This window comes from Malania oleifera, chromosome 4 (genome assembly GCF_029873635.1).
Source record: "Malania oleifera isolate guangnan ecotype guangnan chromosome 4, ASM2987363v1, whole genome shotgun sequence".
Lineage (NCBI taxonomy): Eukaryota > Viridiplantae > Streptophyta > Magnoliopsida > Santalales > Ximeniaceae > Malania > Malania oleifera.
The window spans coordinates 6,104,512-6,176,600 of record NC_080420.1 but is presented as its reverse complement, the minus strand read 5'-3'; the positions used below and the strand labels follow the sequence as shown (position 1 = coordinate 6,176,600).

At 36.9% G+C, this 72,089-nt stretch overlaps 5 protein-coding genes across 7 annotated transcripts in view; 3 read left to right on the top strand and 2 right to left on the bottom strand.

Annotated features, from left to right (window-relative positions):
* LOC131152880 (peroxisomal membrane protein PMP22-like) overlaps positions 1-4,542 on the top strand; it is a 5,944-nt gene extending 1,402 nt beyond the window's left edge. For 2 of the 3 annotated variants that reach the window (XM_058104816.1, XM_058104815.1), the window contains 5 exons: positions 2,916-3,017; positions 3,274-3,349; positions 3,938-4,008; positions 4,105-4,190; positions 4,312-4,542. In XM_058104816.1, coding sequence (XP_057960799.1) covers positions 2,916-3,017; positions 3,274-3,349; positions 3,938-4,008; positions 4,105-4,190; positions 4,312-4,363 — 387 coding nt within the window. In that variant the 3' untranslated portion in view covers positions 4,364-4,542. Of the gene's footprint in view, positions 1-2,915; positions 3,018-3,273; positions 3,350-3,937; positions 4,009-4,104 lie in introns of all 3 variants that reach the window. The other variant, XM_058104814.1, reaches the window with a different exon arrangement.
* An 11,247-nt stretch (positions 4,543-15,789) lies between these two features.
* On the top strand, positions 15,790-17,351 carry LOC131152879 (probable F-box protein At4g22030). Its single transcript, XM_058104813.1, has one exon. It carries the CDS (start codon positions 15,870-15,872, stop codon positions 17,268-17,270), a length of 1,401 nt encoding a protein of 466 aa, XP_057960796.1. The 5' UTR covers positions 15,790-15,869; the 3' UTR covers positions 17,271-17,351.
* A 26,433-nt stretch (positions 17,352-43,784) lies between these two features.
* On the top strand, positions 43,785-52,870 carry LOC131152878 (uncharacterized). Its single transcript, XM_058104812.1, has 2 exons — positions 43,785-44,274; positions 52,078-52,870. Exons 1-2 carry the CDS (start codon positions 43,989-43,991, stop codon positions 52,458-52,460), a joined length of 669 nt encoding a protein of 222 aa, XP_057960795.1. The 5' UTR covers positions 43,785-43,988; the 3' UTR covers positions 52,461-52,870.
* Positions 52,871-53,220: 350 nt separating this feature from the next.
* LOC131153656 (S-type anion channel SLAH1-like) lies at positions 53,221-54,732 on the bottom strand. Its single transcript, XM_058106108.1, has 2 exons — positions 53,902-54,732; positions 53,221-53,475 (listed from the first exon to the last, which is right to left on the bottom strand). The coding sequence occupies exons 1-2, from the start codon at positions 54,730-54,732 to the stop codon at positions 53,221-53,223; spliced, it is 1,086 nt and encodes a 361-aa protein (XP_057962091.1).
* Positions 54,733-69,650: 14,918 nt separating this feature from the next.
* On the bottom strand, positions 69,651-71,119 carry LOC131153655 (mitogen-activated protein kinase kinase kinase 18-like). Its single transcript, XM_058106107.1, has one exon. It carries the CDS (start codon positions 70,953-70,955, stop codon positions 69,651-69,653), a length of 1,305 nt encoding a protein of 434 aa, XP_057962090.1. The 5' UTR covers positions 70,956-71,119.
* Between the last annotated feature and the right edge of the window lie 970 nt (positions 71,120-72,089).

Below are 72,089 nucleotides of genomic sequence, written 5' to 3'. Positions count from 1 at the left end.
TGCTGAAAGAGTTGAGAAAATTAATGAAATGGTTGAACCGTGATGATATGTTTTCTGTACAATGAGAAATTTGTGGATTAAAGTACAAAATAGCCTAGGTATACCTAGGCTACAGCATCCGTCTTTGGTGTGTGCATCTGTCAAGCTCAAGCTTGCTCACTATCTTATTTAACTTTTATTTGTGTCAAGTCTGTTTTATCATACCTCAGTGAATGTTTGTGATTACAACATTTCTTAAAAGGTTTTGTTATTCCTTGTTGCTAAAATTTGTTTTGGAAGTGTTTTTCTTAGTGTGTAAAATCCTTAACCTTAGTTTTGCCCATACTTGGCTTTGAGTTGTCATGCATTTGAATCTGAAACTTGAGCTTGGCCGCAGCCTCCTCAATTTGGTGCCTAGTTTACACATGACCTTGAGTTCCAAATAAGCAGTTTGGCACACAGCAGTCATGTATTTAGACCAATTAAAATTCACGAAAATTATCAACATGGTAGACTTTTCAATAAGCTTGAAGTCTTGATTGACCAAGAGCAGTCAAAGAAGTCATTCTAAATTAAATTCATAACAAAAAAATTATAAAATTCTGAACAAATGATTTTCTTTAAGTTTGTTGTGTTTCCCCTTAAAATGAAGCTTAACTTATTGTATTTTTAGCTTTATTCTGAACAAAACATTTTTTCTTTTTAAGTAATCATTAGTATTGAGTTTCTCAAGGATGAAAATTCCAATAAAATGCCTAGATCTTTGAAGGAACTTTAGCTTTCCATAGTAGAGAATAAAGGGCAAAGGGGCTCACATTAGGGCCATGGCTCAAATGAGAAAAGAAAGATTTGCATGAGAAATCCCTAGAAGAATTAAGACTGCAAACATGTTTCGACACAGAAAGAAAATCAAGAACAATAGTCAAAGAAGCAAACCTCATTAGTTTTTCTTTTATTGAGATTCCCCTCAAAATGAAAATCCCAAGAAGCTACCTTCTTAGGTAAATGAAAAAGAGGAGGGGAATCAATAGCCATGGGCATATTCCTTGTCAAATTATCCTCCCAAAAATGGATTCTCTCTCCCCATTTTCCACTTTGTAACGAACATTAGTAAAGAAGTTTGAATGACTCGAGGAAGTAATATTAACTCCTACAATAGCTTACCACCCATTTTATAGAAGACCAAATTTACTATGAATTACCTTGTCCCAATGAAAGTTAGATTGTGAAGGAAAATGTCATAACCACTTTCCCACTGAGGAAATGTTTTTAGACACCAAATTACCTAGACCCAGCCTTACCTCACTTTTAGACCTGCTCACATTATAATACCAAATTATCTCTCTCCTGCTCACCAACAGCTGACCACAAAAAATATTACGAGGGGATAGAAGGAAGCATATATAAGAGTAATATGATCCTTTCCCTGCAACCTGCTAACCAAGAAAAAGAGCTTCTGTAATGCCTAGTCCTACAATACCACTTTAGAAAAGTTAATTTTAACCGTGACACCTTCTCAAAAACTCGTAGGATGGTTAGCAAATCAAAGAAATTGCTCCTATTCTTTGAAAGAGAACATTATCATCAGCAAACTAAATATGGGAAATGGGCAAATCCTCATTGCCCACCTTAATCCTTCAACTAAAGTTTCTTTCAATCCCTCTATTAATCATCACACTTGAGGCATTTACCACAATAGTAGAACAAGGGGGTAGGGTATCACCCTACCTAAACCCCCTTGAAGCTCAAAACCAAGACTTAGCCTCTCTGTTAACTAAGACAGAAAACACCACACAGTAGAGATACCTATGAATCTACTTCCTCCATCTTCCTCCAAAACTTTTTCTCTTCTTAACTCTGTCCAAGAAATCCCATCTTATCCCATCATAGGTTTTCTTAAACTCTAATTTCAAAATCAAGCTCCTCTCTTTCTTCTAACTGTGTCCTCAAGTACCCCATTTGCTACCAATGCAGCATTTAAGATCTTTCACTAACAAAAGCTCTTTAATTATGGGAGATAGTATCCACCAAGACTGTTGCTAATCTCAGGTGAGGCTTAAGTTAAAATCTTATACACACTTGTAACCAAACTAATTGGCCTAAATAGAAGTTCTTTCAGGGACCATCATAGTAAATGTGGAACTGAGACTCCTACCAACCACCCCATTGTCAAAGAACTCATGAAATCTTTATTGTTCTTTTTCCCTGTTTTCTTTCATCTTGGAGGATTTCTTATCCTCCTTATAATTCCTTTCTTATAGATTATTTTTCCATCAGACAAAGTTTGCTATCCTTTCATTATAATTATGGATTTGCTCTTACCTTTTTTGGTGGGTGGTGGGTGTGGTCTTCAGATGAGATACTTATTGAACTCACATTATTCTCTGAACTCTTTTGTTCACGAACCTTGGGTTTCAGTTTCAGAATGAGGGGAAAAAAAAAGGGAGGGGAGGGGACTACATGGCACAGCAAGGCTTGACCAGGACCAAGATCAGGAGAGGAGTTAGGATTATATCATGGGAGCCATGTGTATCATATGAATCAAGCAGACCAGGGAAAAAAGTTGCAAACCCATATGGAAACTGTAGGATTTAGGGAGAGAAGAAATTATGCTTATTTTTGGTACAGGACCTCCCCTACCCCTTAGGAAATTAATGTCCTGGAATCACTAGTCACAGCCATAACTTTAGTTGTCCTTAGTTGAAAAATTGCATTCCATGTCATTCATGTGAATTGAAAAACTAAAACTGTACATGGCATTGCACAGAAGCTGAATGTGTATTAGTATCCCTTTGTTCGTGGCATGTTTCCTCTCCTCAAAACTAGGGATGGTTGAATTGTGGAACTCATTGCCAGATGTATACACAGTCAATCTTCATGCATCTTTCTTTGGTGACAATTGCTTTTTGAAATTCATCCTACTGTTGTCTGTACAGCTTTTTGGGTTTGCTTATCTTGGACCATTTGGCCATTTCCTGCATATACTACTGGATAAACTTTTCAAGGGGAAGAAGGATACAAAAACAGTAGCCAAGAAGGTAATCTATCTCCATTATGCTCTTTTTAGTGGCCTAGAAAATGGAAAGAAAGAAAAGAAAATTTGAAAGCTCTGTGGCCGCCGTTGCTGTTCTGTGTGGCAATTGGATACATATATTGGAAAATTGCATTCCATTCCTCCATCTTCATACAAGCCAAATGTTTGGTTAATCCAGTTTGATTCCTAGATTAAGATCTCAAAGAGTTTATTGTTTGAAGGGACAAGTTATATTAAGATGCTTGATCTTAACATTTCAGGTCATGCTGGAACAGTTGACGTCTTCCCCTTGGAACAACTTACTTTTTATGATCTATTATGGGTTGATTGTGGAGGGTAAGTCCAAATAAATTGCTTAATTTTGTGTGTAAAACTTTGCATGTGCAGAGCTAGTTGCTACAATGGAATTGAATAAATTAGCATCCTGGTCAGTATTCTAACCCAGTCCCTCTATAATTATTGCTCAATGAAGTTTCTTAATGTGAAAATCGAATGCCGATTGCTTGTGACAAATTATTGACATTAGATAGTCTCCCAGTCAAATGATCTTCCTTCAAATCTTCTCCCTGCATATGCTTTACATATAGAGCCTCACAAGCACAACTCTGGGGAAGCTTTTGTGCTGCATTTGGGAGCATGAATTTTGGACCTTGGATTTGAATTTGGGTGGAATTGGAAAAATTTTAGTACAATTTAATATTGTATCTTATCCAAATCCAATACAAATCCAATTCTAAGACCTCTCCAAGCATAGGGTTAACAAATTTCAGTGTCGAGCAACCTCAAAGAAATGCATGAATGAATGACTTGGATAAATAATCAGAATTGCATAACCAAATTCTATAGAATAATAGATTAATGAAGTTGCATGGTCCACAACTAGACAATAAGATTTTCATCTCATTATAATGTTATGAAGTGCAGGTAGACCATGGATCCATGTTAAAAGTAAAATCAGAAAGGATTATCCTTCGGTTCAGTTTACAGCGTGGACGGTATTGCATCCTTATTTTTCCTCCCATTCGAGTTATTGTGACATTAAATTTTCAACGGGAACATGATTGCACTATTTCCTGACCACTGTAATGCAGTTTTGGCCAGTGGTTGGGTGGGTGAACCACCAGTATGTACCACTGCAGATGCGTGTCATCTTCCACAGCATCATTGCTTGTTGCTGGTACATAGATTATCAGTTTTTAACTCTCTATCCTAGCTCAGTGCATCTATTCCGCCCTTGATTTTTTATGCTTTTATTCACTCACATGGAAGTTGATTTCCATTTTGGTCATTATTTTTAGGGGAATATTTCTGAACCTACAAGCAAGATCTATAGCATTGACAAAAGGTTAATCAAAAGAGTGAAAGGTAATTTTCAAGCAGGTCTGTTTCACGAATGATTCAATGTACTTGCACAATGTTAAAAGTGGCTGCTTCTCTTTTGGCAGTCATAAACCAGGGGTACAACCCAACTTCTCTTTCATGTATGATGAATCCCATTGAATAAAATTGAGTTCTATTAGTTATTTTCACTTGTATTTTGCTCATTTCTGGTTCTATGATTTCGACTTGTTCCACCATCTGACCATCCTCATGTAGAGCATCCTAATGACATAAACCCATTCCCACCTGCTTTATATGGTTTGAGAATAGGAGCTGGAGCTGCTGAAGAAACACTTAACCAAAGTGTTATAACTACACTTTGTTTGGAACAGCTTTCAAGCAATTCAAAATTGCTCTGGCTGGGATTGAGAAAGCCTGGATGTGGATTCGTATGGATTTAGACAAACTTCGAATACCCAAGTTAAGGTTCCAAGCTCGAGCCCCATGTTTTCAAGAACAGGCTCAAACTCTATAGCAGAAAATCAATGATTATGGGATTCTACAGCATTCAATATTTAAATAGCAGAAATTTCAATGAATCTTGGGGGTGAAAGACGCTATGGAATAACTCAGGATTTCTGAGACAGAATGACAGATAATATTCATGGTGGGGCTAGAGCATAAACGAGCCAAGCAGTGGATTAAGGCACAACCACATCTATTTATAAAAGTAGAGAATGAGGTTTATTGAATAATTCAACGTTTTCTATTTAAAAGGGCATTCAATCAAGCTTTTTCACTTCAAAAGAACTGATGGATAGGCCAGTCGATGCATAGGTGGGTTTAGTTTGGGCATTTATCTGTTCAGACTTGGCTCAAATAATAATGGTTTAAATTCAAACTCAGCCCATTAGTTTTGAAGGATTTTGAACTTGTTTTGAGCAATTTAATATTTAGGGTATGGTGGGCCGATAATTTGAATAATATATATGTATCTATATAGCTTAATTAAGAAGTAAATCATAAGCTAGATTGTGTTTGAAAGCACAAATTTTAGGTTTTGAACTTGTATTTGTGTAGACTTGCAAGATACTCAAAATAATTTTATTACAAACTCAAACGAATCCAATTCTAATATTCAAATTTCACATGGTAAGAAATAAAAGCCTACTATCAATAATTTGAAATTAAAACGTCAACTATATATATGTATACATATATTTTATCAAGTATATTTATTTTAAAACATTATTAATATGTCTATTACACATTATAGCGGTTAATAAATATAGAATATATTGTTGAAATAAGGAATATATAGTTGGTGTGGGTCAAATTTAAGCTAAGCAAGACTAACTTAAGTTCAATTAATCGTATTCAAGCTTGGGTTAATTTTTTTTTTTTTTTTTTCTAAAATCATAATTTTCAAGCAAGACCAATGGTGACTTGGTCAAGTAGACACCTCCCAAACATGATAAGTCTTGAATCCGGGGAGCAATATATTGAACTAAAAAATTAAGTCAATTAGAGTAACTTGAATTGTTTATAGCTCGGGGGATCAACAAATAGGGGTCTAATTAATTATTCTTTACTCCTTTGTTTTGGTAATTGTAGAGAATATCTCCTTTGTCTCGTGGGGAAAAGGGACCAAGTTTTACAATGTGGGAGGCTGATAGAGTAGTTGACCAATGGGCAAACTATGCTAGTTACATTTTTAATAGAGTGAGGAAGAAAAAATGGTGCATAACACTGTCAATTTGGATAGAAACTACCATGACATCTTTGACAAATCAAAAATAGCCTCGATCAAACTTCATGTTCCACTATGTATGCTTTGTTGACTAATCTTCTTTGAGCAACATGCATAGTTTAATTAGTTAGTTAAGTTATGACAATAGAGTGAACAAGGTATATATAAATATATATATATATATATATATATATATATATATATATATATATTTAAAGTGTTGAGATTTGCAAGAAAATCAAAACTTACCGTGCTTTGTTTGGAAGCATAGATTTTAGGTTTCGGATTTGAATTTACGTAAAATTTTCAAATTCTTAAGAAATGAAATTTTAATTACTCTTTTGGAGAGTTTTGTTAAGTTTAAAAAGAAGGTTCATTATTTTCTTCCTACCAAACAAGATCCCCTAGAGTTTATTTTGCATGCTTGCATAGAATTTCCCAAACTTTAAAAAAGAAGTGTCTATTTATATCTTATGCACACTCTTATTATTTTTTCAAATATATATGTGATACACAAATGATGTAATAATTATTAAGCAACTATTGAAAAGTAGTTGATAGCTCGATCATATTATAGAGTTGCATGTAAAAATAAGCTCTTTTTTTTTTTTTTTGGTAAAAGAAGGCGGCACCTCCTAAATTTTATTAGAAAATCCCTCACTTATGGCGGAGGAAAACCGTGGTTATAATTTTGAGACTTTGGGACAATAAAAACAAATTTCCAAGATCCTAAAACTAACTTAACCAACATAAACCAAACACCAGCAACCAAAAAATTAAGAAACTAAACGACTAAAAGTGAATTAACACAAAACATCATGAGCGCAAAGAAGGAAAACCCAACAAATCCAATCGAATCATTCCCCTGACTTGCTGAGGAAGATCATCTTGGCAACTACATGATCGAGAAATACCAGATTCACCCTGTTTGGCAAAGAAATCTGCACTTTTATTCGCCTCCCTGTAAACATATTCCACTTTGAACTGTATGCCTCTTAATGCTAGCATAAGTTCTTCCCACAAATCCCATAAGTTCCAAACAGAGCACTTCCTAGAATTTATCCATTGAACCAACAAAGTAGAGTCACATGCAATCTCCACTTGATCAAATCCGAGATCTTTGCACAGATTAATTCCTAAAATAATCGCCTTCAATTCAGCCATGTTATTTGTTCCATAACCCAATAATGAGGAAAAAGCTGCTTTAAATAAACCTTTTTCATCTCTTATCACGCCTCCACCACCATAATTCCCTGGGTTACCTCTACAGCTCCCATCCACATTCATCTTAACCCAACCTATCCCAAGTTTACACCATCTGACTACACGAGGGAGACGAACCCCCACATTTTTTACTTGAATATCCAAAGCACAAAGGACTGCAATATCCGTGCAAGAAGCAGGTACACATTTATTCAACTTGTATGAAATGGATCTCAGCCAATATTTAATATCAAGCCACACAGTTCTCACCGAATCATGAATTGATTCCATCCTGGCTCTACATCGATGAGTCTAGAGTCTCCAAATGATGAGACTAAGTATAAGACCTACCAAAATGCCTAATTGTGAGGCTCGTCTTGCACAACAAAACCAGACATTAACTCTCCCTTTCCAAGTACTTGTTGCCATACAACTAACACCCAACGTCACTGCTGCTTTTTTCCAAACCTCCTGAGCAAAAGATCCGGTGCAAAACACATGGTCTAGAGATTCAATCTTGGCATTTGAACAACAATCACATCGAGATGCCATCTGGACACCTACTTCTTTAATACGAGTATCAACCAGAAGACAAGCGAACCAAGACTTCCACATACAAATTGACACCCTTTTGGCAACATAGGATGCCAGATCCATTTTGCAACTAAGAATTCCTCTTTATGCTCCCTTATAATTTCCCAAGCACTTGCCGTGGTGAATTTTCCATATGTTGAAGGTTCCCAAATTACTGTATCAAGACCCTCCTTGCAAGAAATAGCAGAGTTCATTACTTCCTCAGCCTGATCTTCACCCAACAGTTCCACTAATAAATCAACATTCCACTCATCTCTATCCCAACAATCTCGAGTTCGAAGCTTATGGTTACTGATTTCCTGAACCTTAGCACAAAGGGGTCCGGAGGCTAACCAACGATCAAACCAGAAAGAAGCCGACCCTTCTTTAATTCGAACACGGACATGCTCTAAAACTTCAGGAATCACACGAACAATCGATCTCCAAAATCTGGTTCCTTTCTCTAGTTTCATTTCTCTCAAGTGGTGTTCCTTATACAAATACTTGGCTTTAAAGAATTGAGTCCACAGATTATCCATAATTAACAATCTCCACACAAACTTCATATGCAATGATTTTTTTATCTCCTCCAAATCCCTAACACCCAAGCCGCCCTCACAAACAGGCTTACAAATATTAGACCAGGAACACCAATTCCTTTTCCTTTTATCATTTACTCCACTCCAAAAAAATTTTGATAACATAGAATTTATCTTTTTGAAGACATTAGTAGGAATGTCCAATACCGCCAATTGATGAACCGCCATTGATGATAATACATGCTTAAGCAAAAATTAGGTGGCCCCCTTGAGAAAAAAGCTTAAATTTTCAACCCGCTATCTTTTTCCTCAATTTATCAACTAGGGGCTCTAAAATACAGGCCGTAAGCCGACCCGATACCAAAGGAACACCCAAATATGTAGCAGGAAAACAGAGATCTCTTCCTAACAAAAGTAATTCTCTTTGACAAAAAAATACTTGACTTTTCTTTATTTATCAATTGACCAGACCAATCCTCATACTTCTTCAAATTCTTAATAAGCATTCGAATGGAACTTCTCTTGCGATTAGCAAAAATAAGAATGTCATCCGCATAGAGAAGGTGACATACCAAAGGCACCCCATGAGGATGATAGTAAGCCCCTATCTTATTCTCCATAAAATTTTTCTTTAGAAGTCGAGAGAGAACTTCCTGAGAAGTCGATAAGGAATGTCAGGATTGGATTTCACATTCGAATGAACCTCGTCGTCGTGAGAAAGTCTGTTTTTTTTTTTTTTTTGGGTGGCGACTAAAACCCTAGCTCTCGCGACGACTACGAAGGGACTCCCAGCCCTCATGACGATGGTGACTTAGTGCCGTTCGGGGTTTTGCAGAGGAGACTCAGATGGCAGTCTGTGTCGTCTTCCGGGATTTGTAGAGGAGAAGCTCTCGCGATAACAGTGTTGAGTTTCGGGAAGTAAGGGATCCTTTTTCGGGGATTTGCAGAGGCGAATCAAACGGCGGTCTGTGGCGTTTTTGGGACTTGCAGAGGAGAGTTTCTCGTGACGAAGGGGCGAGACGACGACGAGTTCGGGAACTCTAAATCTCGCGACGAAGGCAGCGGGATCCCCAGCCCTCGCGACGACGGCGACTCGGTGCTATTCGGGGTTTCATAGAGGAGATTCAGAGGGCGATCTGTGTTGTTTCTAGGATTTGTAGACTGCCTCTCTCCCGCTCCACATCCTCAGCCTCCTCTTGTTTGTGAGCATTTCGCTAGAGAGAAGAGTCACCGGCTGCAACCACGGTCACCCACTTCGTGACCTGCTGGGTTTCTTGGACTTTGAATTCGGCAAGCCATTCTTCTACCGGTACTTTGAAACATCCTTAATCAGGTATGTCTCTCTTCAATTTTCGTTGAAGGAAGACGCCTACAATCTAGGATTCAATGGCGGCGCCTGCCGGCCCTTTGGGGGATCCTCCACCAGTGGGGTCTCTTTCAAAAGGTGGTTCAGGAACTTTATCGTATGCCCATGTAGTTTCAGGTTCTCATGCTGTTAAACCGTTGTCTTCCTCTTTCAAACTTGCCATGAGATATCCAGTTGATGTTAATGGAGATATTGGTTTTATATTCTCGAAGGCTGAGATAAACAAAGTGGCGGAAGATTTTAGGTTTGCACTTGTTTTGAAATTTTTGTGATCTAGACCATCCATTGATGTTATCTGTTTGAATATCATAAAGTCGTGGGGCCTTTCGGAGATCCCTTCTGTTAGTTTCATGGATGATTTTCATGTACTGGTTCAAATGAAGAATGAACGAGATTTTCTTCATGGATGGTCTCGTGAAGGAAGGATTTTGGCTGGATTTCCATTTCGTCTTTTTCGATGGACAAAGGATTTCAACCTAAAGCAGGAACCATCCTTGGCCCCTCAATGGTTATTTCTCCCTGGTCTTCCGATGCACATGTACAGACCCGATTGCTTACAAATTCTAGCCACGAGTTTTGGTTGATACCTGAGAACTGACAATGCTACGCTTAATCGAACTAGGGCTACAGGTGCGAGAATGTGCATGGAGGTGGATTTATTGGTAGATCAAGTGGATGTTTTCCCGATTGTTGTTTCTGCAAATCAAAAAATTTGGCAAGAAGTGAGATACGAAAAGCAAGGATTTTATTGTGAGAAATGTCATAGACAGGGGCATTCAAAGGTGGTATGCCGAGGGGGTGAAAGGAAACAAAAAAATGGGGATGGAGGTAAGGATACGGAATATGGTAGACAAGTAAATCGACAAGAAGTTTGGCATGTGAAGAAATTGGATAAAGGGAAGGAAGTTCAGAGAGAATTGATAGGTCCATGCATTATCGAAGAACCTGTAGAGGGGGCTCAGGTTCAAGAGGGTGCAACGACATCACAAATTTTCCCAGTGGTTGAGACAGTACCGCAACGTGAGATGGAAGAGAGGGAGTTTGTTCCTGAAGATCCGAGGCCTGAAGTGGAGACTTTGTAGTGAAATATAAATCAGTATGAGATTGTGCAGAGGGAAGAGAGTGTTGAACCAGTCTTGGGTGCTCCTGACGCTGATATTTTGATAGTGGAAAATGGCATAGTAGTGCGTGATCAGTTGATGACATCTAATAATATGGTTACAGAAATTTTGGAACAAGAGTGTACCTTCATGACCAGGTGTGTCCCACATAATTGTGAATCAGATAGGGAGGTGGAGACAAATAATTTAGAAAAACTCCCTTTGGAAAAAGGCTTTTGTTCGGATGATGATTTACATGTCCCGATTGTTAAGTTGAAGGATATTAATGGGCAAAGTGAGAAGAAGTCTCAACGGGTTATTACCCGTCCAAAGAAACTTGATTTATGATTAATACAATTCTAGTGTGGAACGTGTGGGGTTTAGGCACGTCAAAAAATCATTTACATAAGTTAATGAGGAATTTTTCGCCTTCTATTTTGGTTCTTTCAGAGCCATTTTCTGATGAAAGTCTGATGTCGCAATGGACTGATTTTCTAAATTTTCTGAATTTTTGTGCGAATGCTTCAGTGGGGGGTAAAATTTGGATATTTTGGGAAAAGGTGCACTTTGAGTTACAACATACGTTTGATCAAGCTATTTCGGGTATTTTTAGTTTTGTGGACCATATTTTCTTGGCTTCTTTTGTTTATGCTAAATGTCGTCAAACAGATCGTCGGGGACTTTGGAATGATTTGGAGTTTGTAAAGAGGGATGATTTCCCTTGGTTAGTGGCGGGAGATTTTAATATTATCCGTTTAGATTCAGAATGTATTGGTGGTCATATGAGGTCGTTATCGGCTATGGAGGAATTTAACAATTGCTTGGACAACTGTGGTCTTATGGATTTGGTTGGTACTGGAAACAACATGTCTTGGTGTAATGGTCACAGTGGTAATTCTTGGAGTTGGGCAAAACTGGATAGGGTGCTCTATAATTCAAATCTTCTCCAAGTTTTTCCAAATATTTATTTTGAGTATGGAAAGAGGAGGACTTCAAATCATAACCCATTGATTATTCGATTTCATAGAAATCTGCATCGGCATGGTCCTTCTCCCTTCAGGTATCAGAATATGTGGAGCACGCGCGAGTCTTTTAAGTCTTGCGTGGAGGAAGCCTGGAGGGAGGAGTCTCATGGTTCGGGTTTAGTTAGACTTGCTGGTAAATTGAAACATACGAAAGTTGCAATTCGAAACTAGAACAAACAGGTTTTTGGACATGTACAACATAACATTAAAAAATTGGAGGAAAGTATGGAGGCTCTAGAGGCTCAACTTTAGGAAGGGTATTCGCTTGAATTGGAGGAAGATTTTTTCCTTACTAAACTCGAGCTGGAAGCATGGGAAAAGAGGGAGGAGATTCGTATTTCTCAGTTAGCCAAAAAGAAATGGTTGGAGGCAGGAGATAACAATACAAAGTTCTTTCATGCTTTTGTGAACCGAAGGAGGAAGAAGACTATGATTCATTCATTGAAACTTCCAAATGGAGAAGTGTTGGATTCTATAGAAGTTGTTCATAAGGGTGCAGTAAGGTATTTTCAAACGTTCTTAACAGGTATAGGACCCAATCGAACAGCTAACCTTGTTGATATAATATCTCCTATGGTTTCTGAAGAGGAGAATATTGATCTTTGTCATGAACCGTCTGAGGTGGAGATAAGGGATGCTATTCTTTCTATCCCGAGAAATAGTAGCCCAGGTCCGGATGGTTTTGGCTCGGCTTTTTTCCAGGATTGCTGGGATATTGTAAAATAAGACGTGATCGATGCAGCTAGAGATTTTTTTGCTAGGTCCCCTTTTCCTAGATTTTATTCTGCATCTTACATTGTTCTAATCCCAAAAGTTCAGAATCCTCAGAGTTTTGGCAAGTTTAGGCCTATTAGTCTTTGTAGTGTTATCTACAAAAATTTTTCAAAAATTATTGTTGCAAGGATGATAGGTTTATTGTCTGCTTTGATTTCTATGGAACAGGGAGCTTTCATTCATAGTAGAAGTATATTTGAAAATATTTCTTTGGCTCAAGAAATGGTTCATTCTCTGCATAAGAAGTCTAATGGTGGAAATGTAATGATCAAAGTGGACATGGTTAAGGCATATGGTAGAGTCGATTGAGATTTTTTTAATTTGGTTTTGGAAAGCTTTGGTTTCTCTCGAAGATTCTGTGGTTTAGTAGCGGAATGTGTTTCCTCTCCTTGGTTCTCCATTATGATGAATGACACTTATAAAGGGTTCTTTAAACCTTCTCGAGGGCTTCGCCAAGGAGATCATTTATGTAAAAATAAGCTCATTTTAACAATAACTAGACAAACTATTCTAGAAAAGTGAAAATATTTTTGTAACATATGCAGTTTGGACACCAAAATTTGCTCATAAGATACATAAACCAATTTGATCAGTACTTATTTCGCACCATATAAAGGGGCTTGCTTTGCTTAATTAATATACCTTACAAGCACCTCTCTCTCTCTCTCTCTCTCTCTCTCTCTTGCACGTCACACATGTAATGTCGATTCATCCTAATTTCATATCATCTATGGAAAAATATTTATGTGATTTACTAGTTTGGGGAAGAATTCATCTTGATATTAGTGACTCGACTTAAGTATTTTACATTAATCATCTACCATGAAAAATACCTCGTTCTTGTATTTGGGAGTTTGGATTTGAACCGAATACTATATCAAAATACATTGAATTTCATCTAAACCCATATAAATTCAGATTTAAGGTCTAAACTTCATGCTTCTAAACACTACCTAAGTCTTCCAAATGAGTAATCCTATATTTAAAAGCACGCACTCATGCATATGCATGTAATCAATTAATTTTACATAAATTATGAAAGGAATAGCTATAATGATTCGATTCAAACATATTGAATGAATTATATAGCATGAAAAACACACCCTACTCCCCCTAAGTGCTCCTATTAATTGGGAATATATATATATATATATATATATATATATATATATATATATATATATAATTGGCATTTTGAAACATCATCATTATTTTAATAACACCTTAAAGTCATGCATCGCACAAGGTTTTTTTTATTTATTTATTTAGAAAAGCTCATGTGACGTGCATGAAGGTATTAATATATTATTTTTAATATTCTAGGTTTTCATTGAGAAAATCTCACGTGAATGAATAGGAATAAGTATATTATTATTACATACTTTATATATTATTTAGTATAAATCATAAAATTACAAAAATAAACCATTGATTAATTAAGCTTTACGGTGCATGCTTTAATTTGAGCTTCTTATCCTATTTACACATGAAAAGTATCACCTAAGGACACTTCAAAAACTAGAGGTAAGGAATTTTATGTTATAAATTTGAAATTTTGATATTGATTGAGAGACGGCTGATAGAGGTGTGAACCGAGTGGGAGATGCATGGACTATATATTTGTTTGTGTCACAATATAGTGGATTAATTGACTGTGCAAAGGAGCTCAAGTATCATATATATATTTTATTTTAAATTCTTCCGTTGATAGGTCTCAAAGGTGGTATAAGCGATAAACTCAAGATTCTTCTGATTAAAATATCAGAATTCGAGTTTTTTGGTTTTGACTTTTTTGCAGACAGGATACAAATCAATGGATTATCTACTACTACATTGTGATTTTAGTAGAATCATTTGGGTGCCTCAATTTTTTGGACATTAAATCTTCAATGGGTAATGTCAAGACCAATTTTGGATATGCTTTTAAGATGAAGCCCCTCAATGCTGAAGGGTAATCACAGAAGATTAAGATTGTCTGTACCAGTAGCAATTACATCAGAGATTTGGCGAGAATGAAACCATATACTTTACCATGATGATTCTAATTCCGCTTCTCTTGTTTTCAGTAAGGCCTGGAATGATTTGTTTAATTAATTGGTGTCAAGCCTGCATAAAGTTCCATCTACTCAATGAGCCTGAATTTCTGCAGCATTATATTGTAGTGCTATTGCAGTATAAATATACAAATCCTCCGTACCTCCCTGACTAGTTCTCAAGCCTCTAGCTAATTGATTACCAGTCTTTTTCGTTGAATAAATTTATCTTTACCATTTTTTTTTTCTTAAAAAAATGTTATACACAAATTTAAGTTATAATTATATAATCATTAAACCTGTAATATTTTATCATGGGTAAGGCCAAAATTTATATATATATATATATGTCTTAAATTCATCTAACTCAAAAATTTCTATCTTTTATCTTTCTCACCTTCATTTCGATGTTACATCTTTTCTAATTTTAATTTTTTATTTCTTATTCACTCTTGTATAACTTGTATACTTGAATAAGTTTTTTTATCATTTTAACACACAAAAAAAAAAAAAACTTAGGTGAAAGGGTTAAAGTGTAGATGCAGAGTTATTTTAGTAAAGGAGGTATGATACCTTTATATATATATTTCTCCATTTATAATTTTTATAAAAAAAAATTATGTTTAGAAAAGATTTTAGATATTAGATTTGAATAAAATGTAATAGAAAATTATATTCAAATTTGTCTATTAAAATTAAAATATTGACGTGACAAAATTTTAATGGGGTTGGCACCAGCAAAAGGCACTAATCATGCCAAGTGTGTATACACACGCGTGTGTGTGTGTGTATATATTTATAGACGTATGTGTGGACAGATGGAGGGGAAATACGCCATAGCCTAGGGCACTGTTCATGCTGTAGCTATTGTGCATGGAGTTGGCTGTTTCAAAGGTTTTACTGGGTATATATATTCTTGGGTTGAAAGTCAATGAGAGGTGTAGGGGCTTAGTAAAACTCATACCATTCTCAATCAATGCTCAAATTTTGAAGCAGCCAAATCGGGGGGCGAACCCATTCAAACCTTTGACAACGAGTTATCCATAAGATGTATATATATATATACCAAACTCCCTCAGCTCTTCGTATGAAGTACAAACCCCACAACACCAGAACAAAAAACCAAAAGAAAACCCTTCAAACATACATACAATAGCTGGCCAGAGCTTAGCAATGGCAGCAACCCTTCAAGTTTCCAGCAGCATCTTGTATAATATATGCCAGAGAGAAACTACCAGAGCTTCTATCCATATCCCCAGAATTCGCCTTCCAAAGCTCCCTCAAAGGGTTTTGAAAGAAGAAGTGATGAAACAGCTGCTGCCGTCTTCTGCATATGGTCAAAATAATTATAGAAGCACTGCCACTGCTACGCCCTCCACCACCACTACTACTTACATAGACAAAAACCCTGATTCTCTCATCAACAGTACCTTCCTCTCTAATTCAATTAACGGTCATGATCATGACGATCAGGCAAATAATCATGACTCGAACTCAGTGGCGGCCGTTAAGCAGCTTTACGCGATCATGGAGGGTGTGGCGGATAGGATAGAGATGCACAAGAACGTTGGCGAACAACGAGATAACTGGAACCACCTCCTCTTAACCTCCATAAACGGAATGACCCTGACTGCGGCTACCATGGCGGGGATCGCCATTGCAGCCTCCGGTGGTGGTGCAGCTCTAGGGTCTCTTACGGCTCTCAAGTTCACATCCACCCTAATGTTTGCGGCCGCCACGGGGCTCATGGTGGTGGTGAACAAGATCCAGCCTTCTCAGCTAGCCGAAGAACAGCGAAACGCAGCCAGGTTGTTCAAGATTCTCCATTCCGAGATTCAAAGCACGGTGTCTCTTCTTCTTCGCGGCGGTCCGATGGCTTCGGATGCTGCAGAAGAGGCTATTGAGAAAGTTATGGCGCTCGATAAGGCCTACCCGCTCCCCCTCCTTGGAGCGATGCTCGAGAAGTTTCCCGCCACCGTGGAGCCCGCGGTGTGGTGGCCTCGGCGGCGAGAGCCCCTCAGGAGGAGGACAGGAGGGCTTTACGAAAAAGTGAACGGAAATGGGTGGAATGAGGAATTGGAAGAGGAAATGAAGGTGGTTCTTAGGGTTTTGAAGAGGAAGGATAGTGAAGCTTACTTGAGGTTGAGCAAAACAACCTTGAAGGTTAACAAGGTCTTGGCCATTTCGGGTCCTTTGCTAACCAGCATCGCGGCGGTTGGGTCTGTTTACGCCGGATCTGCTTCGGGACTTGGCTTGTGGGCGGCAGCGGTTGGAGTTGTGGCGGGAGCTCTGGCAAGCGTGGTGAACACGTTGGAGCACGGCGGGCAAGTGGGGATGGTGTTTGAGATGTACAGGAGCAATGCAGGGTTTTTCAGGCTAATGGAGGAGTGTATAGAGTTAAATGTGGAGGAAGGAGATGTGGAGAGGAGAGAGAATGGGGAAGTGTTTGAAGTGAAGGTGGCTATGCAGCTGGGGAGGAGCTTATCGGAGATCCGGCAGCTTGCGGCATCTGCTGCCACTTCATCATCTGAAAATGAGGAAGCCATTGAAGAGTCTGCAAGCAAGCTGTTTTGAGTTTTTTTGTGGGGATTCGTATCCTTATATTATCAATTCATTGTTTTGTTAATATATGCAAATGGTGTATTTTTTCATGAACATAAATGGAATGTAAATGACTTCATTAATGTGTTTACACACTAATCTATCAATTATATAATTAAACTGCCAATGGTTAGAACATACATACATTGGTTCACCCTGCATTTCTCTCCTAAATTAATTGCTTTGTGTTTTCTCTTTAAACAATTCTATGAAAGTTTCAGTTCTATAATTATAATCCAATTAAGCAACAAGCTATTAATTAATTAAGCTGTCAATAATACTAAATTGTTGTGAATAAACTCGGATTTTGCACAACAGAAATTAAACGTAACAACCAATGAAAAACAAATATGGAACACACATGCAGTATATATGAAAACAAGAACGTACAACAACCCAAAAATTTACATGGTTTGGTAATGCCTACATCCACGAGAGTAATCGGCAAAGGTTTTCACTATGAGAATGTTAAAGAACACAATACAATACAATAAACAAGGATCTCCCGGCCCTCACAAAGTACACTCAAACAAGTGTGTAAATAAAGTTCTCTTTGGAGGTTTCCCTCCCAAAACCCAACCAATACTACAAAAAAATTGATTTTTAGTGACGAAAGTATGTTGAAATAGTAAACTTGACTGGAGATGGCCGGCAGCCCACCGCTGTTGATTTTTTTGGAGTTAGTAGGCAACTACTCCACCTACCAGCCCAACTCCGTTGAAGATTTATTCCCACAATTGTTGATTATTTGATTTACAATTTGCTATAAATAGGTGTGTGTATATAATGTATTATATGTGGTATTAAGAAAGTAATAGCCAGTGAACGAGTGTTTTAATTCCTCTGTAACTCAGTTTTGAAATAAATTGATAGTGTTTATCATGCAACTGTTTCTCATTGAGTTTCAATCACAACCAGTGATTGGGTGTTCATCTCCACCCATCAGTGGTATCAGAGCGTCCAGGTATGCTGAAATTTGCCAAATAGAGGCGAACAGAGGAGAAATTCAATTTTCTTCCTAGTTTAGAAGTTGCTCAAAATCCAAAATTGAGCCCACTATTGTAAATTCGCATCGAGACAATTCCAACGGTGAAAACCATGTCTCAAACGGACTTCGGAAGCCCCTACACGAGCTCCCACGGGCGCCAACGACGTCAACGTCAAAGGCATGCGTTGCACGCGTTGGCGATGACGCTGACTGCCAGTTGCATGCCCCTCACGCCCTCGCACGCGTCTTCCTCGCTCGGCTAACGTGATCCGACCCACGACCTGATTCGCGACCCGCTTTAGCAACCTGGCTTGATCAACTCGCGTTCAGCCGCCGACACACGGCACATGTAGAATCCGCCACGTGTCCTTAACGGTAACAATTAACGTCGTTATTATCCGTTAAGTCAAACCATTATTTTAAAAAAAAAATCGATTCAGAAGTTTTGGCTGGTTTAGTGATTTGTGGACCGGTTCTTTGCAACCCAAAACCGATTCCTAAGGTTTTTCGACCTTCTGAACACATTGGTGGCATCAAATTTTCCAAAATCAACCCCCATCTATCTGCTTTTATATATTAAATTCGATAGCTAGCGGTACTACACAAGCGGTCATTCTAAAGTTGACCCGGGAAAATTATGACAACTGGTCTATTCAAATGAGAGCCCTTCTAGGTGCTCAGGATGTCATGGACATCGTTGAAGATGGGTACAAAGAAAGCCCATTGAAAGAAGCCAAAGCAGCTATGTCCGATGCTCAGAGAAAGATCCTGCGAGCCGATCGAAAGAAGGATTGCAAGGTGAAATCCATAATCTACCAAGGCCTTGATGAGGCCACGTTCAAAATCATCGCCTCTTCCAAGACATCCAAAAAAGTTTGCAAACACGCAAAGATGCTGACAACGTAAAGAAAATTCGTCTTCAAACATTGCGAGGTGATTTCGAATCTCTAAAAATGAAATCTACTGAATCTATTGCCGACTACTATACATGAGTTATGGTAGTATCAAATCAATTGAGAAGAAATGGAGAGACTCTCAATGATGAGAGAATTTGTGAGAAAATTTTGCGATCTCTAGATCCAAAATATGATTATATAGCTGTGACCCTAGAAGAAACAAAAGATTTGGAAACAATGTCCGTAGAAAAACTTGTGGGCTCACTCCAAGCCCATGAGCAAAAAGTCAACAGAAGGAGTGATGATAAAGCACTGGAGCAAGCCCTCCAAATGAAGTTGCCCCTCACTGCAAATAGATACGATAAAGGGGGGACATCACAACAAGGAAGAGGATGAGGTCGAGGATCCTGTGAAAGAAATTATGGAAATTTTGACTCCAGAGGAGGTAGCAGAGGCGGAAAAGGTCCCACTAGAGAAGGATGCAATCAACAGAACTATGTCCCACGAGGCAAAGGACCAGGAAGAAGAGGAGGATACAATAATCGCCCGAACATAGACAAAAGAAACATTCAATGCTACAACTGTCATAAGTACGAACACTATAGCAATGAGTATTGGGGACAACAACAAGAAAAGGTTAGTGAGGAGGCTAACCTTGCCGAAACTAAACATGCAGATGGAGAGTCGTGAATGTTGATGGCACACAATTCAACTCCCCAGGACCAAAGTGTTTGGTACCTTGATTTTGAAGCCAGCAACCATGTGACTGGCAGAAAGAACTTATTCTTTGAACTTGATGAGAAAGTTTAGGGGGAGATCTCTTTTGGTGATAATTCTAAAATCCCAGTCCGAGGGAGAGGAGATGTTTTGATTAAACAGAATTCCGGAGATCATGCTTACATCTCCAACGTCTATTACGTGCCAGATATGAAGACTAACATACTTAGTCTCGGACAGCTCATGGAGAGAGGCTACTGAATTAGCCTTAGTGATAAACAGATGGTGAAAACAGATGCTCGAGGAAAGCTTGTTACTCGAGTACAAATGGAAAAGAATCAAATGTTTCCGCTCGCCATCCAATATGATACACCAAGGTGTTTGAGCACTATCATCAAAACTGGCTATGACATCTAAGGTATGGACATCTTAATTTTGAAAGTTTGAAATAGCTGGGAAGCAAGAAGATGGCGAAAGGCTTACCCAACATCCATCATCCAAATGTGATATGTGAAAGTTGTATTCTAAGCAAACAACACAAAAACAGCTTTGGAAAGCAAGCCGACTGGAGATCTACCATGCCGCTCCAGCTAGTACACACCGATGTGTGTGGTCCATTGAGACAATTTTCAAATGGACAGAATCGATACTTCCTCACCTTCATCAACGACTACAGTAGGAAGACTTGGGTCTACTTCCTGAAAAGGAAGTCAGAGGTGTTCGACAAGTTCAAAGAGTTCAAAACTCTTGTGGAGAAATAGAGGGGCTATCGCATCAAGTCACTCTGGTCAAATCAAGGAGGAGAGTACAAGGACGAAGCTTTCCTGGAATTCCTTAGGCAATAAGGGATTCAAAAACAGTTCACACCGACTTACACTTCCCAGTTAAACGGTGTAGCTGAAAGGAAGAACTGCACAATCCTTAACATGGCTAGAAACATGTTAAAGGATAAGAATGTGCCTAAGAGTTTTTGGGCAGAAGCAGTGTCATGTGCAGTCTATCTGCTCAATTAGTGTCCTACGAAGAGTCTTGATATAAAGACACCACATGAAGCCTAGAGTACTCACAAGCCCAGTGTGAGTCATCTTAGGGTGTTTGGCTCCATAGCCTACGCCAAGATCCCAGAAGCAAGAAGGATAAAGCTGGATGATAAAGGAGACAAGTGTATCCTTGTTAGATACTACGATAGCACCATAGGATATTGACTCTACAATCCCATCAAAAAGAAATTCATTCATAGCAGGGATGTCATTTTTGAAGAAAATAAATCCTGGAAATGGGACCAGGCTAAATGTTCCAAAGATGCGGAATTGACACTTGAAGGAGAAGAACCTACACAGACAAGAGAAGTAGTTATCGAGTCACAAGTTTCTGAGTTGCAAACACCTCCACATGGTTCACCACAGAGGAATGAAGCTTTATCACCAATAGAGCGTGAAATCTCAGACATGAGACCTAGAGGAGCTCGAAATCTAGTTGACCTACTGTATGAAACTACAAAACCAATAGAAGAGTATGTTACTCTATACTCTCTGTTGTTGACCAGCAACCCGGTTAGCTTCGAGGAAGCTAACGAAGAAGAAAAATAGAGAAAAGCGATGGATGAGGAGATTCAATCCATCAAGAAGAACAAGACTTGGGAGTTGACAAATCTCCCAAAGGGCCGCAAAACTATTGGTGTAAAATGGGTCTACAAGACCAAAAAGAATGCTCAAGGAGAAGTTCAGAGATACAAAGTAAGACTTGTTGGCAAAAGCTACAAGCAGAAATAAGGGATTGATTATGGAGAAATCTTTGCCCCGATTACCAGGCTTGAAACAATCAGACTACTAATTTCACTATCAGCAAAAAATGGATCGAAGATTTACCAGTTGGACGTGAAATCAACATTTCTGAACGGTTTTCTAGAAGAAGAGATCTATATCGATCAACCACCTGGATATGTGAAGAAGGGAAAAGAAGATAAAGTGTACAAGTTGAAGAAATCACTCTATAGCTTGAAGCAGACACCTCGTGCATGGAACATGAGCATTGATGACTACTTCTAGAAGAATGGATTTGAGAAGTGTCCCTATGAGCATGCGTTATACATGAAGATGGAGACAGATGGAAGCATGCTAATTGTCTGCCTATATGTTGATGATCTTAACTTCACTAGTAAAAATCCAGAGATGTTTGCCGCTTTCAAGAGGAGCATGGTCAAAGAATTCGAAATGACGGATATTGGGCAGATGGCTCATTTCCTTAGCATAGAAATTGTGCAAAGCAAGAAAGGAATCTTCATCTCCCAGAGCTAGTATGCAAAAGAAGTACTAAAGAAGTTTGGGATGGACAAATGCAACCCTGTGACAACTTTGGTTGAAACAAGATTGGAGTTAAGAAAGAATGAGCAAGGAGATATTGACCCCACGTACTTCAAGAGTTTGGTTGGAAGCTTGAGGTATTTGACGTGCACTAGACCAGATATACTCTATGGAGTTGGACTTGTCAGCAGGTACATGAAGACTCCTGACCAGTCGCACCTGAATGCAGCGAAAAGGATACTCCGATATGTCAAGGGTACCATCACCGATGGTATGTTCTATTCATCGAGAGGTGATTGTAAACTAATTGGCTATTCAGATAGCAATTGGTGAAAAGATCTTGATGAAAGAAAAAGTACGACGAGATTCACACTTTTCATGGGAGATACAGCGTTTACATGGTCTTCGAAGAAGCAACCCATCATAACGTTGTCATCATGTGAAGCTGAGTATGTTGCTACCATCCCAGCTGGTTATGGTATATAGATTAGGAATGTACTGAAGTATCTAGGATTTCTTCAAGATAACCCCACAAAAGTCTACACCGACAACCGATCAGCGATTGCACTTGCGAAAAATCCAGTTTACCATGAAAGAAGCAAACATATTGATACTTGGTATCATTTTATCAGGAGCATGTCAAGAAGAAAGAAGTGGAATTGATATCTTGCAGAAAGTATGATCAGATTGCTGACATTTTCACGAAACCATTTAGGTATGATATTTTTGCGAGAGTGAAGACAATGCTCGGAATGACAAAGATAGGAGAGTCAAGTTTAAGGGGGGATGTTGAAATAGTAAACTTGACTGGAGATGGCCGGCAGCCTACCGCTGTTGATTTTTATAAAGTTGGTAGGCAACCTACTCCACCTACCAGCCCAACTCCGTTAAAGATTTACTCCCACAATTGTTGATTATTTGATTTACAATTTGCTATTAATAGGTGTGTGTATGTAATGTATTATATGTGGTGTTGAGAGAGTAATAGCCAGTGAGCGAGTGTTTAATTCCTCTGTAATTTAATTTTGAAATAAATTGATAGTATTTGTCTTGCAATTGTTTCTCACTGAGTTTCAGTCACAACCAGTGACTGAGCGTTCCTCTCCACTCATCAAAGTATTAGTGACGATTTGAATTTAGTCACTAAAAACGTGTATTAGGGACGGTTGTTAGAATTGTCACTAATACGTCACTTTTAGTGACAAACATGAGACCGTCACTAATACTTTCGTCACTAAAAACCAATTTTTTTGCTTAAACTATCGCGGAAAACCACTTTTTGCATGAGAACTATCTCGGAAAAATAGTAACAATGTTTCTTGGGGTATTAGTGACGATTTCAAAGCATCACTAATAGGCCTTTATTAGTGATAGTTAATTAATCGTTACTAATACAATACATTAGTGACAGTGTATGATAACCGTTACTAATAATAGACTATCACCACAAAAAATAAGGTTGTTAGTAACGGTTTTATCAATATTAGTGACAATTTAAAATTAGTCGTCATATCTGCGGTGACAAATACTTATTAGTGACGAATTATACAAACTGTCACTAATAGTCGAGTATTAGTGACGAAAGAAAATTGTTACTAATATCCTACGACCATCACTATAAACTATACATTTTCTTGACTCAAAATTGTCGCTAAAGCCTAAGTATTAGTGACAGTTTAATAACCTTCGCTAATATGACGCTATTAGTGACGGTCAATAAACTGTCACTAATGTTACCCTTTTAGTGACGGTTATTAAAATCACCACTAATAATATCCTATTAGTAACGGTTATTAAAATTGTCACTAATAATATCCTATTAGTAACAGTTATAAAATCATTACTAATATTTGACCTTTAGTGACAAATTTGAGCTGAGAATATGTTGATTTTATAGTGACGGTGTTAGTCTTTTAATAACAGTTTAAAAACCGTCACTAATACTTCATCCTGCTATTATTAGTACTGGTTTTTCAAACTGTCACTAATACTTTGAAATAATTAATTTTTTTTAAATTCCTGTAAAAGCCTTTAATTAATTTTAGCATACATAAAATTAAATTAGAATTACTAATACACTCATAAATTATTCAAAATTAAAATACAAATAATTCAAAATTCAAATACATACAAATACAAATTGAAAATAAAAAATAAAAAATAAAAAATAATTCTGTTCAGATAACAAAGAATACAGGAAAAGTCAAAAGCTGCCTGTATCCGATCCGACTGTAGTGCCTAACATCGTCGTAGTATTGTGACAACCGCAAACCCTACAAAATAATAATTATACAAGAAATTAGTATACAATGTTTGAACATATATGTATAAACTATAATTAAAAATGATTTGATAGCAAAATGATCAAACATTTGGATATAGTCTAAAAAAAATGTTACAATTGTAAATTACTAAGTTTGATTAGTCGGAATTCACCCCACTTGGTTTGGACCTCATATGCTCGAATTATAAGCTAAGTGCTTAAAATGAACTAAGTTTCCTAAGTTTATTTATATTCTTATTTTGCTTCTAAGTGGGGAAAAAGCTCCCAGGGAGGAGTTTTTAGGTACCATTAGCTCCGACATGTCTAAGTCAATGTGATGGATGTGTTAGGACTGACCACATTCAGTTTAGACCTCATATGCTCAAATTGGACACTTGGGTGCAAAACCGTGAACTAAGGTTATTATGTTTGTATTCTAACTTTACTTCTAAGTGAGAGAAAAAGCTCTCGAGGAGGAGTTTTTGGGTACCATTAGATCCAGCACGTCCAGGTCAATGTGACGGACGTGTCGGGACTGATAAAACTTGGTTTATACCTCGTATGCCCGATTTGGACACCTGAGTGCTTAAAATAAACTAAGTTTACTAAGTTTGTTTGTATTCTAACTTTACTTCTTGTGATTTAAATTTTAGGTGTAATCCCAAGAAGGGGGGTGAATTGGATATTTTAAAATTTCCTAGGTCAACAGTCATATTTTAAAATCACAATCAATATAACTCAACTTAGAGTCTTTCTAATCAAGTATAAATCCAACAAATATATAAATGTCAATATTTCCAAAACAATGATAAAATAATACTTAAATAAAAATGTAGTAATTCCAACAGATAGATATAAGCATGCAAGTACAGGAATGTAAGGAGAATAGGAAAAGAGTAAGACATGATTTTTATCGAGGTTTGGCTAATCTTGCCTATGTCCCCACCTCAAGCCAACCCACTTGAGGATTCACTAAATGCTCACTTAACTGGGCAGAGTGACGCCGTTTACAATCTCTCCTTATAGGGCAGAGTCTCCCTAGTTCACTTATCGGGTAGAACCAAACCTGATCTCCTTACAGGCCGTGGTCTCCCTAACTCACCTAACTTGACTTGAACCAAACTGATACACCTTATAGGTTGGTACCTTCTTCTTTAGACGATAACACACGACAAGAATACAAAGATATGAATTTTGTGTACAAATGAAGTGCTTCTAAAATAAGCAAAGATGTACAAGTTCAAATGTTGTATGCACTCTCAAATGATTTACAAATGAAGCTTTGTAAAGTGTGTAATTTTTCTCTCAAAAATATTTTTCAAATTAAAATTGAGAGTTTTGGAAATGCTTCTCCTCAAGATTGACCTTGTGTAAAACCAAAATACAAGATGATTTTCAAGCAAAGAATACATGAGTTAATAATATATTGCCCAAACACTTTTGGATAACATATTCCCAAAAATAGTTTTTCATGCTTGTAGTGAACATCAATGCTCGAGCTACTTCAAGTATATGTCTATTTTTTCGTTCAGCAACCTTGTTTTGTTAAGGGGTATCCACACAAAAGCTCTTATGAACAATCCCATTTTCTTGAAGATAAGCTCCCAGAATATCATTAAAATTTTCTGTACCATTATCAGAACGTAAAATTTGAACTTGAGTTTGGAATTGTGTTTGAATCATAGAATGAAAACTGACAAAAATGGAAAATCACTGTGAATCATAGTAAATGGGCGGGATGATTTGTATGTGGATAATGGGAAAGAAGCACGCCGGTGTTTTGCAAACTCACACACTTCACATTGAAACTGATAAGACATTTTATTTGAACAGATAGATAGAAACAAACGTTTTAAATATTGAAAATTTGGGTAACCCATCTTAGAATGCCATAACAAAAATTCACTATCTCTAGAAGTAGATGTAGAATCACAAATTGCAATATTATATTGTTCACTCAAGCTTGCCTCCTCAAAGTAGTAGAGTCCCTCATATGCCTTAGCAGTGCCAATTGTCTTCCCCGATGATAGGTCTTGAAAAAGACAATGAGATGAAATAAATTTAGCAGAGCAATTGGAGTCTTTTATTAACTGGCTAATGGATAACAAGTTGCAAGATAACTTGGGAACATGTAGGACATATTTTAAAGTTACAGAGTCAAATATGCAAATGCTTCCTTTACCGACAACTGGTGAGAGAGAACCATATGCAATTTTGACTCTCAGATTTTCAGCATATGATGAATAGGATGAAAGCAATTGACAAGAACCAGTCATATGATCACATGCACCCGAGTCAATTATCATGGTGATTTATAATAGGATATAGTATTTAAGGGTGACAAATAATTACCTCGATGAGCCAGAGAACCAATAGAAGACTGACCCGATGTTTGAATTAAGGAAATCATGTTATACAGCTGATCCAATTGCTCAGCGCTGAATGCACTACTTGGAGTGGTATTATTGGTTTTTTCGCTTTGTGATTTTTAAGTTGAACTGTCAATAGTAGCTTGATACCCACAATTTTTTTGATATTATCTCGGCTTCGAATCTGCATGCTTTCCATGAATCTCCCAGCAGGTATCTTTTGAATGACTTGGCTTTCGATAGTGCTCGCACCATAATCTAACTTTTTGTGATCTTTGCCTAGAGTCAGAGCCCGCAGGAGTTTTTGTGATTAGGGCCGAAACTTCAGGCTCACTATCTTTCTGGTTTAGGGTTGATATGTCAAGCCCACTGTGTTCGTGCGAAGCCTTCAACATCACGTTACGACGACTCTCCTCACGCTGCACCTCTACAAAGTCCTCTCGAGTCAAAGGCAGGGGACGCCGGCCAAGGATCCTTCCTTGCACATCATCCAGGTCGCAGTTGAGGCCTGCCAAGAACTCAAAAACTCTTTCATTGTCGAGTCGCCTCTTGTAGTGTATATTGTCGCCGGAGCACTCCCACTCTTCATCGACGCTTAGGTCAAGCTCCTACTAGAGATTGGTCATCTCCATGAAGTAATTGATGACATCCCTCTCACCTTGTCGTAGCTACCACAGTTAAGTCTTAATCTCGAAGATCTGGGAGTAGCTTTTGGCATCAGAGTACATTGCGCGAACAGTGTCCCAAACATCCTTCGCCATTGGTAAGAACAAGTAGATCTTGCCAATTGAGGGCTTCATCGAATTTATGAGTCATGCAGTCACCATGGAATTCTCGGACTTCCATTTTTGCAGAGCTACGATGTCGGTTGTGGTGGGTGTAGTGACCCTAATTAACTTAACATTAAATGTAACATAATAAATGGATAAGTCAACCCGAACCCGTGGGTAACGGGGACATCTGTCAATTACAGCGGAAACCTAAGCAGCAGTAAAATAAAATCTCAATCATTCAACCATGAAACATAATACCAGAGTTATTTAAATTCCCAAAATACTATATTTATTTACAATTTTCCAAAAGATCAAAATAACACTAGGATCATACAACAAAAATCTCATGATCCTAGCTCAACCCTTACCCTTCTAATAGGGAAGCTAAACCCACTTAACGGTGGCCCTGACCCGCCGGTCCCTCTGGGTTTCCTGAAAATCATTTAATATTCGGGGGTGAGACACTTCTCAGTAAGGGAAAATAAACTAAATACAGTTGTGTGGTAACATGAATATTTAAGACACTTATACGTATACAGTACATCTCATAACTATGTAAACATTCATCATATCATACTAGATAATCATATAATTTCATATTTGTTAATAAATCATAACATACATAAAACATTGGTTATAACTGTAATACTGAAAATATACTTAGGATGAATAGCTAGCTGGTGTCATGTATTACCCCCTATGACAATTTGTGCAGCCCGAAGGCGGGACCCGACAATGGTTGGCCGACCACTGCCGAGTCAAATATGTATGTAAGTATGATGGGCCCACCACACCTTAGTCCGGACTGCCAGGTGGACCTCCACACTCTACTAAAAGTCACATCGACTATCCATCTCCCACCCCTTCGTAGGGTGGTTAGTACTAATTTGATCATAAACATTTGATTTATAAGCTACGGTACCGAGCCCCTGAACTGAACTAAACTAACATCTGAGTTCTGATAGCATATAATACATGATATAATAGTGGCCTCATGCCGATCATTTTCATAAATACGGCCTCGCGTCGAAATCATAAATACAATTTCGCGCCAAAATCATACATAAATACGGCCTCGTGCCGATATCATAAATATGGCCTCGTGCTGATAACATAAATACGGCCTCGTACCGATAACAGAAATACATGGCCTCGTGCCAGAATCGTTTCAGGTATATACATTCTGAAAATAAATCATTTATCATATATTCATCAAAATCATCACAACATAACTCATTTTTCATAATACCTGAAAACATGCTTTACTCGTAAAATCTTTCATATCATAATACATTTCACGTAAAATAATATTCATGTCACACATGTTCTGTTAAAAGTCATACTTCATATTTTAAAATCGTGGTTTTCTGGCATCTCATACATACATATACATTTTAATCATCATAACAGTATTTTCCCAATCGTACATTTCATTCGTAATAAACAAATATAACATATGCTTTTCTGAAAGTATATTTACTCATAATTAATAATAATTTGCATGGAAAGTAACTGCTTTAGTTTATTCCCTTACCTGGCTACTAAGAAAGCCCCTAAAATATCCTAAGCTAACCCTCGTATGATTTCCTGATCAATACCCTGAAACTCAAAACTCCTAATATTAAACATCAGTATTTTCTTGCGTACATAATTTCCTATAACTACCATAAAGTCTAATTTGGCTTGAAAAGTCTTACATCAACTTAGGGATGATTTCCAACTCGCTTTCACCAACGATCCGTTCCGGCAGATTTGGAGAGAACTTCCCCAGGAGCGTCGTGGTGACTTCGGATGGTTGATCCGGCATAAATCTGACCCGAAATCGAGGAAAGAAAGGGAGAGAGCCGAAGAGGAGAGAGAGAGAGAGAGAGAGAAAGAGAGAGAGGAGTGAGTTGGCTTAGTTTAGAAGTAAAATCCGGATTTTCCTTATTTATAGAACACGGGATTTCGTCGACGAGCCATGTCATTCGTCAATGAATCCTTCATTAATTTCGTCGACGAAATTCAGTCCTCATCGACAAAATTCAGTTAGCTCAAAAACCCCCTCTCGGTATTTCTTCGTCGACGAATCCCTGTATTCGTCGATAAATTTTCTTAAGCCTTCGTCGACGAATACAGGGGATTTGTCGACGAAGTCGACTACCTCCTTTTGTTTTCGGTTTCCATTTCCCTTCCTTTTATTATTTAAATTTCATTATTATTTGGGTCATTACATTCTCCCCTCCTTATAAAATTTCGTCCTTGAAATTTACTATTCACGTAATTTATGATCCCTTAGGCAAAATGATCTACTCGTTTTATTACTTACCCTCACTTATGGCAGAGGAGTACCGTGGTTACAACTCAAGTCTTGGGAGATGACATATACCAAAAGAAAATTTTCCCCATACTAAAATACCTCTTACTACTAAAATATTACATGTACCTGCAAAAGAAAACTACATATTTACTTACATTTTCTAATTACATTAGAACTTCTTGGAATAATTGTGGATATTTCTGTCTGATCTGCTCCTCAAGCTGCCAAGAAGCCTCTTCTATCACATGATTCCTCTATAGAACTTTTACCAGAGGAATCTTTTTACTACGTAGTTCCTGTTATCTCATATCTAGAATCTGCACTGGTATCTCCTCATAGACTAGTGAGTCACTGAGCTCCAACTCACCATAGCTGATAATATGAGAAGGATCTGGGACGTATTTCCTTAACATAGATACATGGAATATGTCGTAAATTCTGGATAATGAAGGTAGCAAAGCTAGTCTTTAGGCCACCGGTCCCACTTTCTCTAAAATCTCAAACGGACCGATGAACCTAGGGCTAAGTTTGCCCTTCCTACCAAATCTCATAACTCCTTTTAATGGAGTTATCTTCAAAAATATGTGATCACCCACATCAAACTCTAAATTCCTGCGACGATTGTCGGCATAACTCTTCTGTCGGCTCTGATCTGCACTGATTCTTTCCCGTATAAGCCGAACCTTATCGTATGCCTGCTGTACTAGCTCTAGTCCCACAACTCGCTGCTCACCCATCTCGTCCCAATATAAAGGAGATCGACATCTCCTACCGTACAAGGCCTCAAACGGTGTCATGCCAATACTGGACTGGTAACTGTTATTGTACGCGAATTCTACCAATGGCATGAACTGAGTCCAATTACCCCCAAAGTCTAGAACATATGCACGGAGCATATCTTCTAGTGTTTTTATCGTCCTCTTAGTATGACCGTCTATCTGAGGATGGAATGTCGTGCTAAATGATAACTGAGACCCCAGAGCCTCCTGCAAGCTCCTCCAAAATCGTGACGTGAATCGTGGGTCTCGATCTGATACAATAGATACAGGCACCCCATGAGAACGAACTACCTCCTAAACGTAAATTTTCGCTAAACGGCTGAGGGAATAGCTGATCTTGATAGGGAGGAAATGGGCAGACTTAGTCAACCGATTTACAATCACCCAAATCGCATTCTAACCCTGCGATGTCGACAGCAGCCCTGAAACAAAGTCTATGGATATATGATCCCACTTCCACTCTGGGATAAATAGTGGCTGCAACTGACCTGCCGGCCTCTGGTGCTCAGCTTTTACCTGCTGGCACGTCAAACACTGGGTTACATACTCGGCAATCTCCCTCTTCATTCCACTCCACTAGTAAAACTCTCGCAAATCTCTTACATTTTTATACTACTAGGATGAACTATATACAAGGATCTATGAGCCTCATTTAAAATAGACCTCTGAATGTCAACCTCAGCAGGAACACGTAGTCTGGAACAGAACCGCAAAGCTCCGTCATCAAAAATGCAGAATTCCTCTCCCTGACCACTCTGCACTCTGTCCATCACCTCTACTAATTCTGGATCTTCTTTCTGGGCAGCTTTAATTCTTTCCTGTAGCGTAGGCTGTACCACTAGGCTGACGATACATACTAGAGTATTACTCTCTAACAATTCAATGTCGAGTCTCTCAAGATCCATCATGATCGGATGTTGGATCTCCATAGCTGCCAACGCAGATACCCCAGACTTCCTGCTCAATGCATCAGCTACCACGTTTGCTTTCCCTGGGTGGTAACTGATAGTACAGTGAAAATCTTTAATCAACTCTAACTACCTCCTCTATCTCATATTCAATTCATTCTGGGTGAAGAAATATTTTAGACTCTTGTGGTCGGAGAAAATATCGTACTGCTCAGAGTACAAGTAATGCCTCCAAATTTTCAATGCGTGTACCACTGCAGCTAACTCAAGCTCATGGGTAGGGTAGTTCTTTTCGTACTCTTTCAATTGTCTAGACGCATACGCCACCACCCTGCCATGCTGCATTAACACACAGTCAAGTCCCTTCAAGGACGCATCATTGTAAATAGTGTACCCCTCACCCCCAGATGGGATGATAAATACAGGCGCTGTGACTAACCTTTGCTTCAGCTCCTGAAAACTCTGCTCACAGCTATCGTTCCATTCAAATCTAGCATTCTTCTTTGTCAGTTGTGTCAGAGGCCTTGATAAGGCTGAGAACCCCTCGACAAAACGACGATAATAACCAGCTAACCCCAAGAAACTCCTAATCTCCTAGAAGTTCCTCGGTCTAGCCCAGTTCACCACCGCTTCAATCTTACTGGGATCTACAGAAATTCCGTCTCTTGAGATAACATGCCCCAGAAACACTACTTTCTCGAGCCAGAAATCACATTTGCTAAACTTGGCATACAACTTCTTCTCCCTGAGCATCTGTAAAACTTGCCTCAAATGTATCTCGTGCTCCTCATAGCTCCTCGAATAGACCAGTACGTCATCAATAAAAACAACCACGAGCTGGTCTAACTATGGATGAAAAATTCTATTCATTAAATCCATAAATATCACAGGAGCATTCGTCAAACCAAATAGCATAACAAGAAACTCATAATGCCCATACTTGGTTCTGAAAGCCATCTTCGATACATCTTCTACTCTCACTTTCACCTGTTGGTAACCTGATTTAAGATCGATCTTGGAATACACCCGTGTACCTTGGAGCTAATCGAACAAATCATCGATACGGGATAGAGGATACTTGTTCTTGATGGTCACTTTATTAATCTCTCTGTAATCTATACACATCCTCATAGACCCGTCCTTCTTCTTTACAAATAGCACTGGAACTCCCCACGGTGATACACTAGGTTGTATAAAGCCCTTATCAAGCAAATCCTGCAACTGATCTTTCAATTCTGCCAACTCTGCCGGTGTCATTCGATACGGTGCTTTAGAGATCGGCCCTATACCTCGAAGTAGATCAATGGGAAAATCTACTTCATGATTAGGTGGCAAACCTAGTAATTCATCTGGGAACACGTCTGTAAATTCTTTCACCATAGGCGTATTGATAAGTTTCAATTCATTTTTTGACATTTCTTTCACAAAAGCCACGAATCCCAAACAGCCATTATGAAGCAGTCTCCTCGCCTGAACAACTGAGACCATCTGAGGTAAGGATTGCACTCGTGACCCTGTAAATCTAAATTCTGGTTTCGCTAGAGGTCTTAATATCACTTCTCTAGCACGATAATCTATAATAGCAGAATTAGCCACTAACCAATCCATGCCAAAAATAATTTCAAACCCATGCATATCTAATACCACCAAATCAACAGATAAAATCTTCCCCTGAACATCAACTGGACAACCACAAAGTACCCTACTACATCTCACCGTTGACCCAGTCGGTGTAGCCACTAATAGCTCGACATCTAATGATTGCGTTTCTGCCCCACATAATTTAACACACTCCAAGGACACAAACGAATGTGTAGCACCAGAATCAAAAAGTGCAATAACTTTAAATGAAAACATACTAACAGTACCTGTCGCCACGTCACCGGTCGCCTCAACGTCGCCCGGCGTCAAAGCGAAAACTTTGGCTGGGGCCGTATTCCTCTACTGGCCTCCTCGTGCAGGTTTAGGAGCAGGAGTAGTACCAGTCTGTGTCGGACACTCCCTCATCATATGCCCTAGCTCCTCGCACCTGTAGCAGACACCTCGCCCGACACGACACTTCCCCCAGGTGTGTCTTCCCACAAGATGAGAAGCTGGAGGTGGCTGCACACCCTGGAAACCGCGATGCCCGGTCTCCTATCTCTGGTCTCTATAATAGCCACCTCTCTTCCACGTAGCACGACCGACTCCCTGCTGTGAACCAGAAGGCGTAGACCTCTTCTTCTGCCTCTGCTCCTCAGCCTCCAACCGCTCTCCAATCTCTGCTATAGTGGCTCTATCCACTAGCTTAGCAAAATCCTGCAACTTCAGAATTGATACCTGCTTATAAATTTCTCTCCTCGGGCCTCTTTCAAACTGTCGTATCTTCTTCGCCTCATCTGGAATGATGTACGGGGCGAAACGAGATAGCTCAATGAATCTCGCCACGTACTACTGCACTGATAGTTGTCCCTGCTTTAGATTCAGGAACTCCTCAATCTTAGCCTCCCTAGACGAGGCTAAAAAATACCTATCGAAGAATATTTCTTTAAACCGTTCCCACATCATCTCCACAAATACAGTCCTCTGCTGCTCTAATAATCTCACAGCCGACCACCATCTCTCGGCCTCTCCAGTCAGTTTATATGTGGCAAACAGTACCCTTTGCTCCTCAGAACACTGCAGCACTGCAAATATCTTCTCTATCTCCTGCACCCAATTTTCAGCGACTGCAGGATCCGTTCCTCCTAAGAAAGCTAGAGGACTCATCTTAATAAACTTCTCTTTCGAACTACCGTGGCCTACAGATGGACCACCCTATTCCTTCGAACTCCTGGCAATTTCTACCATAACTTGCTGTGCTACGTTGCGTAATACTGCATCTGAATCACTACCCGCAGCGCCCGAGGGTCCAGCACCCTCACTCCCACTAGCGTGGGCACTATTGCCACCAAGGTCCATCCTGAAAAACAAGTAACTTAACTCAAAACCCCCTTCACAATACATACCATCCAACTCATATAATATATTTCTCCTAATAAACTCGTCACTCCTTATCTTAATTCAAGGTTCAATCCTACAACCTAGATATCCAACCCGACGATAGTTTACAATGACTTTCCTGAAATCGTTACTCCAGGAAAATCATACAAACCACCACGGAAGTCATGCATCTAGACTATACAACTAAACCTAAAATCCCCTTATCCTATACTCTGGTATTATTACTGCTGCACTCTAGAGTCTACAGAACCTAGTATCCTAGGCTCTAATACCAAATGCAGCGACCCTAATTAACTTAACATTAAATGTAACATAATAAATGGATAAGTCGACCCGAACCCATGGGTAACGGGGACACCTGTCAATCACAGAGGAAACCTAAGCAGCAGTAAAATAAAATCTCAATCATTCAACCATGAAACATAATACCAGAGTTATTTACATTCCCAAAATATTGTATTTATTTACAATTTTCCAAAAGATCAAAATAACACTAGAATCGTACAACAAAAATCTCATGATCCTAGCTCAACGCTTACCCTTCTAGTAGGGAAGCTAAACCCACTTAACGGCGGCCCTGACCCGCCGGTCCCTTTGGGTTTCCTGAAAATCATTTAATATTCGGGGGTGAAACACTTCTCAGTAAGGGAAAATAAATTAAATACAGTTGTGTGGCAACATGAATATTTAAGGCACTTATACGTATACAGTACATCTCATAACTCTATAAACATTCATCATATCATACTGGATAATCATATAATTTCATATTTGTTAATAAATCATAACATACATAAAACATTTGTTATAACTGTAATACTGAAAATATACTTAGGATGAATAGCTAGCTGGTGTCATGTATTATCCCCCATGACGGGTTGTGCAGCCCGAAGGCGGAACCTGACAATGGCTGGCCGACCACTGCCGAGTCAAATATGTCTGTAAGTACGATGGGCCCGCCACACCCTGGTCCGGACTGCTAGGTGGACATCCACACTCTACTGAAAGCCACATCGACTATCCATCTCCCACCCCCTCGTGGGGTGGTTAGCACTAATCTGATCATAAACATCTGATCTATAAGCTACGGTACCGAGCCCCTGAACTGAACTAAACTAACATTCGAGTTCTGATAACATATAATACATGATATAATAGCGGTCTCGTGCCGATCATTTTCATAAATACGGCCTCGCGCTGGAATCATAAATACAGCCTCGTGCCGAAATCATACATAAATACGGCCTCGTGCCGAAATCATAAATACGGCCTTGTGCCGATAACATAAATACGGCCTCGTACCGATAACAGAAATACATGGCCTCGTGCCAGAATCGTTTCAGGTATATACATTCTGAAAATAAATCATTTATCATATATTCATCAAAATTATCACAACATAACTCATCTTTTCATAATACCTGAAAACATGTTTTACTCGTAAAATCTTTCATATCACAATACATTTCACGTAAAATAATATTCATGTCACATATGTGTTGTTAAAAGTCATATTTCATATTCTAAAATCGTGGTTTTCTGGCATCTCATACATATATATACATTTTAATCATCATAACATTATTTTCCCAATCGTACATTTCATTCGTAATAAACAAATATAACATATGTTTTTCTGAAAATAGATTTACTCATAATTAATAATAATTTGCATGAAAAGTAACTATTTTAGTTTATTCCCTTACCTGACTACTGAGAAAGCCCCTAAAATATCCTAGGCTAACCCCCGTATGATTTCCTGATCAATACCCTGAAACTCAAAACTCCCAGTATTAAACATCAGTATTTTCATGCGTACATCATTTCCTATATCTACCATAAAGTCTAATTTGGCTTTAAAGTCTTATCTCAACTTAGGAATGATTTCCAACTCACTTTCACCAACGATCCGCTCTGGTAGATTTGGAGAGAACTTTCCTAAGAGTGTCGTGGTGACTTCGGATTGTTGATCCGGTGTAAATCTGACCCGAAATCGAGGAAAGAAAGGGAGAGAGCCAAAGAGAAGAGAGAGAGGAGTGAGTTGGCTTAGTTTAGAAGTAAAATCCGAATTTTCCATATTTATAGAACAGGGGATTTCGTCGACGAGTCACGTCATTTTTCGACGAATCCTTCATTAATTTCGTCGACGAAATTCAATCCTCATCGACAAAATTTAGTCGGCTCAGAACCCCCCTCTCGGTATTTCTTCATCGACAAATTTTCTTAAGCCTTTGTCGACGAATACAGGGGATTTGTCGACAAAGCCCTAATGATCCCCTTTTTGTTTTTCCTTCCAAAATGCAATGTCGTCGACGAAGTCGACTACCTCCTTCTGTTTTCGATTTCCATTTCCCTTCCTTTTAGTATTTAAATTTCATTATTATTTGGGTCGTTACAGCAGGTTTCTTCCTTTTGCCGGTAAGGTATCCTAACCTTCCTTTGCCTTCAATTACAAGTTTAATAGACTGAGCCCATTCATGGAAATTTTTTCCGTTCAATTTCTCCACCGAGAGTGGAAAGGCCGTGTTGTCTAGCCCATGCGAACCCACGATGGAGATGGCTTCAGAATTGCCGTCGAGAGTTTCAGAGGAGCTCGACCCTCTATTGTTGACGGCATCATCTACCATTATTAGCTAAGGCTTAGAAACCCTAACTCTGATACCATATGAGCAGAATTCTTTTTTTACATTTATGTACATCCCAATCTTACATTATATAATACAATCAACTGTTCTAAATAAGGAAATAATCCCCTTACAGAATAATATAAAATCTTTTACATTTATCCACTTTCCTAATTTATTCATTATTTACAAAGATACTTGGGATTTTAACAAAAGTTACAATTTGGTGCGAGTCTACTTGTAATCTTTCTACATAATTAAACAAACAAAAACCTCCACACACAGTCTTATATATTTATTGTCATTGTTTTACTTGAACAGTTATTCTACCAGCAGAACAACTGCTGCTTTAGCTAAGTATTTTGATCCCATTTCTAAAGAAGTTAAAGATTTGTTCAGTCTTATAGAAAAGTTTGAAATAAATTTAAGGTCACATTTCTCTCTCTCTCTCTCTCTCTCTCTCTCTCTCTGTGGTTTTTAGGGCTTAGATGTTTATGTGACTGCATTACCATCTTTTCTTCATTCCTGTAGCCCAAACTATCAACTGTACCACACCAACTTGTCCAAAAGATGATGCACAATTTTGGGTGGCCACAACCTTTGATTATGGATCTGCTAAATTAATTATGTATATTGCTGCCTTGGATCATATATATTATTACCTAACTAATCATATTATATATATATTGCCCCGAAGGCAAGAATTTGTGTGTGGTTTGCTGGTTGGTTTGATCCCAGTTCCAAACTTCATCATTGTTGCCAATGGGACCAAACCAACATCTTTTCAAATCTGTCTTTATACTTTCATCTTTTCTTTTTTCTTTTTCTTTTTTTTGTTTGTAAGGGTGTGTTTGGATCAAGAATTTTACTTGAAAAAAGAAAAAATAAATAAGAAGAAAATTCTGTTTCTACTATATTTTCTCTCCATATCAAATAGAACTAAAAATGAAATTTTGTTTTAATATGATTAAAAATTAACTAAAATCAAATATTAAGGACATGCAAAGCTAAAATTTTGTTAATTGTTTTGGTATATTTTTTATTACTTTCCTTGATAACCAAATAGAATTCTTCCATATTTTTTTTTCTCTCTTTCTCACATTTTTCAAGCTCCAAACAGATCTAAAAGGAGAGACGTTACTATTGAAATTATATATATATATAAAAAAAAATTCTATAAGAATTTGGTTTCTGCACTGCTGTTAAAGAGAAATATTTTAGACATTGGGAGTAAATTTTATATTTTTCGTATTCTAAGTTTCATTTCATTCCACTCTTAGCTTATTTCTTTTCATCGTATCAAATATTGTGCAAATGTTATTACTAGAAATTTTTTAACGAGTTAACGTGATTTTTTTCTAATATGATTATTGTGTTTTCTAAATGAATTTTAGACATTTTTTTTTATATCTGCTAAGAGGAGATATTAGTACAATTTATTTAGATTATTGGATAATAAATAGGTATGAATCAAATATATATTTTCTTTTAAGTGAAGAGCCTACTTCTAAAATTTCTGCTGGCCCTTTGCTGTTCATATATGTGGTCCAACCCTATCACTTTCTTAGGAAAGATTTTTTTGAAAAAAAGCATTCTTCTAAAGTTAATTTAATCCTTAATTTTATTTTTATTTTTATTTATTTTTCTTGAAATGAATGAATTCTTCAACTAACTTCATCCAATCCAACTTTTATATCAGCTAAAGAAGAAGAAGGACAGCTTTTGGTTGAGCTGTCTCTTCATCATTAACTCATGGTTGTTATGAACAAATAAATTGAAATTAAATTGAATTACACCATGAATTTCAACCCAATAAATTTTAATATAATATGATATTACATGTTATTTAAATTTAATATAAATTTAAATCCAAATTTTATTAAGGTGAATTGGGTAAGGAATATTGTGAATTGGATTTGCAATATATATATATACTGTGTGTGTGAGTGTGTGTGAAAAGTGATAAATAAAAAAGAGATGATTTTAGCTTCTGTACATTCTTTCAAAAATCATCTCAAGCTTTTCAATATAGTTGGTCACTTTATTCAAGACTTTAATTAATATGGACTGTGGTAGTGGAAATAGGAGAAAAGAAAGAAAAGCTAAGTAATATGCTATTGCATTTAGAAAGGAAAAGTAGCTTTTTTTCCTTTTTTTTTTTTCTAACATGTTAGTATGGTACAAAATGAGAACAAAGAAAATCGTGAAATTACACATTTTATAATGAGTAATGTTGTTTTTATAGACTCATGCCCATTACCGACCTATCTAGCACAAGGAGAGAGAAGAGTAAACGTAAAGTCTCACTGATCTCTTCTTTCTCTTCTTGTCAGTAAGCCTATAATTCACAATCCATGACTCTTATGCCGCATTAGAAAGTATGATCTCAGATCTTAAATTTAGATTTAGATGAACTTTTGAACAAATTTCAACCCAATTTTATATTATATTTTATCTAAATTAAATACAAATGTAAATTTAAAATCTCTCCAAACACAGGTCAATATTTTCTTATTACAATTTAAAAGATATCAAAAAAATTTACATTATTTATTTCCATCCTTTTCTATTTTCTTCTTTTTTTCTCTCATCTTTTTTCATATAGTGGTGGAAAGATGTACGTAAAAAGCAAAATGGTGCCCCCCTCCCCAGCCCAAAAGATTTTTGCCACTCCTTGTTTACTTCCTTTTTTTCTTTCCTTGTAAGCAAACTAAATGGTCACTGTGTCAAAGTGGACAATACCACATCGGAGTTGGATTCAAGACCATTATATTTGGTATTAGAGCTACCTTGAGGGTACTATCATGTGAGTGGATCCTACACAGAGGTGTAATCCACTCCCACGAGAGCGTTAAAGCTTGGACAGGAGCCTGACATGGTCCCACATCGGATCCGTACTGGGGAGATCTTGGGCTTATAAGGATAATTTGGACTCCAATTATGTGAGACGCCTTTTATAGGACAAATCTGTGAGGCCAGTGGACTAAAGCAGACAATATCTCACTGGAGTTAGGTCGAGGACCGTTAAAATAGGCATTTTGACTCTAAAGCTATTTCAAAAATCCTTATTTAATTTTTAACCTTTTAGAAAAAGATTTTTGGTGCTATTGTTGGGTCTCCTATGGTTAGCCGAAAGTCATTTTGAGTTTTTTAACATATCATGTAGATGCATGCATTATTACAGACCAGATAATAAAAATTTAAATGCAATCATAATAAAAAATAAACTTCTTCTTCTTTTTTTTGCTAATCTCTTCATGGAATACACCAAGTTGTTATGTGGGCTTTAAGTTTTGTCTTGACTTCCATTTCTTCAGTATCTTATGTTCGTGCGACATGTAAACCTATTCACACACTAAATGCACATATAAGATACATGTGTTTTGTCAGTATCAAAATAGGGATCGAACTAAAAAAATCGGGTGCGACCTAGTCGAAAATACCATCGTATGAACACCAAAATAAGCAAGCTCAAGTCCCATATGGCCCCACACGGATTAAGCTTCTTTTTTACTTTTATTTAATGTGTAATATTGCAACCAAGCTTGCTTGCATGAGCTTAGTACCTTGTTAAAGTCATTAATATATGTTAGAAAATTGCAAGTCTTGTAAGTTGGAGTGTTGAGAGTTGTGTGTTTTTCTCTATCCCCCATGCCAGCTTAGTTAGTTATTGCTTGTCTTTCCCTATCCCTTGCTAAGTCTATAAATATGTTCCGTATCATTCTAAGTTAAGCTAGAGAGAATATATTGATATTGAATTAAAAGACTTTGTCTTTATGAAGCTTGTTTAAACTTTGTTCCAATCCTTGTGATTGAATGGTGAGAGACTATGATCGTTCTCCCCAGAGATCAAGTGGTGAGAGACCATTAAACTATCCAACAACTCCATTCATTCCCCTATTTCACGACCTCCATCCATCACCCATACGGCCAACAATACATCATTTCATGTGTTGGATATATATATATCCATACGTCAAAGTGTGAACAAAGGATTTCAAAGCTAGTCTAACTTGTGAAGAATCATTATCAAGACATCCTTCATAGCTATTGCTTGATTAAGGAATTCTATAGTGTGTTTAGAGTTTGTGGTGAATCGAACTGCTTCATCCAACTATTTTATTGGTAAGATTGATATTTTCATAATCCCTTAACTGGTTGTGAACTCTTATTTGAATCCATATAGTCCCAGTTGAAATAACCTTTGAATTCCTATAGTTTATCTATATTCCTGCATCTTGCTTAATTTTTTGTTGGATAATCTCAAGTCTGCCATTGTATCCATTGGTAAACTTAGTATCCGTTTGAATTATCATTTTATATTGTAAGCCATTGCATGAGAACTTGAAATTCTAGATTTGATAAGCCCTTTAAATTTAGAGATTGCAATATTGTAACTTGCTAGCTTTAAATCAACCCTGGGAATATTGTTGTGTTAATCATAGGACTTTATTCTTGAAATATTGAAATAGCATCTTTTCCGCGTTTAACTTGATTTTTTTCTGAAAGAATCAATTGGGACTTATTTCAAAACAACATCATACACCCTTTAAAAATCTCAAAACATGTGAAATGTCCTCTGATTTATTGTGTTTATGTTGATTAATTGAATTCTTAATTTTAAATGTCTTAAGTGTGTATGCTTGCTAGTGAGGATTGAAACTGGTAGGACTAGGTCACCCTACCCCGTCCTACATCAATATGTTTCAAACTTTTTTTTTTTTTTTTTTGCTTTTTAGTGTGATTTTTCTTTTTAAAAATGTATAAATTTAAATATAAAAGAAGACAAAAAGATGTATTTATCTCCTAAATAAGAAATTGAGGAGACAAGGGTTTATTTTGAGAATTAATAATTAATTAACATTTACTTATGCAGTCTTTTGATAGTTACTATTTAATCGGTTGAGTGTATGAATGATGTGGTAGCCCTAGTTAACCTAATAATTTTTTCAAATTTTGAACTCCATTTTTTGTGTTATAGTTTAATTTTGATTCCCATTTAGAAAAAATATTCAAATGTGAATTACAAATCTTTAAAGTTTATGTTTGATTTTTTTTTTTTCTCAAGAATTGGATGATATCTAAGATTTCCTAGTTATCTATCATCCCACAAAACATTTTTATTTTATTTTTTCCTAATTTAATTTTTTTAGTAGAAATAATCGCTTTTTCTAGATAAGATTTTTTAGGCATTTGATTTTCTAAAGTCAATGTCTATTTAGAGATAAGAGAGTGAAAATGATAGGCCTATAATTAAGCTACCTACTTACAGGGACTATGCAACACGAAAACTTTGTATCGCCCCAAAAGAAAATCATTAAGGCTTCCTTTAAATTAAGGATTTTATTTGAAATTTTTTTTAAAAAAATTGTTGCATTTTTTCTATGTCAATTTCTATTATAGAAATATGATTAAAAAATAAGAGAAATCAAATGTTACAACACGTAGAATTAAATTTTTTTTTTTATCAATTTACCGTATATTTTATTTCACTTTTTTTTTTATAATCAAATATTAAAAATGAGCTTCTTTGCATTTATTTTAATTTTTATAATATTTTTTAAGTTTTAAATTTTAAAATTCATAAAATAAATAGAATGGAAGCACAAACTTTATGGTTTCTTTACTAATAAATAATAATTTTATTTTACTTTTTAAAAAGTTACAAAATATACCTCATTTTACAGTTTTTCAACATTCGTAAAATGACATAAAACTAAAATATGAAAACTATTTCAACATTTGAACATACACCTAAGCTTGCTTGCGCATGTAAAGGCATTTGTTTAATTAGTTAAATAAATACACTTACTAAGAATTTAAATTTATTGGATCATTATAAATTTTAATTTTTTCGTATAATAACTATGACTTCTAAGTTGTTGATCGTTAGAATATTTTTACACTAATTAAAAAAATGATAACAACTAAGCGAACTCAAGAACTTTCATAAATAGTAGCAATTGCTTATGCATTGAACCCCTCTTTTTTTTTTTTTAATAATAATATTAAAACTTTGAAAATATTGATTATCACATATTATGGCCACTCAATTTAGGGTATATAAAGAAATAATTACGGATGGCATATTTCTTTTATTGAATTTGTTAAAGGAATAATCCATATTCATTCTTAAATTTATGACTTCTAACTTATTTGAAGTTTCAATATAAAACATCTGAAAGATTTAGAACCAAATCGTAGCATCAAATTATTTGAATTGAACATACATACGAAAACTATAATTTATATTTATATACTTTTTAAAATTTTAAAATAACGTATAAGTTTTTAGTATTCTAGTTCTCACTTTCATTTTTTTGAATAATTAATTTTAAAAATTTACTTGACAATGTCTCAAATATGTATACATACTTAAAAGAGAAATTTTAAATCTCATGATTTGACACTAATCCTATATGTTGATTTAATAAAAGAATTCATTTAAATAAGAAAAGAACAATAGTCTTATAAATACTAATATTGATTTTTAATAGATAGAACAATAAATATTTATCATCCGTGGAGGGTAAAATGGTAAAATAATTTTAAGACTAACTACTTTAATAATTTCTTTTAAAAAAAAAAAAATTCAAAAGAATGAACTTCTGAGACCGCGGAGCTCCTCCATTTCTACCCATGGAGAGGCTTCATCTCTTCCCCCTCCCTTCTCCCTGAACTCTATCCCGTTGATTCCCTACAACCTTTCATACCCTCAAAACCCTGAATCTCTCGTTTGGACCCGTTCGATTGGGAGACCTTATCAGAGGGAGGGGTTGACTGAACGGGGATGATTCAGCTTCTGTTCACGGTGATCTTCTCGGAGACGGCCCTGATCACGGCGCTCCTGTTCAAGAACCCTCTGCGGAAGTTGGTGATCACGGGACTGGATCGGGTGAAGCGCGGCCGCGGCCCCGTGGTCGTGAAGACCGTCGGCGGAACGGTCTTCGTGGTGATGATCTCTAGTGTGTACAGTATGATGAAACTACAGAGGAGCGGGATCGATGAAGGAGGCATTGTTAATCCGACGGATCAGGTTCTCGTGGCCTATCACCTCCTTGAAGCTTCTCTCATGGGTATTTCTTAATTTGCTTCTTTATTATTATTATTATTATTATTATTATTATTATTATTATTATTATGTATCGTTTGATTCAGTTATATATTTATTAAGATTGAAAATTTTTTATTTCTTCTAAATTCGTTGCAAGCTTAACAACTTTTCTTGATAATAATGCACTGGTGACAAATGTAATCGGTTTAGGGGTTTTTTTTTAAAAAAAATAAAATAAAATTAAAGTTGGATGACTACTAGCTATACAAACTGCTACTCTCTCTCTCTCTCTCTCTCTCTCTCTCCCTCTCTCTCTCATGTACGCACAATTAATGGATGATTAATTTTATCAGATATGGCTATTAATCCTGTCACAGATAGCCTGTTTACTTGAATCTGATCCCAGAGCAGTAAAATGTAATTAATGATCTGTGGAGATCATATTGACTCCGTTCCCAATTGCTAAATGAATTCCAAAGTAGACATTTGAGTCATAACTTACTGACATCTATGACCTTTAATAGCTGGAATTTGTCCATTTACCCAATTTTGATGGTGCATTTTGTGGTGATGGGACGATGGTACCCATGGTGGTGGTGGTAGTGTCATGTTGGAAGTGATGAGTGAGGTGATGTGAGAGTGTAGATAATTTATTTGTTGATTTTGAATAGGTCATATAAGGGCAAGGGGAATAAATTAATGGGTAGGCTCATTTTATGTAAATAGGTCATAAATGGATAAATGGGTAGTAACCCAACTCACTTGTGTAACTTGTCTACGTTTTGGATATGATGTTTCCTCATATCGTGCTTTTGTGGTTTTGTTGCATCATATTGAGTGACTTTGCATGCCCTCTAAAGCTATGATGCATGTGGCGCCATGGACGTTATTCCTCTTCAATTGTATGGTATAAGGTCATGCTGATTTTAAAAAGACGTTGTTGATTTGTGATGATGGGCGATGCTGCCAGTGGTGGTGGTGTCATGTTGGCATTGATGAGTGAGGTGATGTGAGAGTGTAGATAACCTACTAGCTGATTTTAAATAGGTCATATGAGGGCAAATAAGTGAACCAATAAACCCATTTTTTGAACGGTTGGGCATAAATAGGTGGACCCATTTTATGTAAAGAGGTCATAACTGGGTAAACGGTTCATATATGATCCAACCAACTCATTTAACTTGTCTACATTTTGGATACAACATTTCCTCATCTTGTGCTTTTGTAGATTTGTTGCATCATAATTAGCGATTGTTCATGCCCTCTAAAGCTATGGTGCATGTGGTGTCTCGGAAGTTACTCCTCCCCATTTATATGGTATATGTTATATTATTAATTGATAAGCATCACTCTGCCTGCATATTTTTGTGTTGTGGTTTGGCATGCTTGATTAGCTGTGTCTTATTTCTGATTGCAACACTTGTCAATCAAAACTTTGGATGGAGCTGTCCTGAGCAAATTATAGCTTATATAATGGTGCTTACAGTGTTTGATTTGTTGGGGGTAGATCTAGGAGCAATAATCACACACGAGCAAAATATAAACAACCAAAAAATGGAATACCAGATTTACGTGGTTCGATCTAATCTGACATACGTCCACGGAGCACAATCAACTTCACTATAAATTGGGAGAATAATACAAGGACGAGGAGCGACTCTGCTCAACTCTACTCTCTCTCTTTTTCTCAACACAAATTCTGTTCCTCACACACTCATGCACGCAACGCTATACTCAGACCACAATTTCAATCACACGCACTCTGCTATATATAGCCATGAATTTTTTTTTTTGGGGGGGGGGGGGGGGAGTGAAATTCAAATAAGGTAGGCAGCGTTGGTGGCTGCAATTCGAGCAAGGTGTGTTGGGTAGGCGGTCGCCGGTCTCCAATGTCAATGAAAGCAATGGGTTGGTGCGGCTACCGATGACTCCATCTTCAGCAATCTCAACAATCTCCCACTTGGAAACGGAGGCATCATCTCAACCAGTGTATAGGTAAATGATGTGCTCGCATCTGTCTTCAAGCATGAAGATCAACTGAAGTTGAGAATAATTTCAGCTTCTTTGTAGTCACAATTGGTACAAAGATGTCGGTGTAGTCGATTCCTTTCTCTGCTCGAAGTCTTTGACTACCAACCAAGTTTTGTACCTCTTGAAGCCATCATGCTCCTCTTTGATCTTGTACACCCACTTGTTGTGAAGAGTCTTCTTACCATTGGACAATATCGCTAGTTCCCATGTTTTATTGGAGGTGAGAGATTCCATCTCGTCCTTCATCGCAAGTTTCCACTTGCTCGTATTTGCCACCTGACATGTATCATCATAGCATTCGAGCTCTCCTCCATCTGTAAGAAGTAAATAATCCATATACCTTCTATTTGGTACATGGGACCGAGAAGATCTCTTAAGCTCCGGAGCTGGAGTAAGAGCTGGTGGTGCGACGATCTGCTCCACTGGTTCCTCCACCTAAGGGTTCTCGACATTTTGCGGTTGTGTCCCTACACCTTTTGGGACATTATCCATGTTTACATAGGTTGATTCTCTCTGAGCTGGTTCGGTGGATTCTGTTGTGTGTTTGTCTTTGTACATCACTTTTTCGTTGAAGATCACATCGCTTCTTTTGATCAGCTTCTTGTTTTCATCGTCTCAAGTGCGATACCTATACTCATCTTCACCGCAGCCAACGAAGTTGCATTTTCAGAACTTAGGATCAAGCTTGTTTCTAATATGATCACTGATATGTATGTATGTAACACAACCAAAAACTTTCAAATGTGAAAGTCTCACATCTTTTCTACTTCATACCTCTTCTGGTAGATAGTGGTTCAATGGTACTAATGAACCCCTGTTAATCAAGTATGCTACTGTGCCGATTGCTTCTGCCCAGAACTGCATTGGTAAGTTTGACCAGATACGCATGCTTCTGGCTTTTTTAGTCAACATTCGGTTCATCTGCTCGGCTACGCCACTGTGTTAGGGCGTACGTGGCACATTTATTTCCATCCCAATACTTTGCTCATAGCATAATTTCTTGAACCTGATGTCTTCATACTCACCACCATTATCGGTTCTCAGTTTCTTGATTTTTAAACCAGTTTCATTTTCAATCATTGCTTTTCATACCTTTCGAAAGTAAACTCATACCTTTCTAGAATTATCGTCAATGAACATGACGAAATAATTCCTTCCGCCTATGGATGAGACGGGCATCGGTCCCCATACATCTGAGTGGACTATTTCTAGTCTCTCCTTCTTTGGGGTATGGGTGTATGTCTGGAAACTGATCTTCTTCTGTTTCCCGAGTATGCAATCCTCGCACATGTCAATCTCTACTGACCGTAAACCACTCATTTTTCCCTTTGAGTGCATCATCTTGAGTCCTTTCTCGCTCAAGTGACCGAGTCGTTGGTGCCAGATGTTGCTGTTGTCATTTCCTACAGCAACTGAAATAGACATGGAGGCATTGGAGGTTAGATAAAATATTCTAGTTTTCTTACCTCGTGCAATCTTTAGTACACCCTTTGAAACCTTCCATTCATCGCCAATGAATGTTGTCATGTATCCCTTATTTGCCAGTTGACCAACTGAGATCAAGTTTTTTCTCAGGTTTGGAATATATCTAACATCTTTCAACTCCCATACTAACCCATTTATCTTTATCTTCACAACTCCCTTGCCAATCATGTCATAAGGTTGATCGTTGCCAAGGTACACCTTACTGAAATTACTTTATGTGTACTCCTCTAGGAAATCTCTGCTACAAGTGGCATGAAATGAGGCTCCGGAGTCTAAGACCCAAGATTCCTGCTTGCTTTCCAAAGAGCATATCAGTGCATCTTTTTTTCGAGGCGAGATTTGTTTCTGTTTTCGTCTCAAATTCTTTTTTCGAACTTTTGCACTGGTTTCTGAAATGCCCGGCCTTTCCACAGTTCCAGCACTCAATGTTCTTTGTACCCTGAGAACCTCTAGGATTTCTAGACCTAGACCGCCTGGTCCTTGATCTGTCGTGATTGTTTGATCGCCCATACCCACTTCCTTTCCCTCGGCTTTCCACGTTCAAGACTGAACTTGAAATGGAGGCATTGTTTGACTGCATTCTTATCTTTTCCGTCAAAATCATGCTGATGACCTCGTCGTACTTCAACTTCAATTTTCTTACGGAGCTACTGATCGCAATAACAATACCTTTCCAACTCTCAAGCAACTGATTAAGAATCAGTAGGGCACAGATCTCACTGTCAAATGTAATTCCAACTGAAGTGAGTTGAGTCGATAGCTTGTTAAAATTATTCAAGATGTTTGCTAAAACTTTCACTTGTAGACATATTCATGGTAAACAACCTTTTCATTAGGTGTACCTTATTCGCGGCTGATGGTTGTTCATACATATTGGATAGCGCATCCATAAAAGACTTGGTGGTTGTGAAGTGCTTGATATTGAAGGCAATAGACTTTGCTAACGTCATTCTGATAGCTCTGAAAACTTTTCGTTCAAGCAACTCTCACTCGCCCTCCTTTATAGATTCTGATTTTTCCTTCAATGGTAAGTGTAACTCCTTACCAAACAAGTAGTTTTCAATCTGTATTTTTCAGAAACCGAAATTTTTGTCGTCAAACATCTCAATCTGTGAGCTCTTTTCGTTCGATGTCTCGATTCGCCGATCTAGAGATGGAATCAGCTCAAACGGATAGCACAGTTTGATCTGGAACGGCCGAAAACCTTAGAAATAGTTCAAGTCGTTCGAAAAATGAACCCGAAATGGTTTCGAAAAGTCTGGTCAAACTTTCTGGTCAAAACGGTCAATTTTTGTTAAGTTTGACAGAATATTCCCTCCATTAATGGAATATTCTGACGGCGTTAATGACGCTGTTAACTGCATTGTCTGTTGACGTGGCGCTATGAGGCCCACCTGCTGATGTGGCACTGTGGGCCTGCTGTTGACATGGCAGATGACGTGCCGTGGGTCCCGGTTGCCGTGGTGGCTAACTGTGCTGTTGACTCGACACTGACATGGCCATGGACCCGAGGCTGATGTGGCGCTAACCAACGCTGACGCGGACACCGATCACCGATGGGCACATGGGGGTGCGTGGGAACGTCGTCCGACAGTCGGTGGCACGTGCAGGCACATGTAGCTTCGTCTGAGCTCCCTTCGAGCTCCGATTACTACCGTTGGTTTTGTCTCAACGAGAGGACACGTTGGTGGCCTCAAAACGCAATTTTGAGATACTTGGCAGAGGCTCCAATCTGGCAATTTTGCTCCAACCTTGTTCTAATACCAATTGTTGGAGGTGGATCTAGGAGCAATAATCACACACGAGTAAAATATATACAACCAAAAAATGGAACACCAGATTTATGTGGTTCAGTCCAATCTAACCTACATACACGAAGCACACACAACTTCACTATAAATTGGGAGAATAATACAAGGAGGAGGAGCGACTCTGCTCAACTCTACTCTCTCTCTCTCTCAACACAAATTCTGTTCCTCACACACTCATGCACCCAACACTACACTCACACCACAATTTCACTCACACACCCTTTGCTATATATAGCCATGAATTGGGGGGTGAAATTCAAACAAGGTGGGCAAGGTTGGTGGCTGCAATTCAAACAAGGTGTGCTGGGTAGGCGGCCGCCAGTCTCCAATGTCAATGAAAGCAACTGGTTGGTGTAGCTGCCGACGACTCCATCTTCAGCAATCTCAACATGATTATGCCTTATGAACCCATTAAAATTTAAAAGTAGTAATTTTGCTCTCATATTGAGTATCACAAGTAGAAAGAAATCAAGAGAAGGTGTCACGGACTGACTATTTCACTCCTTTGTGAAAGGACTGTGCGGCGCTAGCTAAAGCCCTATTGTTTAACTAGTCAGCCTATTGTTTACCACAATTCATTCACAAAACACTTTCATTATCATTCAATCAAACGTAAGCGGAAGCAGTAAGCAATTATGAAAGCAGTGGCAAGTAAGCAGTAAACATTGAAGCAATGTAATTCATTAACAACACCTTCGTTAACATTGTGTGTCTAGCGAGGGAGGCCAGTAGGCTAAACACGTTGACAATATCTAGTGAGTTTTACAAGTTGATGAACCCTCACTCTCCCCTAAAGAGCTTTCTATGCAATTCTTATTCTGGCACTAGGAAACATCAAAATGATCAAAGAGTCAATACTACCTGTTTTAGCATAGGGAGAAACTACTTTCTGAAAAATGAACCTACACTAGTATTTACATGATGGAAACCCATCCCCAACGCACGAGACAAGCGGTCACAAGCAAGCATAATGCCCTGAACAAGCTTGGCTCGTAATGATGAAGTAGTAATTTTGCTCTCATATTGAGCATCACAAGTAGAAAGCAATCAAGACAAGGCAATGAAGCTAATCACATTATACTTGTTCCAAACACCAAATAAGAGTAACAATATATCAAGGCCATTCAATGAAATCTGCTTGATAAGCATACCCATCAAAGGTCAAAAGTCAAATAATTAGAAAAAAAAAGTGAAGGGATCATTTATGTTATGATAAGATTTTTATATTTTCTACAAAGTTACAGTTATTGAATGATTAACTCAATTTGTGCTCCTTAAGGTTGAATTCCATTGTTGCCCACACCTCTCTAGCGATTTCTCAAATAGAAACTTAAATAAAACTTTGATGAAATATCACAATTTGCCCATTTTAAATTTAATTTTGATTGTTGCATTGCCTCTAAAGTTCAATAACCTAGATCTAACAACTGTGAATTTACTTCATTATGTGCTTTTGCATGAGGGTCTCAAGCATAAAAAGGACTGATCCCGTGTGCATGTATTTTGGTCTAGTCTTATATTGGTTCCATGATGGGACATTTGACATATTTGCTAGCTTTATGCTTATGCAATTATAAACTTGAAAGTGCTTGCACTCTAGGTTGTTTAACGCATCATTTTTCAGGGAGTGGGGGGTTGGGGTGGGGGAAATGAAATTTGTGGAGGAGAGTATCATTGTGTTGGTGGGGTGATGTATTGTTATTGTTGTCAATAAAAAGATAGATGAAACACTGGCTGACTTCCAAGAAAGACTAGAACTAAGAGGCCTGTTTCAAATATAGAGTGAAAGTCCCCAGCAATCAACAAGTTGACCAAGTCCTTCTATGAACTGTACAAGCACGTTCTCTGTCACCCCTGACCGTGCTTATGGCTCTATTCCCCAACCCAAGCTCTGGCCATGGGTCCTCCCTTTCTATTGCTGGAGCTTTATTTCCCTTGATCAATGGAGCCTGAATATGTAACCATATTGAATCAAGTATCTTTTGAACAGCTCCACTCAGCTCCACTGAGCTCCTGTAATAGAGCAATAAGATGCTGTAACTGGAAATATTTCATGGTGTAAATAATATTATTTCTTCCCCTGCTTTTATTTTAAACTAGCTGTGGGGGCCCACAACCCCCCAAAATTACTACTTTTTAAGAGATAATAGGGAAAGTTGTTATTTATAGGAGATAATTGAGGAGTTCATAATAAGTTTTAGAAATTTAAAATTATGGATATTTGAAACAGAAACTGCTTAGCCGAGGGAGGAGTTGGATTGTTTCATGGTGAGAAGTTTTGAATTTGAACTATCATAAGATTTTAGATTTTTTTTTAAAATTAAAATAAAAGTTAATTTATTAAATTACTTATATACCTATGATTTCTAAATATTTTAATTACAAAATAACTTGTAAATTGAGGGCATTTTTGGAAGGTTGGTTGAATTAAAAAAAATTATTGAAAACTTGTGAAATTAGTGTCTAGTTGGTGTATTAAATTGAATACAATGATGCAGGATGCTCCTTATTCCTTGCACTAATGATAGACAGACTGCACCATTATATCAGAGAACTTCGTTTACGAAGGAAGAGCATGGAAGCTGTGAAAAAACAAAGCATAGCTTTTGAGGATTGGAAAGCTTGTAGTGCAGGGGAAATCAAAGTATTGGAGGAAGAGATGAATAAATTGCAGACAAAGCTTAGGCATCTGGAATCTGAACTTCAGACAAAGATAAAGGAGGCAGACTCTGCAGAAATCAATGCAGTTGCTCTGAAGAAGCAATCTGAAGGATTCCTTCTTGAGTACGACCGTTTGCTAGAGGAAAACCAAAACCTTCGGAACCAGTTGCAATCATTTGACCGGAGATTGTCACGTTCTGCTAGCAAGAAGAATATGTAACAACTGACGGACATTTTCTGCATCCCTTCCAGTTCTTGTGCAAGTTCTTTGACAAGTTTGTTTATTACAGTTTAGTTGTTATCCATGCATCATTGTAAGTCTAAGTGAATGCAAGCACTAAAAAGAAAAGAAAGAAAAAGAAGAAACAGACATTTGATATATATTTTTTCTTTTGTGAAATTTTAGCATAGCAAGGCATTGGTTCATGCTGAATTGGTTTTGTCCTGATGAGTTGCAATTTGTATTTTGTAAGTAGGGTATAATGAAAGAGAAATCCTTACTGCTGATTTTTTCTTCCGATTGTGTACTCTTGGATTGTGAGATAACTCTGGAGGATCATCAAACAAATATTGTTCACTAAGAGTTAACGGATGGTTGGACTTGATAGAAGTTTATGTTTAATTCTTGATTCATGGGAGTGTCCTGTTGCTAAAGTTTATTTTCCTGTATCTTCTCTCCCTCTCTCTCTCTCAAACATACACACACAAAAGGAGTGGGATTAGTCGCGGACCGTTAAAACGGACGTGGACACCCAGGACATCACCTAAAAGAAAAAGGAGTGTGTGAAGATCAGATGATATTTAGACAATCCAAAGCAATCAACCTGTTATTTATTCTATATTCTGTGATGCCATTGGTCATAAAACCCAGGTGTGCACAAGTTTTGGATTCACTTGCAAAGAGAAAAAATAATTAATTTTTTACTGTTATTAAACATGAGTTGAACCAGTGCAGGTGATCATGCTCTGTCCCTAAATCATTAGCAAAATTCAGGGAGGGATCTCTTTTCCCCCAGAAGTGAATCAGTTCTGAAAGCAGTGAACAGAATCAATCCATAGAAAACCACTGCAGATAGTACCGATAGAGCAAGTGTTAATCCAATTGCAGTGTAACCTCTCACCTCCTGTGCATATTCTGCTGAGGCCAAAGCCAGAAAAGACAGCGGGAATGAATACGCCCACCACACAATGCTGAATCTCCTCATTGATTTCTTGAAAAGGGCTGGTCTACAAGCCTGTTGATTTCAAAAACAACAAAGTAAAGTAAATTGAGTTGAATTCTGAAGGTGGTTCGTTGTGGACTAGGTTTTTGACATGATATTTTTTTTCACTAATGGGTAGTCCAATGGTTGTTTTAGACTTGGTGCTTTATGTTAAGTTTCTCTTGTGCTTATGAGCATCAAACTTTCCTACTTCTATGGTACTCTGCGCATGCCATCCCTTATTCTAGTCCTGCATGAAACAAATTTTCCCGTCTCAAGCTGAAGCAGATTTTATGCTCCAGTCACCTCAAGAATTCCCCCCTCCCCCTCTTTTGTTTTTAATTTTTCTTTTTTTATTTTTTCAAATGTTTCTGAAGGATAATTTCATGTATACAACAAAAAGGTGTAGCAATTACCACCCTTCTTCTCCCCCCCTCCCCTTTTCAATTTCAGAATTACCAGGCACATGAAGAGGAAGAAGGAGAGGAAGAACGACATCTTTGATGCAGTATCAAAAGATCCAGAGATGGAGGTCCAAGCCAGGCTAGCCATGCTAGGTGCAGCAAAGAACAAGAAGAAGACAGGGCGGAGCATCGTTGGAAGGTGACTACAACCCGATAAATGCTGGTAAAGTGTGATGAAGAGTACTAAATAGTGAACCAGCCCAAGCGAGAACAGGCAAACTGCACTCTCTTTCCACCCCATCAGCGCTGCTGCTCGAGCACCCACGAAGTTCCCTATGACGGAAACCTGGCTAGTTGGGTTCGCCATTGTTGATAATGTTCGCTTCTCTGTTGTGAACCACTGTCCATATATTTTTACTTCCAGCAGCATAAGTGGAAGTGCAAAAACCCACCAGAGAACCATGTAGGAAACGGTGTTTGGAACAACTAGTACTGGTGCAGATTGAAGCAAGAGAAGCCAGGAAATCCAAGGTGCAAACAAGTAGTTCACTCCCACATGGTGCAAGAACTCTGCCTTTACCATGTGAAAGTGGAAGAAGCATCTGAGAAGGTAGAGAAGAGATAGCAGAATTAATGTGCCAAACCCAAGGTACCAGAGTGAAAGGAAAGCTGTTGAAGGGAGAACTCGATATACAAATCGCAGAGCTTTGGACTTGATGGTGAGCTTACCAAGCTTCTTCCACAGTAAAGCTTGGGCACCTAAAGAGATACTTATTCTGAAAAAACCTGCATGAAGCCTAGTTAAGATTGATAAAAGTCGCCGCTTTGCATCTGTGTTTGATTCATCATGATGCTGTGAACTTGCACTAATTGAAGTATCTTCCATTGGCATGATTATAGTAGGAAGAAGCTATTTGTAAGGTATACGATAGAAGAAAAAGGGTATATATTTCATTTCAGTGTCAGTTACAGCAAAAGGGTATTTATACAAGAGGAGAAATGAGAGTGGTTTTGGAGAAAATGGTTTTTGGAGAGCACCATACCCGCAATTAACCTTGTGGCCTACATTGCTTTCTTTCCACATTAGATCCTATTGTTTTCTTTCCACATATATTAATGTTTGCTTCCCACGAAGAAAAAAGATCATTTCTGCAACCCATGTAATTAATAACTGGAGATCATTTGCAGATCATGTAGTACTGTCTTCTATGCAATTAGCACCCACTATAGTTCATGCATAGCTTACCTGAAAAAAAAAAATCCTTATGTTTGACATGGTTTTTTTTTTCCAAATAGTAGGAGAAAATGAGAGATGGTTAACTTGAACTCATTTTATAAAATTTTGGCTAGGAAAGTCCTAGTAATTCAAACTTCATCAGCTTTGAAGCAAGCCCAATTCAAATCAAGTCAAGTACATATTTATGTAGGGTTAAAATTGATTTTATTCAAGTGATTCATGGAAGTATAATTAATTGTTCTACTAGCTAGCTAGGCTGTGTGACATGATGACCCCATGACAATTCCATTTTTGTTTTCTTTCTGTAACTTGTCCTATCCACAGCAATAAGATATATAAACTTATAGGAGTCATCTCAGTTGTTTCCACTATTTAATTATCATGTATGGGTGGAAAGAAACATCAGAATCTTCCAAGGCTCCTGGCATTCCATTCAAACTCTACTTGGCAACATTTCTGAGGTTTTTTTTTTTTTTTTTAGGTTTGCAGATATGAAATTGGCAGCGACTGTGGGGAAGAAATCAGTTTAGTGAGGTCAATCGTTTTTGCTATACATTTAATTTGTGCTTTCTGGTTTGAGTTAGAGTTGTAGTAGCAGAATGTATGTGTTCTTGGTGAGTTGTTGCATTCCTGTGGTTGTCTTAATACTGTTGTGTTCAGTTGTTACTCCTTGCCCGTCTCTGCAGAAGTATTTTGAGTTCTCGCTGTACTACAGCCAGAGATATACAGTTTGAACCTCTGCTTTTATTTAATGAATTTACCTCCATCAAAAAAATAAATTAGAAAGACAATTAAAAAAAAAAAATGTATCTTAATTTTATGCTGCATGCAGCTATGGGTGCTGATGGAAGCAAGGTCTGGACTGGAATAACGCATTAGTTAAGTGAAACTTTGGTGATTTCATTTATGAGGCTTGGGTTACCACATTATTGCAGTCCACAGGTCAAAGTGAACAATACTCCCCATTTGGGGCATTAAATAACTTTCGACATCAACAAAAGACATCTATGATGAGATCCAAAACTCCTTGGATGGATGGCTCAAGCTTGGCTGTGCATTCTCTCCCTCAACGGGGCTGTGGTGATGTGACTTGCGAGAAAGGAGATTGGACCTATAACCCAATGAGGAACGTTGTTTTACAAGGTTGAGAATCACACCCACACACACGAGAGGAAGAATTTCAGAATTGGAATCCTACCTTTGATCGAGTGTAAGTGAGGCACCTTTTAAAGAATAATATGGCGAGACATGGATGAAAATAGACATTTGAGGACTCTCTTGTAAACTTGATAGCAAAGCTTTCCTAGGACTAAAATAGCATTTTGGCCCAATTCTTTGAAGCTAGCATGGTTGAGGGGATGTTCTTTGTGATGTAAAAGCTGGTATTCTTATTTTATTACCAACGTGTTGTTGTTGCAACGTCTCGGAGAATGGTCTAAAATGACGAGTAATAATAATATTTTAATTTTGATGGAGTCGCCACTAATCTACTATTTACCTTGGTACAATTAGATCACCTAATTACTGCTCCTTGATTAGTCTCTTGACTATTCTTATACTAATGAACCAGTAGTCTTAGTCTGCTTTCACTAGAATTAGGATCGAAAGTTCAGTTATGCGAGGGTAAGGTATTAGCACACCCTACACACCTGTTCTACGAACGGTACCTAATTAATCATTAATTATCCCTAATTTGAAGTTAATGGTCTTTCATTAACCCCCTTTGAAATAAATAATTAATTAATTAAGCAAATAAATAAAAAAAATAAGTAAAAAATGAGATTAGAAATTTCTAATAAGACCTCCAAACGAGAGAATCTTGTTAAATAAACTCTCCTCAAAGTTAATACATATGAGGTCTGAAATATCTCTTTATCCTTTTTGAAATCATTGGGACACACACACAAATCAAATAAAATCATAAATTTAATCTTTAAAAATATTCTTAGATTTTTCAAAAATTTTGCAGAATTTTTTTGAACATTTTTAGCATTTTTCTTTTTTTAAAAAAAAAATTAAAGACTTTTCCTCATTTTTTGATTTTATTAATTTCACCCCAAAATAAGTCAAAATACTTTTCCTGACTTCAAATATATTTTTCCAAAATTTTCCTTATTTTTAATGATTTTTTTTTTATTTTCCCCTAATTTCTAAAATGAAAAACTAATTAAAAATAACATAAATTAAATAAATAAAAATAGAAAAAAATGGTTTGGGATGGTTTGAAATGGGTCAACAGGTTCAATTTGGTGGGGGACCATCACCCACAGTGGTGACACATGGCACCCTTTTTAATTTTTTATTTCTTTTTATCTAAGTAGCTCAAATCACTTAACAAGTATAGCTAATGTGACAACGATCCAACCATTCAGAGAAAACATAGATTGGATGGTTGAGATTAGGGGTTTAAAATGTTTGTTCGAGGTTTATGGGTTGAAAAAATGTTGAAATAGTAGGTTATTTGGGGTTTATTTGATTAAACTAGGGTTTTTAATTCAGGATTCCGATGAGTGTCGAAGACATCATTTTGGGGTCCCTACTGGCGTAGTTCAGGAAATCAAGTAAAGGGAATATATTAAACCAGGATTTTTGAGAAAATAACCGATGAAAAATGGAAGTTTTATGTGTATATGTATATGATTTTCACATGAGTTCTAAAAAATCGACCATTTGAATTGTAAATTTCTTAGCCGGGTTGTGCTACTAGATATTATTTGCGAAAATGGAAAGTTAAAACGACATATTTTCTAGATAATTGTGTAAGAAATTAAATTTATATTTTCAATATATGAATGGTGAATGTGGGTTGACTTATTTTACAGTAAACGTATGAAGTATGTTGTTAAGTTATGTGGCATGAGCAAAATGAAGTTTCTATATTGAACTAAGATATATGTATGAGATGCAGGAAATACTAGAAATGCATTGAGAATTAAAATGTGATATGATTTATTTTGCACGTGTTTGAGAATGTTAAATTGCAAGGTATGATTTGAGAACTCTAGTGCACCAGAATAGGCACAATACTGTTGCAGGTATTTTGGTAGCGCTAGTGCACCCACACGTCTTAGAGAGAGTGTGGATATGGGATGGTCGATTGTGCAGGGAAGGGTAAGGTCCCCCTGGAGTCTAGACCAGTATAGAAACAGCCAATCGGACTTACAGACTATTGAATGTGGTTGATTTAACTCTAGAGGGCCAACCAAGGTTATGTCTAGCCTACAGGCCGCATAACCCGTCATGGGGCAGAAGCATGACAGTGATTTCTCCATTGGTATAGAGAGTTCTAAACCTATAGTTGTTAATTTAACTAGTAATAATATGAGAACAACTAATATGAGAATAGTATATATGAGAACAACAGATATAAGACCAGTAGACGAGATTGATATGAAAACAGAATATGTGAAAGCAGGCATGAATACATAAATGAGAAATGTAGAATATGAATGTGAAATGTGAAATGTTAAGTGAGATTATGTGATGCAGAATATAGAGAAATGTGAAAGCTCAGAACATGAAAAGATGAATAATATAGAGATAACAACATAGAGAGTAATGTAGTAAAGTATTATCAATATTAAATATAGTAGTATTATATATATTTGGGGTGAGGTATACTCTCCGTCCGAGGGTTTGCTGAGAAAGGCGAATGCTAAGTAACGTATTAGGACAGAAGGAAGTTACTTGTATAGGCGAAGTACAGCGGCGTTAACACAAATATAATGATTACGAAGACCATGGACACATAGCAATGGTATCGTGCAAGTACTAGCTTAGACCAAGCCAACCAGGTTCTGATATCATATACATATACTAAAATCGCGATACATGGATATCTCATATCATTTATTTTCATATTAATCATATCATTTTGCATATATATGTGTATCATAAAAATCATCGGTCCGTACACCGGTATTACACATTTACATAGCACAGCCCGTACGCTGGCAATTCTCGTCATAACACAGCCCGTACGCTGGCAAACCACATCATAGCATGGCTCATACGCCGGCAAACATATCATAACACGATTCATACGCCGGCAAACACATCATAGCACAGCCCGTACGCTGGCAAATCACAGTCACATAGCACGACTCGTACACCAGCAAATCATATAAAAATCTCGGCCCATACGCTGGTTTTCCATCATAAAAATCCATCCCATAAAACATTTCCAGAAACAGTATCTCACAACATTTTATACTCATGCCACACTAACAGATTTTCATATATATTCAACATACGATCATTTTACAATATTTTCCAAGCATAAGTCATGTATATATATAATTAAATTTATTTTTCCTGAAACCAGATGTTATATATATAAATACATGCATTTTCTCAAAACAAAACTAGCTTAGTATCCCCTTACCTGACTAGTGAGAAAGCCTCCAAAACAATCTAGTCTAACCCCCGTAAGATTTCCTGACCAATACCTTGAAACCGAAAATTCCCAGTATTAAACTTCAATATTTTCGCACGAACAAAATTTTCTATAATAGCCACAAAGTCAAATTTGGCTTAAAAAGCCTTACCTCAACTTAGGGATGATTCCCAACTTTCCCAATCAACACCCCTGGAAATGAAACTCCCAGTATTAAACTTTAATATTTCAACGCGTCTAAAACACTTTTCTCAACTGTCACAACTTCAAATTTGGCTTAAAAAACCTTACCTCAACTTAGGGATGATTTCCAAATTGCTTTCTCCAATGATTCGTTCTAGTAGATTTGCAGAGAACTTCGCCAGGAGCGTCGTGGTGGTTTCGGTTTGTCGATTCGGAGTAAAACTGGCCCGAAATTGAAAAAAAAAGAGAGAGAGAGAGAGAGAGAGAGAGAGAGAGAGAGAGAGAGAGAGAGAGAGAGAGAGAACACACCAAAATCAAAGCAAGCTTCCTGGAGAAGCTTGCACAATTTTATATATATATACCTTTAACTTATATATATTACATATATATCATAATAACTTACTTATATATATATATATATATATATATTCCTTATCATACTATTTATTTTACTTGTTAATTTAATTAATTTATTTTATATTATTATTTTATTATTTTATTTTATTTTATTTTCGGTTACTACAAGTATCATGTATGTTTTAATTGATATAAAAATAGGTTAGATTACTCTATTCACACCTGGGACCCATCTGTGGGTTTGGGAAGTGACATAATTTACATAAAAACATAATAATCTGTGCAATTCCAATATTTTCACAATCTCATTCATGCATACTTTCATACATACTATGGTAAAAATCGGCTTATAACCTCTCGGTTTTACCATTTTCTCATACTTGGCACAGTATCTAACCGACACCTATTTTCTGTAATCTCTGATAGCCACTTGGAACCTTAGTCCCTATAGTTCATATACATGCATCTCAAATCATTATAGATTCAATTCATATCATACGTCACACTTATTTGGTCAATTATATATTTCATATAAACCGGTTCGTAAAATATCATTTCTACTACTATGAAGAGTTTCAAGCATCTCCTACTTTACTTTTAGTACAAATAAAGTAGTTTAAGAAATTTGGAGATCATATGTCAAAAACCTCACTTTTGCCAAAACCGTAAAATTGTGAAAACCGTAAGAATCAGCATTTATACCCGGTAAAACTTTGCAAATAAGTAGTCAATAAGTACATATAAACATAAGCTAGTTTCTTTTTCTAAAAATACTAATGTAAACAAATCCCCTTACCTTTATCCCGAAAACTGAAACACGAGCTTATTGATCGAAAACTACGACGCAGGATCCTCAAAACCAAAAAACCGAAGAACAATACTTCAATATTATTCAATCTACTACAGATCTATCGAAACGAAAATGAATTCAGATCCTTACCTCGATTTTAGGAAAAATCTCAAAAATCTTCAAAACGACGATCTGATCCGCTATAACTATAGAGTTTCCTCCCCTGATCCACGTAGAAACCTTTGATCATAGAAACAGACAATGTGTAAAGACCCGAAAATTTAAAAGGATTAAAATAATTTGAAAAAAAAAAGATAAATAAAATAATAGATAAATAAATAAAAGGAATGACGTGGGAAAAGAAAAAAAATTAAAATTAAAGAAATTAAATTAAGATAAATTAAATAATTAAATAATTAGTTATTAAATTAAATATTTTTACATTGGATTTAAAAAAAAACTAATTGAAATAAGAGAAATATATATATGGTTAATATAATATATAAATATATATATGTATACATGTATATATATAAATATAATAGGTATATGATAAGTATAAGTTTAATATATATATATATATATATATAAAGTATCTGACAGAAGAAAAGTAAAAGAAGAAGAAAGAAGAAGGAAGAAGAAGAATCAGCGGCCGCCCACCCCTGAATGTTTTATTTCCTGCGTGCGGCCGCTCCGTCTCCGTCTCTCTTCTTCTCTCAATTACTCGGCGAATTGGTAGCGAATTGAAAAACGGAAGGTGCCGTTGGATTCCTGGTTCCGCTGCCGACATTTCTATTGGAGCAGATTTTTCATGGGAACGACTTAGGTACTGCTCTTGGGGAAATGTAGTTTTTTTCCATTTTCTCAATTTTGCCGTTAATATGTGATTAAATCGACGAACGGAAACCACCACGGGGTCCTAGTCATCGTTATCGTCATTTTGACGTAGGTAATTTGTCAATTGGGGTTTTCTAAACCCTACTCCAAAGCGAGAGTGAAATTTGAGAATTTGGTTAAATTTAAGGATATTATTATTTATTTAGGAATTATGGTTCTAGGAAGTATTAAATTAATATTTTATTCATGAATAATTTATTGGAATTAGGAATTTAATTTCAGGGTCCGGGTGAGCGCCGCAGGTATTTTTCGAAGTCCCTATTGGCGTAGTTCAAGAAACCAGATAAGGGAAAAAATATATATTAAATCAAAATTTTTATGAATTTAATGAAAAAATAAATTGTGTTATATGTACGTGTATATGTTTCGATATAAGTAAAATGCCAACTATTTAAATTATATTTTTTTCCAAGTTTAGGGTTGTTTATTATATATGTATATGCGAAAATGAACTGATGAAAGTGGGAAATATTTTCAAGATAATTAAGTAAGAAATGAAAGGCATTTTTTAGTATATAAACATTAAATGTTGGTTGGCTTATTTTACAGGCAATGTATGAATTTTACTGTTAAATTGTGTGGCATGAGATTCTGTGCAAATATATGTTAAATGTATGAGATGCAGGTTAAGTAAGTAAAACCATGAAAATAAAATATGATATGGACAATGTTGCCTGTATGTGTTAATGCAATCATGTAAACAGCTGAAAGATATTGGGTAAACAGCTGAAATATGTTGGGTAAAACAGCTAAAAGTGAATATGTCACCGCTAAAAGTGGTTGGATAAATGTATCGCAGTTGAAAGTGGCTGGGTAAATGTGAAACAGCTGAAAGTGATTGGGTAAATGTATAACAGCTGAAAGATGCTGGGTAAAACAGCTGAAAGATGCTGGGTAAAACAGCTGAAAGATGATGGGTATGAAATGAAATGAAATGAAAAGGGAAATGAATGAAATGGAAATGAAATGTGAAATGTGAACAATGTAAAATAGGAAAGAGTCACTTAAAGTGAAATACAATGCAATGTTAAGTCATGAATATGAATAGATGTGGATAATTAAATAATGATAGAAAGAATGATGTATTATGATATTAAAAGTATGTATGTACATAGAACATGTTACGATTGGGCAAGGCGTACCCTTCTCCTGAGGGCTTGCTGAGTAAGGCGAGTGCACTAGTAGTTACAGATGTGGTAGTAGCCACATAACGTACTAGGGTAGAGGGAACCTACTTGTATGGGCGGGTAGATTTCTCTATCCTTAGGGCCTTTGCCGGTAAACTATTGTTGAATACGTGAGTACGAGATTAATTTATCACTTGAGGGCTTACTAAGTAAGGTGAGTGCCTTGGTATGCTTAAATTATGACCTTCGGGTTGCCAAATGTATCATAGCAGAGGGGTGCTACTTGTATGGGCGGGTAATCACCCCTATCCTTGGGAAATCTCGTGGGTTAAATATTTGCATGTGTTTGATTAGGATCAGGGAATGATTTCAGAATTTATATTAAGGATTTTCAAATGTTAAATATTATGTTATATTTAAACTCATGTTGGCCACACATTGCTTTAATATATGATTTCTTCCCTTACTGAGATGTGTCTCACCCGAATATGAATTCATTTTTTTCAGGATTTCTCAGGATCGAGCTTTGAGAGCTCGAGATTTTATAACATTTTTGGAAGATATAAGAAAAAGGGAATATATTTATGTTAATTCTGATATGTATATTTTATGTTTTATATCTTTATGTTTTAATTTACTTATGAAAGGATAGTTGTGAAACATACTGGTATTAGTGAATAATGTTTTGGAGACATGTATATAATTGAATACTGGTGGATGATTAATTTATTATGGTTGGTAGTTAGAATTAGTAAACTCTGGTATTATGTTATATAGAGATTATGATTATGTTTTCCGCTGCGTATGTTATGGAATATGATTTATGAGGATATTATCAGGTATAACGCGCCGGACCTAGGTGAAAGGGTTCGGGGCGTTTCACAACGAACGGTAAAGGATCGTAGAGAGAGAGAGAGAGAGAGAGAGAGAGAGAGAGAGAGAGAGAGAGAGAGAGAGAGAGAGAGAGAGAGAGAGAGGGGGGGAGAGCTTTTGGGTTTTCTTACCCTTTAAGAACCCAAAAATGATATTTATAGAGCCTTTGATCGAGTCAAATTCGTTGACGAACCAACCACTCAGTTCGTGGACGAAGCTCTACCTTCATCGACAAACCCTATCGGGATATTTTTCTTGGTTCACTTGATATTTCTTTGTCGACGACTATAACGTCCTACTATTTAACTTGGGTTTTTTTTTTTATATATACATACTATAAAATTCATAATACTCTGATACCTACTAAACTAAACCAAACCATCAACCTAGACAGCGAGAAGCGGAAATCAAATAAACATAACTATATATAATTATATACAATACCAGAGTGCTAAAATGTTTCCCCATATATACAAACACGACTGTTCCCCAAAATATCCACGACTGGCTAGGGTTATACAGAAATACTACAAAACAAATACTCACTCTTTACTGACAGGGCACTACTAAAGCCCCTCTACCTGCAAGCCTAATCTGCTCGCCTACCTGGATCACCTGAAAAATGTTAAATTAATTGGGATGAGCTAACACTCAATAAGACGAAATATGTTATTGCTAGTGTGTGGCAGATGAGTTACAATACTATGAAAATTTATTACTATATAATCATGTATCACTGCTTCTGTAAATACAATACCAGTCATCTTTTATCTGTTGTTTAACATTTCTGTACTTTAGGTTTCTACTCAAAATACTTCTAATAACTATATATATTTTCTGTTTCTATAAATCTATATAAACATAGTAATAACTGAAAACTTCCTTGTGGATAACTGTGTGTCATGATTTAACCCCTCATGACAGGGTTGTACGGCCCATAGATGAGATCTACCCTGTCTGGCCAACCAGGAATAAATCACTATACTCCATAAGTCTGATCAGCCCTCCTCTACCCATATCTGATGGGGAGCTTGTCCACTCGTGGGCTCTATACGATCGACCTTTATACCACATATTATCTAAATAGGTGGTTGCACTCTATAAACTGTATGTAGCTACGGTACCATGTTTTGTAAACTGTATGGTCTAATAGGGTCTGATACTATATAATACATCTCTGTATACAACTATTTGTTTTACCATAATTCTGTAATAACTATATAAACTGTGACGCTATAATGAACTGTGTCTGTATCAACTGTATTTTCTGGAATAAACTGTAAAACTATATGTCATGGTATTGTAAACTGTATCTGTATCAACTCTATAATCATGGTATTCTATAATTACTATAAAACATATCCACTGTCTGTATATTCTATAAAACAAAACTCAGGAAAATACTATAGAACATATTTCTGTACTATATCTATATTCTCAAGCCCCCACACAAAAAATTTAAAACATATTAATCATACTTGATAAACTGTATAAATCTCTACTGTGAATAATACTCTGGTAGAATATTTATAATTTTATATTGAAATCATACTCAAATAACCTAGCATAGCATATTTCCCTTACCTAAATTTTGCTAAAACCATCCTACTATAACAAGTCCTACACCCATAGGGTTCTCCACTCAACACCCTGAAAACCATAAATCTCATAACAAAACATTACTATTTCTACGTCTATTACATTTCTTACAACTGCTAGAAACCCAAATTCCGAATAAAAGACCTTCTCCTGGATTTGGGATGAATTCCAACTTTGTTCCACCAACGATCTGCTCTGGCAGACTTAAAGAGAACTCCGCCAGGAGCGTCGTGGTGCCCTCAGATCATCGATCCGGAGATTGATGAGACCGAAATCGAAGAGAGATAGAAGAGGGGTCGTAGGAGAGAGAGCAGCGCTGCATTTCTAAATTAATCCGAAGTTTTGCACTATTTATACTGCGGGATTCATCGACGAATCACGTCACCTCGTCGACAAGTCCTATAGAAAGTTCGTCGACGAACCTGCACCTTCGTTGACGAATTTCAGACTTCTCAAAAATCCTTCTCGGTATCTTCTCGTCGATGAGACGGGACCTCGTCGACGAGATCCTAAAGTACCCTCGTTGATGAAATCCATGTGTTCATTGACGAGGCCTGAGAAATTTCTTGGAAATTTTACCTCCAAAATGCAATGTCATCGACGAACGCAAAGCATTCATCAACAAACTTGGCTGCCTCCTTCTGTTACTGTTTTCATTTCTTTCCCTCTTTATTATTTAAATATTATTATTCTTCGGGTCACTACAACGACGATCTGAATTTCGGTGACGAAGAACTGAAGGGACTTCGTCGACGAACATACTATCTTCGTCGACGAACCCTGTTGTAATTCGCTTGTTACCCTTTTCTTATTTATTTTTCTTATTTACGGATTCGGGTTTCTACACGTTTTTTTCTTTTTTTTGGTTTTATCGATTGAAAGTTCACCTAAACAGAGCATTAATCTAATAAATTAAGGACGTAAACATGCAAAGGGCACGAAATAATCTACTAGATATAGCCCTCTAGAGTTCAAAAGAATTTTGCATCAAGGGAATCAAGAAAGTGAGATGTGAAAGGGTGGTGGGAAAATGTTCTAAATGTTTCAAAAATTAGTGGAGTGAAAATTAAAGAATAAATATGAGCATTTTCTGCATAGATTTTCTGTTCATGGAAGCTGCAAAGAATAAGAATAAAAAGAAGGAATATTAAAAAAAAAATAACTCCAAGGCATGCCTTTGCCCAATAAGAACCAAAAAAAAAAAAAAAAACCCACTGATATGTGATGGACGTTAGGATATGAGTGGGTGTGCATGCAAATGACCCCTGATCTTATTCCTCTTGTTTTTTCTGTCTGTTTCTTTGTTGCCTAACCCTTCATGTGCTTGTTCTTTTCTAGGCCAATGAAAGCTTAGAGGAAAGTTTTATGCCCACGGTAATAATTTAGAAAGTGGATTGGCTTGTGAATTGGTGAGCTGATCAATCTATATATCGACTTGTCTAATTGGGTTTAATTCCATTAGTTCATTGCTAATTTTATATTCATATTTTCAATAAATATATTTTTATATTATCTTTACTCATAAAATATCACATAACATATGTTCTATGCATATTATGAATGCAAAAAATAAATTTTATTGTGAAATATATTTTTAAACTAACCCATTTGCAAATTGGTCAAATTAGTCGACTCTACTTATTTAATTAAGTTTTGACCCAATTTGATTGATCTTTATGAAATTTGATTTAAATGTTAATCAAGCTGACTTCTCAATTCAACTAATGAAACCAATAGATACAATCCGACTTTCAAAATTTTGCCTGCAAATTAATATTTTTCCTCCTTTGCGAGTCTTGATATTTTTCATTGTTCCCCAACCTAGATAAATATTCAAGGCTTTTCTTTTACTTAATTATTTTTTAAAAAAATTATCTTTATCGTCTTAACCTGGATTTTTTTTTTTTAGCCTAAAACTCTAGAAGGAAGGAGGAGCTACCCGGACAATTTATTTATTTATTTAAATGTTGGTTGAACTTAGGTCACAAAGTAGGAATAGTGATCCTAAATTCTTCTCGACTGGACATTTAACATAGACATCTCATGAAATTGCTCCTAAGTGATACTAGAACTAAAGATTGAGCATTGTTTCATTAAAATAAGTCACTTTTGGTTCTGTGATTTAATTTGTTAGGACATATCTTAACATTTGAAGTATTTTATGTATTTTTATTTGCTAATCAAGACTATATCTATTGAACTTTAAAGGGCTATATATATGTTTATATTGCAAATTAAGGCATGAGTATTAAACTACTAATTAAAATCTTTTGTCATCTTTTGCTTTTATTATCTTTATAATTGCTAGTTTAATTTTTATTACTAATGCTGACTTTCACCCAAAATTAATACACTTAACAATTGTTACCTCGCCAAGTAGTTCCTTCCCAAAAAAATTTAGAAAAATGTTGAAAATTTTCAGAAAATTTTGAAAAATTTGGAGATGTTTTTAAAGATTCTTTTACTTATAATTAGATATATTTTTTCCATTTTTTGCCTGTGTGTGTGTCCCTATGATTTAAAAAATAGTAATGAGATATTTTATATATACCTCACATGTATTAGTTTTAAGGGGGGTTTATCTAACAGGATCCCCTCCTTTGGAGGTCTTATTAGACATTCCTAAATCGCACTGAAATTTTAATCTCCTTTTAATTTTTTTTTCCATTTATTTATTTATTTATTTATTCATTTATTAATTTTTTATGTTAAAAAGAGTTAATTAAAGGTTATCAAATTCAATTTAAAAATAACTCATAATTAATTAGATACCGTTGGTCGAACGGGTGTGTATGGGGGTGTGAATACCTTCCCCTCGCATAACTGATCTCCCGATCCCAACTCTGGTAAAAACAAACCGAGACTAATGGTTTCTTAGCCTAGGTTTAGCCTATGATCAATCAAATGAGTAGTAATTAGGTGTTTTAACCGCATTTAAGTAAATAATCGGTTAGTGAAGACTTCATTAAATTTTCAATATTATTATTTTCTCGTCGTTTCCTTTGGACTTTGCAACACCCACCACAAGATTGGGCTTTAATAATTTAGGCCCAACCCTCTTCATCCATTGAGGCCCAATGGGCAACATTCATGTTGAAACACTAAGCCCTGACGGCCCAATTATTTGAAAGGAAGAATCACTTTGAACCTTGGGCAGTCTTGAAGTAGCTTCACATAAGCCATCTTTGGAAGCATGGCATACCACCGTTGAATTGAATTTATGTCGTGTAAATTTACACCAAATCTAATATATAATTATGTTATTTTTAAAATAAAATAAAAATTACGCAAGCTTATATCTAAACTCTAAAATTCATATTCTATATACTAATTTATAGCTTAAATTTAACTTCTTGCTCATATTTATTTTGTATGTACATTATATATTTCATATTTGATTAATATTATATAAAAATAAATATAAATTGACTATTGATTGTTTAGCCAAGCAATTAAGTTTAACCCATTACATAATTTTTATATCGAATTGTTGGAATTAGTTCCAAAAATAATAGATTGAACTTGGGCTCAAACTTCTCATCTTGAGGTGAGCTTGAACAAAACTGTCCAAACTTAATTAGCCCAATTGACTACTCACTCAGTTATGTATAAAGATTAGATAGTTTTATGCTCTACAAAGTAATAATAAATATTTAGGCAAAAGACATTCACCTCTCCTGAAATTTGACGAAAAATAAATATTTCAAAAATATTACAAGCCTTCCCTGAGGTTTCAAAAATATTACAAACCTCCCCTACAGTTTGACAAAAAGATACAAATATTTCTTTAAAAAAAAACAACTTTTCTTTTTATAAATATGAGGGAGATTTGAGTCTTTTTGACAAATATTGGAAAAGGTATTTAAAATTTTTGAAACTTCAGGTGAGGTTGTTAAAATTTTTGAAATAGAGAATATTATTATCTTTTTGTCAAATTTCAAGGAAGGTCGATGTCTTTTGCCATAAATACTACATATTACTTTACGAATTTATATAAAATATAATACAGAAGCTTGTTGAATTTTGTACAACTCACACAAATTTAAATTAAGATCCACAAGCGAAACATAACCTCAAATAAGTTTTATACTCATTATGCAAAATATTACAACCTTTTTTTTAATACATATAGTGGTTGGATTATGTATCAATATGTTAGTCAATAGGGATAGTTTTTTCAAAGAAATATTTCTAATAGTTAAAGAGTATAAATTATATATAAGAGTTCTTGAGTAGTAATGTTAAGATGAAATTTGAGATAAGAATTCAATTACCCATTTCAATAGAGCTATAGAATCAAATGAATAGGGTTAGGCTTGTGATGATTTAACTTCTAAAAGGAGATCTATTGTTGAAGAAAGTAAAAAAAAAAAAAAGTATTTCTTTGTTTTAAACTATATTTTCTACAAATAAGACCTTGAATATAAGTGCAACCTAATGGAAAGCCTTTATATTCATACCCAATACTACAACTTCTACCCCCACCATTGCCATTATTACATGTGAAACATAATGGCACGTTTTTCTCATTTATCCAACCTGTGGATTGGTTGGCACAAAACAGGACATTATCTTGGGCCGTACAGAGTACCTCTGTTCCACCTAAAAGGTAGAGCATCTGTATATCCTTAATTTTACTACTTCTCACGGTGATCCAATTTTCATCCAATGCCCAATTGGGCATTCCCAATGATGACCCCAACATGCTTTTACCCAATTGTCGAATTCTCTCAACTGGTGAATTCGAAGAATCCACTTGACTCGGATCATAGGTAGTTTCCATCTCCCAAAAGGTTTGATCCAATGTGCTCGTCGGAGTACCCAAATTTGAGCCTTGAAAGTTTTCTTTCACTAGAAAATTCAAGTTGGTCTCCTCGAGAAAACTGTGTTGAAGAAGTTCACTAGCCGACCACCTCTCTCTGGGGTCTCTTCTCAAGCATTTATCCAAGAAATCCCTTCCCTGCTTCGACAGAGAGCTCGGAATCTCCGGCAAGTCCCCTGAGAACCCGATTCGATAAAGGGCCGATACCGGGTCCAAAACATCACCGCCCCACGGGGCCTTCCCTGTTGCCATCTCAATCAGAGTGCACCCAAGAGCCCATACATCGGCGGGGAACCCTTGGTGCTCTCCTCTTGCGGCCTCTGGTGCCATGTAGAGGGGAGTTCCGGCAATCTGTGCCTCCAAGCCCGAACCCAATTCAACCCGCTTAGCACAACCAAAGTCAGCAATCTTCGCCCCATCTCTAGCAATCAAAATATTAGCACCCTTAATGTCACAATGGACGATGCCATTTTCATGGAGGTACTTGAGCCCCAGCACAATCGCGCGCGCATAGGATTGAACCGTGAGCTCATCTAGACCGCCGCATTGCTTGTGAATTGTGGCGGAGAGCGATCCCCCGGATGCGTACTCCATGAAAATATTGTACACAAACTTACCATTCTCATACGTGACACTGCATCCCTCGTATGCTACTATTTGGGGACACCCCAAAACAGAGAGAATGCTCTGTTCCCTTTGTAGGAATTCCGATTTGGAGAGCTCGACCGACTTGACCGCAAAAACCCGACTGGACCGGTGGGACATCGCGATGGAGACGGCAGCTGAGGAGGAGCCACGACCCAGGGTGCGGCCCCTGGTCCAGTCCATTGCGAGGGTGTGGGTGCGAGCAACGAGGCAGGAGGTTGGAAGTGGGTTGCTACAATGGCATGGGGAGTCGTGAGTTTGGTGGGTGTTCAATTTATACGCACAAAATCTGATGGTTAGGTGTGGACCGTATGGTATGGTTTGGTTTAAGGGGCTTTTGTTCTTTTTCTTTTCGGGCGGCTTCTCTGCAGAGTACTGGGGTATATGTAGGGAGGTCAGCCACGTGGCAGGAGGAGAAGGGTTGACAGCTTGGACCAATAATTGGGGGGTTGGGGAGTAATAGTGGGCACATGGAGGTGGCACGTGATCACGTGAGGTAAAAGGAGAAGAGTGCGGTGCGGGGCATGGGGCGGCACCACACATCCTGATGAGCCGATGCCATACAAATGGGGAGATGCATTGGATCACGCTTGGTATATTCCAAGCTTTGGATTGTTGCTAAAGAAAATGACGGAACCCCTCGCACGTGCTTTCAGAATTCTATGGGTTGAGCAAGATGGTATTTTTCCCTTTCTTTTTTTTTTTTTTGCTTAATTAATAATGGTTTTGTGTATTTTATGTATAAATAAGAAAAGAGAATACTGCATATTAGAAAATGTTTTAAGGCACGTTACAATGTCATTTTTCTTAAAATATTATTTGTCTCCACCAGATCGGTGTGTATTGAGTCGGCAAATGCGTTTACAAGATACAATGAAATTAGAATATATTCTGATATCAGTTTGCGTTATACACAAACGAAAACTGATCACAAACATCCTTAAAATAATCTGAATAAAAAATTTAAATTTTATTTTCTACAAAAAATAGAATTCAGATTTAAAAAAGATATAATTTGTGGAAGCTTTATGTAAGAAAGAGAAGAAAAGAAAAGAATGATGAATTTTCTGTGTTATTCGTGGAGTTAATTTTGTTTTTAAATAGACAAAATTATGCCTTTTTTGAAAGGTTTCATCTGTTCGAATCATATATTTTAGAAAATATTTCAACATTTTAATCTAATGATTAAAAAAAATTGGACTGACATTGGATCACAAGATTATGAATTTGATCATAGTCTAGTAAAATACGATTAACGATATGATAAACTAAATCCTAAATCACAAGACTGTAAATTTGAGTCTAATGAAATGCAAT

Coding starts and splice junctions, on each gene's coding strand:
- LOC131152879 (XM_058104813.1), top strand. CDS start 15,870: ATGGCAGCAACCCTTCAAGTTTCCAGCAGCATCTTGTATAATATATGC.
- LOC131152878 (XM_058104812.1), top strand. CDS start 43,989: ATGATTCAGCTTCTGTTCACGGTGATCTTCTCGGAGACGGCCCTGATC. Junction 44,275..52,077: donor CCTTGAAGCTTCTCTCATGG/GTATTTCTTAAT, acceptor ACAATGATGCAG/GATGCTCCTTATTCCTTGCA.
- LOC131153656 (XM_058106108.1), bottom strand. CDS start 54,732: ATGGAAGATACTTCAATTAGTGCAAGTTCACAGCATCATGATGAATCA. Junction 53,476..53,901: donor TCTTCCTCTTCATGTGCCTG/GTAATTCTGAAA, acceptor TGAAATCAACAG/GCTTGTAGACCAGCCCTTTT.
- LOC131153655 (XM_058106107.1), bottom strand. CDS start 70,955: ATGGACTGGACCAGGGGCCGCACCCTGGGTCGTGGCTCCTCCTCAGCT.